The following is a 72,089-nucleotide window of genomic DNA, read 5'->3' on the forward strand; positions in this document are numbered from 1 at the left end:
TTTGTATATGAAAAAAAAATAAAGGAAAAAAGAGTTAGTTTATTTACTTTATTCCTGATCTTCCCTTGAATTACGTAATCGTCAGATTCATGCGGGCTGCGGCGTCATGATACATAGGCAATCTCTATCGGATGCGATCATAGCCCTAATTAATCTAAGTGAAAATTAACAAAAGAGAGGGGAAAAGGGGGGGGACAGTGTGTTAAAAATGAAAGAAAAAACTGTAATGACAACAACAGGAACAACCAGGAATGACAAAGCGAAAGAGAAAAGAGAGTGGAAATGAAAGAAATGAACTACAGAATGAAAAATAAGATAGTGAAAGTCGGGATGAAATACGCAGTCATTGCAAAAATATTTTAGAAACGTTTAACTGTTCAGGTACATTACATCCCCAAAGTGTGATTCCTTATTGGTTAAATATCTCAAAACGGATAAGGATGTTGTGTGTGCAATTCAGTAGGTCTTGCTCTGTTGGTTAGTTTTATCGGTAATCTGGTTTCTCATCCCTATTTTACAAGATCCAAAGGAAAGATCCCAATGGCTTCAGAAAGCAATCTCCGCATCATTAACACTGAGGATAGCCCTGAGCTTGCTATTTCACAACCTGAGTTGGCAACTGCCAAAGAAAACAAGATGTTGCGTCTCCGCATGTTGGAAATGTGGGACGCTTGGTCCAACGGTAGGGAACCGCTAAGCGCAATTTCTGGGTTCCCAGAGATGGTCCCAAGGACAGTTGGAACCACCGACATCCCTATGACAAATCCATTTGTCCCATTTGGGTACCCATCTATATCATACAACTTCACCGGTATGCCTTCTGTGGTCCGCCCCCAGGCATCATTCTCCGGAGCACTGTCAACGTTGTTCTTCGCACCACCAGTCTTTACCATGGCATAGCCAACCGTGCCCAGGCCATGCTTTGAACCTTCAACATTCACCTTCCAAGGCCCGCAATTTCAGCCAAAACTGACTAATATTACTCCGCACTTATACGCTTTACAACCACAATATGAGTCCCCGATTAACAAGAAAAAGCGGTTAGGAATCCCGAGCAGGAAGAAATGGCTCGGAAGTTGAGAAGCTTGGAACAAAGCTTGAAAAACATGCAAGGCCTGAGTGGCCAAAAAGGTATTTCTTATTCAGACCTGTGCATGTTCCCAAATGTTCATCTACCTGTCGGCTTCAAAATGCCAAAGTTCGAGAAGTATGATGGGAACGGAGATCCACTAAGATGGGATGGTGGGAAAGAAGAGTTGTTGATGGCCTACTTCGGAGAAAGCGTGACAGGAATCGCCTCAGAATGGTATATGGATCAGGAAATCTCCCACTGGCACATATGGGATGATTTAGCTAGGGATTTCGTCAGACAGTTCCAGTACAACATCGACATCGCTCCAGACAGAAACTCCCTCTCTAATTTGAAGAAGAAAATTACGGAAAGTTTTCGCGAGTATGCTATCAAATGGCGCGAGCAGGCCGCCAGAGTGAAACCACCCATGGACGAAGCAGAAATAGTTACAATCTTCTTGCAAGCCCAAGAAGTTGATTACTTCGAGAATATAATATCCGCTATGAGCAAACCATTTGTTGAGGCCATCAAAATCGGGGAGATGATAGAGAACGGTCTGAAAACTGGCCGGATATTGAGTCAAGCCACCTTGAAAGCTACCTCTCAAGCCATCCAGAATGGTTCAGGGGGTTTGGCTAATCGCAAAAAGAGAGAGGAGGGAGCCATGATGGCTTCGGGTTCAAGAGGGCCTCGCCGATCATTTGCCCACTCTTATATGCTATCAAGAACCCCACAACATTACTACACGCATCACGATGTAGCTTATGATGTGGCACCGCCTCACAATGTGGTGATGAATGCCCAACCTTACAAATGACCACAACAGCACTAAAACCAAGCTCGAGCTCCACCTCCCAGACATAACCATCCATACCAAGCTCCATATAATCCTCGTCCACCACAAACCACACACCAATATAATCCACGCCCTCGTGATCCTCCCAAGAGAAACAATTTCACCCCTATTAGCGAATCTTACTCCAGTCTGCTTCAAAAGCTAATCCAATTGGGTCTATTGCAACTTGTACCTCCCAATCGGCAAAATACTGAGTCACCATCATATAGGACCGGTACCGGATGTGCTTACCATTCAGGAGTAGAAGGCCATGATACAAAAGACTATTGGACCCTTAAAAGGGCAGTTGAAAGCTTGATATAAGAAAAAAGAATTGTGCTAAAGGATGGAGAGATCCCAAATGTGACTAACAATCCATTAACGACTCACAATAATGGGCCAGTCATTGGTGTGATTTGTGAGAACAAAGAATTTGATCTGGCACCGAAGGCCATTGCAGCCATTGCCGAGACAGAATAAAAGCCAAAAAACGATCACCAAATCTGAAAGTTTTCGGTCAGACGGGAGTCTCGGTTGACGGTCTTGCTATCCTTTCTGCGTTCGGATTATTTCAGGGTGTGATCCGGATGTTTAACTTTGTTGTCTTACTTTCCGATTGTAAACCCTTTATCTTTAAAATTAAAAAAAATAAATCAAATGAAATTAATATTTCATTGTCCAGGAATGTCTCTTTTCTTAATCTTGTCATTTTTTTTATTCTCTTTTCAATTCTGTTAAATACAGATTTTAATGACATGACATGCTTGCGGACTTCAGGCCCAGATTCTAAAACGCTGTCAGTCTTTGAAATAATGAATCAAAAATCAGAATGCAGTGAAGATAAGTTTAAGGAAATAAAACAAAGAACCGGAATAGCTAAAGGAAAATTGGCTCTAGATTGGAAAGGTCCATATATTGTAACGAGAGTACTACCAAAAGAGAGCATTGTACATGGGAAATATCGAAAAAAATGTCCTGAAACAACTGTCAACGCAGTTGTAGTAAAAAAGGTACTATGTTTGATCCTCTATATAACCTTAATGTTCTCCCGTTTGGATGAAGAAGGCTTTCATTCTCGCTACCCAAACATTATCAAACCTTTGCAAATCCTTTGAGTCGGTTACTCTTCTTTGATTACCCTCTTTGGAACCTGAAAGTGTTATTGAAAAAGAAAAGAAAATGAAATTAAAAAAAAACAGAAAAAAAAAGAATCAGAAACAAAGTTTATCGAACTACGTTCGACTTGATTCTGAAAGGATACGTAGGAAACCTCTCTCTGGGGTTCAGTCATACAAAAATAAAAATCCACATTCCCCCAAAAGTTGAAACTGGGGTAGGTGTTACAATGGTTCGGCGATGGTTTCGCCTGAGAGGTTCCAAAGTTGTAATTCAATCCAAATACTTTTTACCCAAAATTCTTTTCAAGTTTCTCCGATCAATCAATGAGAATGTTCAAGAATTTGAGGATGCAGTCACTTGGATCTGATGCCACCAAAATAAGAGAGTCTTATTGGTAAAAACCCTTACCGGCACTATAGGGCGATGACGAGCAGAGAAAATGAAAATGAGAGTCTTGTTAGTAAAAACCCGCAAAGGTCACTATAAGGCGATGGTGAGAAGAGAAATGAGAGAGGTCAGCTGGTGAAAACCCATAAAGGGCACTACTGATCGAAAATAGGATCTTCACAGCCATTGGTATTGACAGTCCCGGGCAAGGTATCTCAGTTTTGAGGCAAAAGTTGTGATGAATTTCTAAGAGTCGGACGATTTACACATATCAGGCATCCAGTCCAAAAGGCATGTCATGTTCATTGAAGTCCGCATGTACTCTAGATAAGTCCTTTCCTTCCCCCGAAAGGGATACCTTTTGTATAAATTCATTATCCATTCCATTGTTTGCTTTTCTTTGAATCCCGTTCGGTCTAACTCTGTTCCAAAACTAACACAAAGAAGGGATGGCAAGACTGATTTACAGGGCACCCAGCCTCGGCAGGGGCATCAAATCAACCCCGACTGGCCATGGTGGCTGATGCTTTAAAATCAATCAAAAACTCTCGAAATGAGGAAATTAAATTGAAAGTGCCTACAAGGGTAAAATGAAGTTGAAAAAGTTAAATCCCAAGTGTCTAACCATCTTGGCAAAGTTTGAAAATCCAAAGGTTTTCCAATTCTCTAAAGTTAAAATTAGAAGAAAGAAGTCAAATGCCCACAAAGGAAAAATAAAGTTGAAAAAGGTTAATCCCCACGCGACCAACCGTCATGGTAAATTTTGGAAAAACCAAAGGTTCTCCGGGTCCAGAAGTGCAATCAGTATTCAGGAGACAACCAGTTGCAGTTGAAATTATCATCAAAGAAGCCGGGTCGAGATCCTTAGTTGAGGTACGTCAATCCTTAATTGAGGCACCATTTAGACAATCAGGATACACCATTCCCAAAGAATCATGTTTTTCCAGGGTACACTAATTCCGACCTTTTATTGCTTTCAATAATGAAGTAGTTAGAGTTTTGCTACAAATAACTAACGAAATTTTCCTAGTATAAACTGGAGCAGAAAAATTTCGTTCATTTGTTTGTTTTGATGTCTGAGAAGGTTTTACCTCGAGTCATAAGGTTCAAGACTACCAAAAGAAGAAGTCTCAATCCAGAATAAAAGAAAAAAAAAAGAAAAAAAAGAAAAGAAAAAAGAAGTGAGTTCAAAATGCAAAGCAGATGAAAAGGTGTGGACTGCTCAAGACATGACTGAAGTCACGAGCATTACATTTCCCATTTTGATCAAAAGAAGCTTTAGAAGAATGAACTAACACATGCAGCTAGCAAGCATCAAGGCTCAGATCATATTCTGCGTGAAAAAATAGTCAAGACTCAAGATCAAGTTTCGGAAGACTTATAGATAGGAATCTTGTAACTCATAGCTGATAGGCTTGTTTAGTTTCATTTGATTTTAAATGAATTTTGATGTAATAACAGGACTACAGACTGGAGTCTCGACAGAACCTCATTCGACTCTCCAACTTAGCATTCCATCATTTTCCTTGAACTATACGCGACCTCATTCCCTTATAATCCGGGATATGTAGGCTTTCCAAAATCAGGACTCGGTTGCACTATTTTCTCTTATCTCTTCCCTTTTTGAATAATGGTATGGCCAAAAATTAGTCATATCGCTCATTTTTTCTTTGCCTGAAAACCCTTCATGTTTCCAAGCAAAGAGAGACATGCTGTGAGCACCTAATTTTTGACCTTGCTTGAATTTTTTATCACTTTTTAGTATGTAAATATATTTGAAGTTTAAACTAAATATTTTAGATCTTATTTCACCTTTTATAGTTACTACTTAAGAAAATTATATCACATATTTTACCACCAACATAATTATTCCCTCACAACTCTCACTCCCACTCTTCCTTTTTAATAACTCACACACCACTCTTTCTCTTTAACAACTCACTCTCCCACTTTTCCTCTCTTATTTCTTATTATTTAAACACACTCAAGGGGCAGTCCTTTCTGGGTCCAGACACATACGAAAAAGGGGGCATTGTATTCCTTTTTTTCTTCCTAATCATACACTCATCTTCCTTACCTCATCTCTTCCAATAACCCACAAAAAAATAACCAGCTCTTTACCACCATATTTTTTGTCGAACTAGCTCCAAACTTACTCCCAAACTTAGCTGAAAATTTCAGCTAAAAAAGTGCTGAAAAACAGGCCCTTTTCCAACAAAAATCAGCTGTAAAATAGCCAACAAATAGTGCTAAAACAGCACCGAAATAATCCGAAAATAGCAGGTCAAACCGCTGCCGGTTCTGCTGAGAAGCCGTCTAAAACAGTGGCGATTTCTTGGGGTTCAAAGTTTTCCCTCAACGTCGAGGTTCTGTTTGGGTGCTCCGTTCATGTCTTAGATGTCGCTTCCCGTCAGTCTAGGCGTTGAAATTGGATTTCGAGTTCCAAAGTTTGTTTTTTGTCCCTTTTCTCAAACTGCAAAGAAATCAAATAGAGGTCCAATATCTTATCTTCAATCTCTGTTATTGATCTATCTGTGCGTCGATTTTTGCTTGAAGATTACCTGCTATATGTTTCGCTTAAATCAAGTATTGATTAGATGAAGATCTATTCATTTATGGTTTCACCCTTTTGAGATAGAAATCTGATATTTCAAACTTTTAATTTCGATAGTGACATAATCATTTGTTGTTTAATAAAATTTGAAGAAAAGAAAAAGTAGGTCTATAGGCATAACTTATATTATATTTTATAAGAATGTTTATTTAATGGTTTAAACTCAACTATTGACTTGCATATTTATTCTTAGTTTTTTGTTATTGTATGTTTAGTTTGCTGCATTTGATTTCAAGAGTTGTTTAAATAATTTAGTGCATTTGTTAGTGGGCTCATGAAGTTCTAATTACTATTTTACGGATGGTATTTGGGTTTAGATATAATTTAAGTCCATTTTCTTAATTAATGAAGAATGTTCCGTAAAAAATTAATTCCAAAGTAGTTAAATCTCATACTCTTCCACAATAAATTCTATATACGTGGCTTTACAATAATCTCAAAGTTCAGGAAGAGTAATGAACACCGTTAGAGTGTTTTAGGCGCGCTTTTAATTAGTTTATCGCGATTATGTATACATTCGCGTGGCATAATTGTGATTTTCAAAATTAAAATCGAAGTATGTGTTCCCGCAACTTTGGCCAAACACAATCTTAATATAATAAAATGCTATCAATTGTGTATACGTACGCGTGACATGATTTTGGCACAATAAACAAAATGGATTCACACACTTGATTTATTTCAAAGATAATTTCATACTTTAATAATTAAATGGGGATAGATAAAATATGGAAACCAATATATCACAGTTTATTCAAAATTAATTCAAGCCAAGTTGTAGTCAATAAAGCAACCGTGCTAGAACTATGGGACTCGGGGAATGCCTTATACTTTCTCTCCGGTCAACAGAATTTCTTATCCGGACTTTGTTTTTACAGACCAATAATAAAAGAGTTAAACCTTCATTTGACTAGGGATTCAAATAAAAGGTGACTTGGAACACCAAAAATCATAGAACATATCTTTCGAGGGATAAAAGGGGGTATGACAGATACCGATTATGTACATCTACCCAAGTAACGACAGGGTATTCTATTAGATTCTACTTTAGTTGGTGGGAAGCCACCGAGCTACGAATATTGAGTCCTTTAGTGAAAGCTTGAACAACCCAATCATCAACGACTGGCAGCAGATCCATTCATTCCATTTGAAAACGGGACACGAATTCTCTGAGCATCTCGTTATCCTTCTGTTTAACTTTGAAAAGGTCTGATTTTCTGGTTTTGACCTTGATGGCACCAACATGTGCTTTTTCGAAGGAATCTGCAAGCATAGCAAATGAATCAATAGAATTAGGAGGTAAGTTGTGATACCATGTCATAGCTCCCTTTGACAGGGTCTCCCTGAATTTTTTTAGCAGAACATATTCGATCTCGGCGTCTTCCAAGTTGTTCCCTTTGATGGCACACGTGTAAGAAGTTACATGCTCGTTTGGATCGGTCGTTCCGTAATACTTAGGTATTTCGGGCATACTAAATTTTTTGGGGATTGGCTTTGGAGCCGTGCTCAGAGCAAAAGGTTCTTGCACAAACTTCCTGGAATCCAGTCCTTTCAATATCGGAGATGCTCTTAGGATTTGATATACCCTCGAATTGTAGGTTTCCACCTTTTTGTTGTTTGCCTCGATTTTCTTTTCCCCTGATTATATACGCTTTGTCATCTCCTCGAGCATCTTTATAATCTCGGGGTTAGTACCCGATTCTTGTTCATTTGACTTTACTATGACCGGTTCATTTGTGCGGGTGACTTCACGAGGCGGATCGGGTTCAACCCTGCTTGGAGTCTGGCTATGGCTCTGCAACTAGGCTATTTCCACCTGTTGAGCTTGTAGCATTTCGAAGATCATCCGTAGGCTGATCATGTTTTCTTCATTATTTTGTGTGTTTCAAGCCGCCGATCGGCCCCTACCACAAATGCTATTTTCGGGGTCGGTAGGCAAGTTGGCGTCGATCACCACATGTGAATTAACATCAATCGGATCTGCGATTGAAATTCCTACAGGACCAGCGGGTGGCCCTACGTTACCGGGCGCTATGTCGTTATTCTCACCCTAATGACCGGACTCGTTGTCGATATGCAAGGGTGCTAACTGAGAGTTCGACATTTTTAGCCTGAAATCAAAAGTATTTCAAAGAGCAAGTGTAAAGTAGTGTGTGTTATGAAGATTTGTATCAAATAATCACTATTATCCTTAGCCCCACGGTGTGCGTCAAACTGTTTACCCTCAAAATCGGATAACAATTGAATTTGTTAGTGGTTATAAGGACATGTGGATTAACTTGATACAAAGCGATAAATTATATTGTAATTGAAATAAATAACGATAGATTAACCGTAAATCTCGTGAGTTAGATGATTTCGGCTTAGGAAAGCACGACACCCTTGAATTGAATGCACTTTATTTGACACCAAAATATCAAAGAGTAAGAACTTAAAGAATATATTGCTTATTAGTATATGTTAACATACCGTTAATGAATTGCCAAGTCCCCTTTATATATTAGGGGAGATCTACCTTTTAAGGTATTTTTGTATTGTTCTATAAAAGGCAAAAGTCCTTGATTTGTTAACCGTTAGTTCTCTTTTTGAGTTAGTTCCGTGATTTCTATCATAATGAATGGTTAATGGAGAGAATTACGGACCCCTGTCGGATGAGTTGACAAAACTTTCCCCGAGACCGTTGGAAACATGAACGGTTACGCCTTCGGTAAACTCGACGACAAACCTGATAGTTTCGATGGCTAACTTTGACAATACTTTGGGTTCGATCATAATCACTATGTGTCGATCTTGGCCGATGGTGTTAGACGTCAGGTCGATCTTCGAGCTCGACTTCACCCGGTCACAGATATTTCGACCCTGGCCTAATCAAGGAGTTCGAAAGCTCGATCGAATATCGAGCTCGATTTTAACCGTATACATATCCTATGTCATTTAACTTGGATTTTCTGACCAAAATGCTTCGATTCTAAGGACCCGTTTGGCCATAGATTTTGCCAAAATAAATTTGGGTTTTATTTGGCAAACACATATTTGGCCATAGATTTTGCGTACATTTTGGCAAAATTCAAAATCCCAAATCCCAAAACCAACTCAATAACTGGTTTTGGGTCAAAATATCACTATTATATTTTTTAAAAATTATCCCAAACTTTTGTATTTTATAAAATAGCCCACCATTTATTATTTTGTAACAATGTTACTTCGTCTTCTCGGTCACCTGATAGTGTATCATGTAGTTCATTATAAAAATGATAATTCTGTATCAAATTTATTTATGTTGAGAACTATGATTTGCGATAGTATAATGAATGTTATTGATAATAGTATTATTGGGTATTTGTGATAGTTTTTAGAACTTGTGGGTATAAGTCATGTTTTACGTTTTTCCAAAATAAATTTGAGAAATATGTTTTGAAAACTGATATCCAAACATATTTTCATCTTCAAACCAAATTTCACCCAAACCAGATTTTTCAGAACAAATTTGGAAATCTATGCCCAAATACTAACAAACTTTCAAGCATAAATGTCGCTTTACCTCAAGCTTAAATCAGATAAACAAAGGGAGAAAAAAGAAAAGAAAAAATCACTTATGGCCCATCCAACTATCCAAGCGTGCAGCTGATTAATCTATTTTAAGTTTTTTTGTACATTATTATTAACATTATCTTAAGTTTATTTAGTATGAATCCCATATTAGTTGCACCAAAACAGCACGCCCCACAAAACAAAAAGATCTATTTACCAAAAATAAGCTTAAAATCAGGGGTTTGCTTTCTTGCTGTTGTCGCCATGCCATTAGCATATAACTTATTGCTATTAGCATCAGAACCAGACATTACACTTGGTATTTTTTCCAATGAGTTGTCCAAAACGCCTAAAAAGAATAGAAGTCTGAATGTTATCGATAGGGAGTTAACATTAATAATAAGAATCGAAAATGACAAAAAGTATTAAATTCCCTATAATTAATTTTTATTTTGTCTATGCTTATAATAACTGCTCACTCCGTTTATTTTTAATTATTTACTTTTGTCTTTGCACTTCATTTAAGAAAAAATAAATAAAGTATGTATTTTGTAATTTTATCCATAATAATGATAACATTTTCAAAAGTCTTGAAAATAATTTAAAAAATGAGTAGTTAATGATAAGAGTAAAACATGAAAAGAAATACTGTCTTTCTCTTGATTTAATATAATGGACAAGAAAAAAAAATATATATATTTTATTATAATAGACAAGTGAAAATAAATTGAGGGAGTAATTATTAGTTATTCTGTATAACATTAGTATTTGTTTTTGAGGCTTGCAAAAACAATGAATAGAATCTTGTATTTTGAAGCATCCTTTCAAATATAAGAAGTCATTGAGCATTATGCGCAACTTAAAAGTTAGCATTCTCATTATGACTATATAACTCTTTTTCCCATAGTATTTATCAAACACAAAATTCCTTCTATTTACGACTTTAAGGAAATAAATCATTTGGAATTCCCTATAAAATAAGGTTTCATTTGTTTGCACTTAATGGAGGTATGAATCTTAATTATTCAGATCTCAGACGTTAAGTGCATTTATTTTTAAAGTCTGAATCTTAATTATTCAGATCTTAACCATTAAGTATGTTTATTTTTTTTACTTCACAACCACTTAATGGGTCTGAATAGGTTTGTATGATTAAGATCTATAACAGAGACTTAATTTCATTGAGATGCTATCATCCATATTCTTTATTAACTGTCGCACCGCCTACCATCATGCCGCTACCACCACCACCACACCACTATCATCATCATTACATAGCCGTCACCATTATCGACTATCACCACCCACCATCTCCACCACTGCCGCCATCATTATTCTCAACCACAATCAACACTCATTCACCTCAACTACCACAACTAACTACCCCATCAACATCAACAACCAGAGCCGGCACTACCCATCATTATAACCTACCACCACCCATCCACCACCCGCCATTATTAACTATCACCACCCACCACCACCATCCCCAATCATAATCGCCACCATTACCAATCACCATTAGCTACTACCTTGAACCACCACCATCAACCAAAACTACCTCCAACCACCGCCTCTAGTCGACATTCACCCGTTAGCCATCACCACCAACAACTATCATATTTTAAAAAACTATATATAAATTATATACATTCATATGTTAAAAATCAAACAGTTTTAATCATTTAGAATTCATATCTTAATACACATCTTGATATTCAGTTGCCTATTCAGATTCAGATGTCTTAATCTTAATTTACATCTTAATATTCAGATATGTATTCAGATTCACACGTCTTAATCTTAAATAAAACAAATGAGGCCTAAGTATAGAACAGTTAAGCGTGAAATCGACAAAAGAAAAAAAAAACAGTTATCATCTGGATTATTGATCTTCAAATATATTAGGGCTTCATTCTAATCCTGTTTTTTAATAGAGCACATGAAATGTTGGGAGGCATGCTTGAATCTTTTTATAATATCTTCCCTACAAACAAAACAAAAGTACAGTACATTTCTAACGAGAGTAAGTAGATAAGAGAGGAACTAATAATCCACAACGAAAAATAATATGCACGCGTCTTTGTTTAAGCATCAAAAGGTCAATGAGTAATATACCAATATATATAGTACATGGTTTCCTTAATCTTGTGCTAAAAATGTTCTAAGCACCTACCATTAATTTAATATCATCCATAGATTGCACGCGATTATTATAAGTAAAATCTACCTAAACTTGAATTTGGATTACAATTTTGAAATTAATTCTCCAATGGAAAAATGAAATAAATAAGTCACCTATTGTTATTGTTTTTGCTAGCAATCATCCAGTAGTTACACTCACGTACGGCTTATGAGTAAAACTAAGAGAAAAATATAATTTTCACCATGCTTGTATGGTCCCTATTGGCCAAGCTAGCCTTTTCATTATACTTTGCATTTTGAATCATATTCCAATTATTCAAACTAAAAAGTCAACGATAAACCTCGATCAAAATCTTCTGCTCGTATGAAATCGTATTAATATAAAGAAATATCCATATAATAAAAGACAGGCTCTCTAAAATATTGACGGTGGTTGTCACTTTAACTGACAACCCATATGACTTGATTAGTTATTTTATTTTATTTAATTAACTGTCATATTTCCAAGACTGTTTCGACAGGTCCTCTGATAACGTTTCTCTTAATTTTTATTATTCTTTTATTAGCTTTTCCTTTTTATTTTTGTCTTTTCGAGCTAGCGGAAGACAAAAACAACATAAGTTGGTTTAGTCGTGTTAAGACTTAGGAGGCCATTCTTTCGTGAGTGTTCGCAGAGCATGTTGAGTGCGTCATCCTAGAAATAATATTATTGCTTTAATTCAATTTTCGGTTCACTTATTTAGTTATTTGCTGTAAAAACAAAATGATATCTAATTCTACTTATATAAAGAGTATATAAGCGACGAATATAAATAAGCCGAGAAACAAATATAATGTGAATTTGAGTTGATAGTCACAACTAATTGCAAAAGCATATGTAAAGAGAGTTGAAAGAAGAAATATAATTACTTTAAATTGTACTATTTAGAAATTATATAAATATCTATGTTGTATATTGTCTCTTAGTATATCTTTTCTATAGGAATTTCCTTTTTTTTTCTTTTAAAGAAACATAATTTTCCACAGTGTACATTTTCATAATGTACCTACTCTTACATATAACATGCTTCAAATCATCCCACAAAATTATTCAACAAAAACCTACCTCATTACCACATAATTTCTGCCCCAATTGTCCAATAAGGACCTACCGTGCCACAACAAGCTTAAAATTAACAAAGATTTTTGTGGTCCTATAGAATTAATAAATAAGAGCACAAAACATCATAGGAGGTGATTGTCTGACTTGTATTGAATGAAAATAATTGAAACATCCCAGTTATAGATATATAAAAATAAAAGATTTTCCAACACGGAGAAGATCAATCAATCTTACCAAAATTGTCAAAAATATGGAAAGGGGGTGACACACACATATATTTTTATTTTCAGGTTTTGTTTGTGGTGTCTTAAAATAGGCTGAATTGTCGGCATGGAATTTCAAACGTTTGTGGGGGGAAAATGAGGTTTGCTAGGAAGAAATTGAACATTTGGCCCCTTGAATCAGTGGCCATGTCCACTATTTTGGTGTTTGTTTTTGGACAGCAGCAATTAATTTTCCGGCTATGGTTGCTGCCGAAAGGGTTTTGTCTTACTTTTTGAGTATGAACATGATTGTTACCTTTCAACCATATTTATTACACATAGATCTCCTACCCTTTCGTGTTTTAGTCCATTTTTTGTTTTTTCTATTTGCAATTATACATAGACTTTCTTTTTCAGCATTTTCTGTGATAATGTTTTGATGAGTATATATATATATATATATATATATATATTCTTTCTATAGCGTATTTCATCCTTCCTAAATGTAAATGCATCCACTGTAATGAAATAAAATGATAAATACATATCATATATTATATTGGAAGATTTAATTTTAAAACTTTGAACTATTATAAAACAGAAAATAACACAAAACTTAATATAGATAATATTTAAGGAAAGATTACAAATTATATATACAGAAAACTAAGGTATTAAGCATTTGAAATGAAAAATTAAATTGATGTCAATTTTAAGTAAGTTCGTAAGTAGTTGAGAAAATGACTTTTTAGATCTTATACGTAAAATACAGATTTCTTACGTGTAAAAATAAATCTTTTAAATATAAAAAAATAAATAGTGTCATAAAACTAAAAAAAAAAAGTTTATAAAGATCAACATGACTATAAGCAGTTTAAGGTAGTGAATAGCCACTAAAATTTTACGGCAATTTGTCTTTATATGGATCAATTCTATAGCAAAAAAGGAAGAAAAGGGGAAATCTAAAGTTGCTTCACATTTTACGTAATCCTATAGACTATGTTAATCGAAGGAACACAGCTAGTTACATTTTTCAATAACATCTAGCCTTCTCAAGTAGAAAATCTAAGAAAGAGCCTAACTACAATCTATTCAAATTATAAACTACTTACTATATTTGTTTTAATATATCATATCTAATGCTAACATATCTTAAAGGAATCTAATTACCTACTATCATTTCCACGAATGGTACAATAGTTTCACCAGTATATATGCTACACATAAAATACTTTATAGAGCTATCTAAAATATTCTTAAACAGCTGCATCCTGATGTGCAAAAAAAGAAGTCTTTAGACAACTTGCTAATCTTCTGTTAGATTTTGTTAATTTCTTTTTTCCTTCTAATGTATATTTTACGATTGAAAACCCAAAGAAGAAGAAAAGAGGGGCTTTCTAGCACCTTAAATATAACGGAAATTATTCTTCATACAACTGAACTGATCAAACTAATTAAACATTTGATTACTATCATGCATGTGTGTCACGATATCCTTTAATTTACTTAACATCATATTTTTTATTTCTAAGTTAGATAGAATAAAGAGCATTATTGAGTAGTTAAATAGCCCCTCCTTGTTCGTTAATTAATGAATCTTAGCGTCGTCAGAAGATGTAATCTGAGATGATTTTGTTCATTGATTCCTTGACGAAATCCACAACCTGTAATTGGATTTATAATAATCCGTATTATTCTATGAGAATGAAATGTTGTATTATAATTTTTACGATTTCGTATTAGCTAAGGAACAACATGCAGGCCATGCCTCCACTTAAGTAATACAGCAAGAGTTAAATACAACTTTATAATAATTGGGTTAATCCTACAGCTTTTTAAACAGTAATTAATTAAGAAATTGAGATCATGGGATTAGCAAATCTCTTAGTTTAAAGCAAGTAGTAATGCTAAGAAGAAAATCTAATGAGGAGAATTATTAATTCATTAAGCTTTTGTAATGCTAATTTGTATGTAGCTAAAAGTAATTTGTGTATGGCCAACTTAAAGGGCGGACGCCTTAGGAGTAGTAAGATTTTGAGTAATATCAATCTATTAATATGTTTTACTCCATTTTATTTCGTATCTTTGTTTTAGAAATTCATACCTAATTACAATCTATTGTCCGTGCTTATTATAAGGAGGTCACAAATACGAATCATAGTATAGACAACTTCAAGGCAAAAATTTGTTATTTACTAGCCACTTCTAGTTTATTCAGACGATCGAAAATTTCATTAGCGTTATTTCTCTACTATTATTTTGTTATATCAGTTCTTTAAATTGTTGCAAGATTTGAGAAGTTAGAATTTTAAAACCTTTTCTTTTAAAAAAACATGATATTTTTGAAATTTCCAACAAAATGCGCAGGACAAATAAAATAACCGATATGTCAATTTTCACGCATTCCGAATATGCCACCAATAATGGAACTGTCAATTACCAAGGAATCCAACCCCCCACCCCCCACCCCATACATACACACAAAAACACACACAAGAAAAATAAAGATATTGGCGTGTAGAGACTAGAGCGATGACCTTAATTTATTTACTCAATAATATGCTAGAGAATAGTACTACATATTAAAATTTACTACAATAATTAATTTATTAGATTGCCTCATCATAAGGAATCTCCGTCTTAGATTTAGATGATAATGCTATTATTTCAATGAAATAATATATATCTAATGCCATGGCTTGTTCCTTTCTTGACGAAATCTACAACTTTTAATTAATGTGAGTAGTATATATATAATAACAGTTCCACAAATTCCATGACAGTAAGTTGTTTTACAACATTTTAAAACATGCCATTTGCTATAGAGAATTAATAAGCCAGCCATATACTTGATTTGCAGAACAAGATTTTTTTTCTTTTATTTTTCTTTTGGGGGCAATTGTCCCATTTCCTCCCCTCTATTCTCTCTCACAACTCCAAGGCTACAACTGGGAAAAGGGGATTTTTATCTAGCTATACTATATTAGAAACTTATTTACCTATGTTCTCTATATTTTGTAGTTTTTAATAAGTATCTAGGTTTTTCTTACAAGTTATGTAGATTGCTCTCACCCCATCATTTAAGGGATTCAAATCCTTTCCTTTTCTTCCCCTCTCCTCTTCTCTCTCCTTTTTTTACATCAAAATCCCTTAATCTACGCCCAGAATCTCCATCTTCTCTCTTCTCACCATTGCCGATAACGTTATATTATTAAAAAATTATCAATTGCATCTTCTTTTGTTGGGAGATTAGACAACACTGAACATGAAGAAATATTCATGAATTGTATGATAACTGTATCACAATTGTATCTAACTTGTATATGGTATATTAATACCCAAAATAATATCTGATATAATAAATATATAATTATCACATATTTGTGATACAAACTATGAAATTCTTCACGAACTCACAATTGCTCGTAACAATATACAATGAATATACAATTATCATACATTTGTAATACAAGTCCTTCAACAATTATGATGCATATACAATTGTAATACAATCGTGATACATCTCTGAAAAATTATGATACAATTATGGTCTTCATCTTCTTCAAGTTTCAATCACAACTCTACATTAAAAATATAATATAATCGTATTATAATTGTATTAGTATTATATCAAGTATTGTTTTGGGTATTGATGTATCATATACAAGTCACATACAATAAATATTTTAGAAAGAAAGAAAAATAGATTTAAAATTTACCCACAACTTGATTCTAGAGCAATATTCCGTATTTTGTCTGCATTGTATCAATAAGAAAGAGAGATTTTGGGTGATTAGTAAGAAATAGAAAAATTAGGTTTGAAAAGCTTTGGAAAAGGAAAAGAATCGACAATTTTTTGGGGATAAGTATAAAACAATTAAGAGAGATTTTGAGTGATTATTAAGAGAGAGAGAGAAAATATTTTTGAAATCCTTTGGAAAAAGAACAGAATATTAAATGTAGGTGTTATTGGAACATAATATAACCGATAGGCTAAATTTAAGGGATCTTGAATTTTCTCCTTTTTTATGATTTTATATATAACTTGTAAATATAGATATATAAGGTAATTAATAAGGAACATAAATAAAGGTGGTAAATATGTTTCTATTATAGTATAGCTATGTAAAAGGACCATTTATGGCAGCCCAACTTGCGGCCGCTGGCATTTCGATTTGACTTTGGGCTTTTAAATTAGGATATAAAAGAGAAAGGGAAAAGTACAAAAATAGACAATTTAAACACAAACTTACCAACCTCTAGCCCAAAATTAGACACTTACCAAAAGTAGCCGAAAATTAGAGATACACGCAAGGAAGGATTCTTCCATCCGAGAAATAACGCTAAAGATCTTCCTTCATTCCCTATTTTTCAAGCGTATCAATTTCACAGAGACCTACATTATGTAAATCACGACATTCTCCCCCAAAAAATTCTCAAAAGGAGCTCCAAATTTTACTCAAAAATCGATCAATTTCACTGTAGAAGCAACAATTTCCTTTCGCGATTTCTCTATAGATACATCTTTGATGAAGGAACTACGAACTACAATCAAAATCAATCAAGGAATTAGTGAGTTTTGACCTAATTTCAGCTAGTTCAATGGCAAATTTATCAATTTTTATTCAGTATGGTGGCCGATGGAATGTTGACAACAGTTTTGTAGATTACAATGCCGATGTTGTAATAGTTACTCCAAATATAAGTTTTGAAGATTTTGTAGACGTGATTTCGAAACAACTTATGATAGATACTTCATTGAATGTTATTGAAATCAAATATTCTGTCCAAACCGGTTCTCCACCAATAGTGATACACAATAATATTGGTGTATGTGTATATCTTGTGCTGAAAAAAGCTCGGAATTTACAATGTATTCTCTTTGTATAACATCGAGTGAAAAGGATATAGATATGATCTGCTACAATTCAACTTCTGTTATGATTTCCTCAGAGTGTGCACAAATCTCAGTTACACATGAGAGATACAATGGCGATACAATTAATATGATTGAGTTTGGGGATGGAGAAGACTGGCAGGATACAGAATCTGATGAAAATACAATAATAACTGACCCTTAACACATAGATGTATAAGAAGATCAAATTTATAAAGACAATGCTACGATAGTCAAAGTCATGAAACACTTGGCAGTAAAGGAAATATTCCAGTTTAAGATGCATAGATCAAGGAAAATCATGTATCAAAATATTTACTGTATAATTATGTATCTCAATGTATATCGTAGTTGATGTTAGAAACATAATTATGCAGAAAATAAGTTGATGCTTGTAAGTCTGTGGTTATACACTTTTATGTTGTGGTTGTCACCGTGTAGTACTAGTATTGTATAGTAATTGTATTTTTTCATCTAATATTGTTGATGGCAGTGTGTATCACTATATATCATTGTATTTCATGTCGCTCTGTTTATTGATGGAAAAGTTTATATCCTTGTCTTAAGTTCTGCCTAGTATGCATCAACAACAACTGTGATTGGTGTTTTAAGTCTTCGAGCCTGAAAAAAACAAAACTTTTCAATGTCATAAATTTCAGCAAACTGCACTCATTCCCGCTGAAACACAGATCTTATGCACAACGTCAAACTACTGCAAAACTCATCGGCAGTCTTCTGATAGATAAGTATAAAGACCCCAAAATAATATACACTATTAATGACATAATTAGAGACATGAACAAGCAGTATGGTCTTCAAATGACATATATGAAATCATAGAGATCGAAGGAATATGCAGTTCAACTATTGAGAGGGAACCTGAGCGAATCATATGAAAAGATGCCAAGCTACTTTCATATGCTGGTTCTTACAAATCCTATGCCGGTGGTAAGTTTGAAAAAATAGAGGAAGACCTATTCATGTATGCTTTCGTTGCACTTATTCCATCTATAAAAGGATGACAATATTGCAAATCGGTTGTTGTTGTAGATGGAACCTTTCTTAAATCGATATACAGAATAACATTATTGATAGCATCCACACAAAATCCAGCAGGTAAAAATAAGAATAATATGCCATAGTAGATTCAGAGAATAATGCTTCATGAGAGTGATTTTTTGCGAGGTTCAAGGATACATTTGGGGAAAGGGAGGGAATATGCATTGTCTCGGACATACATGAAGGCATTGAAAATGCGGCAACATTATATCCACAAGTACCTCACTGTGTCTGCATATGGAATCTATGGAATAATGTAAAAAGAAAATTACAAGACGAACCATTTGCAGGTCAAAGACATATTCTTTGCTATGGCCAAAGCATACATAGTTGAGAAGTTTGATTACCACATGGTAGAGGTAGAGAGAATTGATAAGAGGGTCAAAGATTACTTAATCAACATTGGGTATGAAAGATGGTCCACAACACATTCCACTGTTAACAGAACATTGACAATGACTTCAAACATTACGGAGTCAATCAATGCAGCGCTCAAGGCTGCTAGGGAACTCCCAGTACTGCCTTTGTTGTAGTACATAAGGCAATTGATCGAACGATGGAACGTTACAAACTAAAAAAATGCAATAGAGTCATTTACTGATCTTGGAAAAAAATATGATACAATGCCGATGGACAATCTCGAATTGTCACATCGGATGAAGGTATGACTAGAATCTGTATATACTTTTGCATATAATATGCAGTCATGTCGAATTCATGGATCTGTTATATCTTGAACCCTTTTATGTGATTCTGTCAAACTAGTGTCCACTTGCACGGCACAAGGAGACCAAGTTGATTAAGGCTAACATTTTCTAATATTCATTGTTTGCACAAAAGCAATATTATATTATTCAAGTAATTGAGGGTCTTATCTCTGTTACCCGAGGCTTCAGGTTTTCTATTTCTTTTCATAGCTGGTTGGTTTACCTCTATTCTCTTTTTCTTCTGGAGCATGCAAGAAATTAGTCATTATGTAAGCAAATTGTTCAAATTTTAGGCGACTACCAGTATGTATATAAGGCTTTCAATTTAATGAAACATGTCTACCCCATTGCTGAAATATTTGTTGGTTTGACATGATATTAAGCTATTTTGAATCTTGTAGGATCTCCAGTATATGTGTTTTGAGGATATCTGTTTTGTCACCACTAATGATAGTTGATAAATTTTGTAGGTGACCCCTTCAACGAGTTACTTATATTTAGTACTTGACAAGGGTATGCAGAGAATGGTGTTCCTAAAAGATCGAACTTGCAGCTGTAGAAGGTTTTAGTTGGATAAGCTGCCATGTGCACGTGCTTGGGCAGTATTAAAATACAAATACATTGATCACATTGAGTATTTCTCGGTGTACTACACCAGGAAGTACCTCTTGAAGACCTATGAAATTCCAATTTATCCGGTTCCTAATGAAAGCACATGGAAAATTCATGCAGAAGTTCTAGATGAAAAAATCTTGCCACCAGACATGACTAAATCAATAGGAAGTCCAAGGAAGGGGAGGTGCAAGCCAATATCTGAAAGGGAACGAAAAAGGTCGATTTCATGTGGACAGTGTGGAGAACAAGGTCACAACAAGAAAATTTGTAGAAATAATCCAAAGAGAGGATGAAATATGTCACACTTAGAATTACTTGTTATTTTACTTTACTGAGTATCATAGAGATTTAGAAGAATCCAATATATCAAGAATTGTATCAATGCAGAATGTCATTTGAATTTTAGATATAAATAAATATTTGATCTATCATTTAAAATAATTTTGCAAGTGTATTTTTTAAATTATACATCTGTTTGATTAAAAAAGAAGTTGTATCAACTATGTATCATATTTGTATCTCTTGTGTACCACCTATGTATCTCTGTGTATCGGTAAATTATACATTTGTTTGATTAAAAAAGAAGTTGTATCAGCTATGTATCATATTTGTATTATCTATGTATCTCTTGTGTATCATATATGTATCTTTGTGTATCGGCTCTTACTCATGTCTGTATTTGTATAATAACAAAGCTAACTAATGGAAAATACTTGTAGCAGCTAGAAAACTATGCAAATAGTTTTAGAAATTTGCAAATAAGAGTGTGGCTTCATAAATACATATTTCGAAACCAAACAAAATGCAGAACTCATTGTGAATAAATTAACTATGCAGCAATCCCAAACGACCGTATCATCTATGTATCATGTGTGTATCATATATGTATCACATATGTATCATATGTGTATCATGCGTGTATCTGGAAGAGACAGTGTATCACAAACTACTGTATATTTTTCATATCTTGAATTCACAACACAAAATCAAGGGAGAAAATACCAAAATAAACTAAACTGCAACACTCCAATATTGCACTAAAACTCATTAAACCTTTATAACAGAGCAGACATCTCATTTGCCGTACAAATCTTAAAAGTATTCATAAAATTCAAACACAAACAAATCTCATCTGTTTTACAACAATGACAATATAACAGAATACAATACAAAACGAAATTATTGAGTTCATCCTACAACAATGACAAGTTAACTACTTCTTCCGCTTCCGCGACTTATTCTGTCGACCAATAATCTCATCATCACTTTGCGCATTCAGTTTCATCTTCTTTCTAGCATAATCCCATAAGAGAGCACCAAATCTACGTCGGTATGCATAAGCAATGAATTTTTTAGGAGGCGTCTTGCCCTCAATGAAATACTCGGCAAATTATGCCGCAAATACATCGCAATCACTACAAAAATCAAAATAACAACAATTATCAAACTGCAGAATTTAAAAACAGAACAGATTGTGTTTAAATAAATTCATAAGCTTCGACTTGTTGAGGCAGTCCTTCAACCAGTTTTACATCAAAAGGGGTAATCAAATCCTTTGATTTGTAGACACCAGTGCGCTAATTGATATCTTTTTTATTTAAATAGAATTGCGCGTGCATGAAATAATGAGAAAGCAACACATAATACTTGCACATTGTGTTATGAACTTTGGTTTGATGAGCAGCTCCACTGCGCATAGAGTCATACACATAAATGCACCTATCCTTGAAGGACATCACAACCATTATCCAATGCCATTGTTCCGTAATATTAATTGGCATTAAGACGTGCTCGACAATGTGCCATGGAATATTGGCATCCAAGACATACCCCTGAATATATTCTGTAATGACATGTTTCGGATTGCACACTTCACTATCTCCATATGTATCAATAATGCCACAACTCATTAATTTTCTCGTTGAAGTATCAATCTGTGGTGGTGAATGTTACAGGTAGGCCTTTATCATACTTTCCACTCTTCCTCAAATAATAGAACAAAATATCAATGTGATGAAACAAAACATAACAAATAATTAATCACTGGAGGCTCGTAAGCTTTAAGCAGCTACATCTTTTCAAACCAAATGCACAGAAAACAAAGAAAAATGAATGCTCACTACTTCTTTTGTGCAAGGAAAGATATAAATTAATAATCTGTTCTAACTTAAGAGGCCTGATCACGTGTACACTGGCTAAAATTTAAAAAAACTGTAAAAGTAACTTCTTATATATCGAGTCATCCAAAGGCTGACCATTATTGTAACACCCCGAAAATTTTTGAAGTACTTAAGTGTAAAGCGCGGTAAAATATGCAAAGAAAATAATGTTTCATGGTGCAGGACTAGGCTTACGTGTTTGAGGATTGTAGAAATTATTTGCGGCAAGCTTGCGAGTCTTGGCTCTAACTTTTTGGGTTGAACAATGCACTGGAAAGTAAAAGAAAATTTTTGGCAGAAATGTGCATTTCTGCGGTCCATTATGCGACCGCAGAATCACTCTGCGGACCGCATAATGGCCGCAGAGTGAGGCAGTTAATTGGGTCAGTTGGAATTAATTATGCGGTCGACTATGCGACCGCATAAATGTTATGCGGTGCATTATGCGACCGCATAAATGTTATGCGGTGCATTATGCGATCACATAAATGTTATGCGGGCCGCATACACAGACAACTTTTTTGATCATTTTATCAGCAATTATGCGACCGATATACGGTCCGCATATCCATTATGCGGTCGCATATGCGACTGCAGAACTGTTTCGGAGCTCCATTTTTGGGTTTTTAAAACCCGATCCTATTTCATTAAATACACTCTTTGGGCCATTTTTGAGACATAATCTGATATTTTAGACTGAAAGAGAGTGCCCTAGAGTGAGAAGGTATTCTTCAATAATTTTTCTTCAATTCTTGCTCAAGTTTTGGAAGATTAAGAAGGGAAACTCACTAGGTCTTCATCCTAGAGGTAAGATTCTACACCCTAAACCCTAATTTCGAAATCATCTAAAAATGGGTAATTAGCAAGATAATATTTGGGCATGAGAGTTATTTATTTTACATGCATGTGATATCAAAGGGTGTAGGAAGATTGTTGAGCTAAAAATGGTAAAGACTGGGTTGTGAGATGATGGAATCTTTCATAAAAAAGACATTGAAATCTTATGCACACCTAGTGTTTGATAAAATGCTCACGCGAGCTAGAACCATGTTCATCTTCCAAATTTTGATTCAATTTGTTATATTTCTACAATAGATTGAAGCTGCTAAGAATTCCGAAATATTTTAGAGTTAAGGAAGCTCAAGTGAGGTATGTTGGCTAAACTCTTCTCTTGGAATTGAATCCCACGATATTCATGTTAATTATGTAAGTCTTGAGTGATTCATTATGAGACTGGCCATTCCGAGTAAGATTGGATTGAAAGATATATATATATATATATATATATATTCAACAAGCATCCTAAATGTTTTATTTATGTTATGTTACCAATTGAGAATGTGTTAAAAATACGGGTTGTGCATTAATAATGTTTCGACTTTAAGTCAAGTTCAAATGAAGGCTATTATGCCAAATTTTGTGAAATATCTCTATGTGCCTTAGACTCTAAAATTGCTCACATGTGTATTACACACCTTGATTTGAATTGTATGTGTTGTTGATGATGATAATGATATTTGAAATTGATAAGGTGAGCATGAAATACTGAATATGGCCAACGTGCCAAGAATGATCTTATAATAACGGCCATTAGTGCCAATGAAATGAAAAGGTGTGAAAGCAATACGAAATGCGATGACTGATATAAAAAGGTTGATGTCTCAAATAAGACAGCCTAGCCGATCGGGCCGTGATCGGACACCATGCCGCACACATGGTGGTGATTGTGCTGGAAATTGTAATTAAAATTGTGATTGTGGCCGATGTCCCTAATGGATAACCTAGCCGACCGGGTCGTGATCGGACTCCGTGTTAAAGAAGGTGGTATTGATATTGAGAGAAATTGTAGTTGATGTCTCTAATGAGATGGCTTAGCCGATCGGGTCGTGATCGTACTCCGTACTAAGAGTACGTTGGTACTGGTTTTGTGAATAATGGTATTGTGGACAATGGTATATCGATACTAAAAATCTCCCAATGTGAGATATGAAAATTAATTTGAACACTGTATTGATCCTAAATTGAGGTTTGATGTTAATTAAGGCTTTCATTGATATTATGATAATCTTGTTTGTATTATTTGTCATTCTATTGAGAGGCTGTTTAGTTATACATACTAGTGCTATTCGACGGTACTAACGTCCCTTTTGCCTTGGGCGCTGCATCTTTAAATAGATGCAGGTGGTTCCACAGTAAGAGATATTGATCAGTGATAGCAGTACACCTTCTTCCCAGCTGACTTGGTGAGCCCCACTTCATTTCGGGGTCATATATCTTTCGTACTTTGTGTATACGGTTTGAGGTATACCCGGGGCCTTGTTGCCGGCATTATCATTGTACTCTTCTTTATCTATAGATGCTCCGTAGACATAGTGTGGGTTGTGTATTGGTGCTGGGGAAAGACAAACTATGTTATGTTGTAGTTGTATTACTTGTCCATTTGAGACTTTAAAAATGATGAAACTATTGAAAATGAATTGGTATTGTAGACATGAACACATTTTCGTCTAATTAATGAAAATATGTATATCTCCATTCGTGAATGAGTTTGGGTAGAATGAAAACTAACAGGCTTGCTCGGTTGGGTTCACTCGGTTGAGCGCCGAACGTGCTCCTCGATTTTGGGGCATGACAAAATTGATATCAGAGCCTAAGGTTTTAAAGTGTCCTAGGATGTCTCGGAGCCGTGTCTAGTAGAGTCCTTATTATCGGTGTGTTGTCGACCACATCTATAATTAGGATGCTACATGGGCATTTAGGAATAATACCCTTCTTTCATGTCCTTGATTGTGCGATAAAGCTAGTTGTAAGATTGTTCCTTCTTTAACTCCTGAGTTGCTCTAATTTTCAGTACATGGCACCTAAGAAGAAGGCAAGAACTGGCCAAAGAGCCAATGTCACTCCAGGAGTGACAGTTGATCCTATAATTGATGATGTGGGTGAGCACCCGAGGAGTGAGAATATTCCTCCAGCTACTACACTTCCTGACTCTACTATAACTGATCAGATTGTACCTGTCCCTATACCTACTGAGGGTACAACGGTCCCTCCAACTGATATACCAGTTCCACCTCCAGTTCCAGCTTCCGATTCTGGTGTTTCTGATATTGATCTTAGGGGAGCCATATAGATGTTGGCTCAAATAGTGGCTTCCCAAACCCAGAGGTCAAATGTTGCACCCACTTCTTCCAGTCAGCCAGGGGATTCTACTGGTTCCAGGGTGAACAAGTTTCTCCAGTTGGATCCTCCAGTGTTTACGGGTACTAACTTAGAGAAAGATCCCCAGGATTTCATTGATGAGATGCACAAGACTCTCCGAGTCATGCATGCTACTGAGACAGAGGCAGTGGAATTGGCCTCCTACCGCCTGAAAGAGGTGGCATATTCTTGGTTTGAACTATGGGAGGAGTCCCGTGGAGAAGGAAGCTCTCCGGCAAGGTGGGGTGAATTTGCCGATGCCTTCATTGATCATTTCTTGCCTGCCGAGACTAAGACAGCCCGTGCTGCTGAGTTTGAGAACTTGAGGCAAGGTAGTCTGAGTGCGTGGGATTACCATATGAGATTCGCGTACCTGTCTAAATATGTCATTTACATGTTGCCCACTATGGAGGCTAGAGTTTGCCGATTTGTACAGAGCCTTAGTCCCTTGGTAATTAATGAGGCTGCTACAACTGCCTTGAATTCTGATATGAACTATGGAAAGATGGTGGCATTCGCTTAAGCCATAGAGACCCATAAATTAAGGAACAGAATGGAGCGAGAGGGTAATAAGGCCCAATCTACGGGCAACTTTGGTGGTTCTTCAAGTGGTGGCAAGTCATCATTCAGAGGAGGGTCGTTAGGGCCATCACAGTCCTTTGCTCAGTATTCGGCTAGTGCACCGCTATCAGGGCCTAGTCAGCCGTAGCAGTGGAGTCGTTTCAAGCCCAGTCAGGGCAATAGGGGATCCAATCAGCAGGGTCATCATGTTGGTAGATTCCAGCAGCAGAGGAAGCCCCCATGCCCTAGGTGTGGAAAGATGCACCTAGGAATATGCTACATGGACTTACCCATATGCTACGGATGCGGATTAAGGGGTCACATTCAAAGGGATTGTCGTTCGTCCCGCCAGGGTACGGGCAAGGGCATGGCACAACCAGCCAATTCTGTAGCTACTACATCCACAACACCTCCTCCAGCTCGAGGCACTCCAACACCCGCAGGGCATGGTGCAGCTAGGGGTGGAGCACAAAGTTTGGGAGGATCTGGTCGTTTCTATGCTATGAGGGGTCGCCAGAATTCAGAGGCTTCTCTAGATGTTGTCACAGGTATATTAACCGTCCAATATCATGATGTATATGCTTTTATTGATCCCGGTTCCACTTTGTCATATGTCACACCTTATATTGCTATGGAATTTGGGATAGAACCAGAACAGCTTTATGAGTCGTTCTCTGTATCTACTCCGGTTGGTGAGTTTATTTTGGCCGCGCGGGTTTATAGGGATTGTGTTGTCATGTTGAGTGGTCGGGGCACCGTGGCCGATCTTATTGAATTGAGAATGGTCGATTTTTATGTGATAATGGGGATGGATTGGCTTTATTCATGTTTTGGCAAGTTTGATTGCCAAACCAGAACTGTTAGGTTCGAATTTCCAAATGAGCTAGTTATTGAGTGGAAAGGCGATGATGTAGTGCCGAAGGGTAGGTTTATTTCTTACCTAAAGGCCACAAAAATGATCAACAAGGGATGTATTTACCATTTGGTCCAGGTTACGGACACCGATGCTGAGGCACCTACACTTGAGTCTGTGCCTGTTGTGAATGAATTTTAGGGAGTTTTTCCGGATGAACTCCCTAGGATCCCACCAGATAGGGAGATTGATTTTGGGATTGATGTGATACCAGACACACATCCTATATCTATTCCACCCTACAGAATGGCACCGGCAGAATTGAAGGAGCTAAAGGAACAATTAAGAGATTTGTTAGAAAAAGGGTTTCATCCCGCCAAGTTTGTCGCCTTGGGACGCACCGGTCCTTTTTGTAAGAAAGAAAGATGGGTCACTGAGAATGTGTATTGACTATCGGCAGCTTAATGAGGTAACAATAAAAAATAAGTACCCACTGCCAAGGATAGATGACTTGTTTGACTAATTGCAAGGTGCTAGGTACTTCTCCAAAATTGATTTACGATCCGGATATCACCAATTGAAGATCAGGGAGCGGGATATTCCGAAAACAACTTTTAGGACTCGATATGGGCATTTTGAATTTCTGGTGATGTCTTTTGGGCTAACAAATGCCCCAGCAGCCTTCATGGATCTTATGAATCGAGTTTTTAAGCCATTCCTTATCTCCTTTGTGATAGTGTTTATTAACGATATTCTCGTATATTCACAAAGTCGAGAAGACCATGCCGATTATCTCAGGGTAGTTCTGCAAACCCTGCATCAGCACAAATTATATGCAAAGTTTTCAAAATGTGAATTTTGGCTCGAGTCGGTCATATTTTTGGGACATGTTTTCTCTAATGAAGGAATTGAGGTTGATCCTCAAAAAATTGCAGCTGTGAAGAATTGGTCGAGGCCTATAACTCCAACAGAGATTCGCTGTTTCTTAGGCTTAACTGGGTATTACAGAAAGTTTGTGGAGGGGTTTTCTACTTTTTCCTCTCCATTGACTAAATTGACGCATAAGGCAATTAAGTTCCAATGGTCAGATGTTTGTGAAAAGAGTTTCCAAGAATTGAAAGCAAGATTGACTACAGCATCGGTGTTGACTTTACCAGAGGGTATAAATGGATTTGTGGTATATTGTGATGCTTCAAGAATCGGGCTTGGGTGTGTATTAATGCAACATGGAAAGGTGATAGCTTATGCTTCTAGGCAACTAAAGGATCATGAAAAGAACTATCCAACACATGATTTAGAACTTGCGGCGGTGGTATTTGCATTGAAAATTTGGCGTCATTATTTATATGGGGTCCATGTGGATATATTCACGTACCATAAGAGCCTTCAATATATTTTCAAATAGAAGGAATTGAATCTGAGGCAGAGAAGATGGCTTGAATTACTCAAGGATTATGACATTGATATTTTATACCATCCAAGGAAGGCTAATGTTGTGGCGGATGCTCTCAGCCGAAAATCTATGTGTAGCTTAGCACACTTGGAGGCATATCAAAGTCCATTGGCTAAAGAAGTTCACCGATTGGCTAGTTTGGGAGTTCGTCTTACGGACTATAGTGAAGGAGGGGTAATTGTGCAAAATAGGGCTGAATCATCGCTTGTTGTGGAAGTCAAAGAGAAGCAATACAACGATCCATTGTTGGTGCAGTTGAAAGAGAGGATTCATAAACATAAGACCATGGCCTTTTCTCTTGGCATGGATGATGGTACACTAAGGTACCAAGGGCGACTGTGTGTTCCAAATGTGGATGGTCTCCGGGAAAGAATTATGACTGAAGCTCACACTTCTAGGTATTCTGTGCACCCAGGTTCTACGAAAATGTATCATGATCTTAAAGAAGTCTATTGGTGGAATGATATGAAGAGTAATGTGGCAGATTTTGTGGCAAGGTGTCCAAATTGTCAGCAAGTGAAGGCCGAACACCAAAGGCCCAGTGGGTTGGCACAGAACATAGAAATTTCAATGTGAAAGTGGGAAATGATTAATATGGACTTTGTGGTAGGATTACCGCGCACTCCGCACAAGTTTGACTCAATTTTGGGTGATTGTGGATCGACTCATGAAATCAGCACACTTTTTGCCGATTAAGTCTACCGACACAGCGGAGCAGTATGCTCAGTTGTATATCAAAGAAATAGTCAGGTTGCATGGCACCCCAGTTTCCATCATTTCTAATCGGGGAGCACGATTCACTGCTAATTTTTGGAAGAAATTTCAGCAAGGTTTGGGTATTCAAGTGAATCTTAATACAACCTTTCACCCGCAGACTGACGGCAGGCAGAGCAGACTATTCAGACGCTTGAGGATATGTTGCGTGCTTGTGTTCTAGACTTCAAAGGTAGCTGGGATGATCATTTACCACTCATAGAATTTGCATATAACAATAGCTATCATGCTAGCATTCAAATGGCACCGTTTGAGGTTTTATATGGTAGGAGATGCAGATCTCCCATTGGGTGGTTCGAAATTGGGAAAGCAGATTTGATAGGGCCAGACCTTGTGCATCAGGCTATGAAAAAAGTTAAAGTCATTAAGGAGTGGTTGAAAACTGCTCAGAGTCATCAAAAATCCTATTCGGATATTCGTCGTAGGGATTTGGAGTGTAAAGAAGATGATTGGGTGTTCTTGAAAATTTCCCCCATGAAGGGGATAATGCGGTTTGGTAAGAAAGGGAAATTGAGTCTGAGGTATGTCGGATCGTACAAAGTCATTCAGAGGATCGGTGAGGTAGCGTACAAGCTTGAGCTACCACCTGAGATGCCATTAGTACACCCGGTGTTTCATGTGTCTATGTTGAAGAAAGTAGTTGGAGATCCGACACTCATTGTTCCGGTCGAAACTATTGAGGTAAATGAAAGATTGACTTACGAAGAGATTCTGATTTCTATTATTGATCGGCAAGTCCGAAAATTGAGAAATAAAAAAATTGCCTTAGTGAAAGTGTTGTGGTGAAACCAACAGGTTGAAGAGGCTACTTGGGAGGCCGAGAAAGAAATGAAGAAAAAGTATCCTTATTTGTTTGAATGACAATGTATTTATAAAGTTGTGATCTATGAAAAATTCTAAGAGTTGCTTTCTATAAATTATGTATGATTTGTACATTTGATGTTAAGGGGGTTCCGTGCTGGTAATATAATTGCTTGTGAGGTCACAGTTGGTATTGTTTTGTATTATGTTACGTCGTTGACATACGTATATATTGTTAGGATGTGTTTCTGGGGCTCTCTAACAGGTGGATAGGCCTAGTTACAAGGAAAAATCTGGCGAAATATTTGGAAATCTTGGGAGTTAGTCAAATTTGGGGCTGCTCGAATATGGTATGAAACAAACTGAGTTGCATAAGATGCTAATGATGGATTTTTACCCTCATTCGAGGACGAATAATCCTAAGCGGGGGAGAATGCAAAGAAAATAATGTTTCATGGTGCCAGACTAGGCTTACATGTTTGAGGAAAAATCGCCGCGGCTCGGACTTTTTGGGTTGAACAATGCACCGGAGAGTAAAAGAAAGTTTTTGGCAGAAATGTGCATTTTTGCGATCCATTATGCGACCGCAGAATCACTCTGTGGACCGCATAATGGCCGCAGAGTGAGGCAGTTAATTGGGTCAGTTGAAAGCAATTATGCGGTCGACTATGCGACCACATAAATGTTATGCGGTGCATTATGCGATCGCATAACAGTTATGCGGACCGCATACACAGACAACTTTTTTGATCATTTTATCAGCAATTATGCGACCGATATGCGGTCCGCATATCCATTATGCGGTCGCATATGCGACTGCAGAACTGTTCCGGAGCTCCATTTTTGGGTTTTTAAAACCCGACCCTATTTCGTTAAATACACTCTTTGGGCCATTTTTGAGACATAATCTGATATTTTAGAGAGAGAGAGAGAGTGCCCTAGAGTGAGAATGTGTTCTTCAATAATTTTTCTTCAATTTTTGCTCAAGTTTTGGAAGATTAAGAAGGGAAGCTCACTAGGTCTTCATTCTAGAGGTAAGATTCTACACCCTTAATCCTAATTTCGAAATCATCTAAAAATGGGTAATTAGCAAGATAATTTTTGGGCATGAGAGTTGATTATTTTACATGCATGTGATATCAAAGGGTGTAGGAAGATTGTTGAGCTAAAAATGGTAAAGATTGGGTTGTGAGATGATGGAATCCTTCATAAAAAGGATATTGAAACCTTATGCACACCTAGTGTTTGATAAAATGCTCAAGTGAGCTAGAACCATGTTCATCTTCCAAATTTTGATTCAATTTGTTATATTTCTACAATAGATTGAAGTTGCTAAGAATTCCGGAATGTTTTAGAATTAAGAAAGCTCAAGTGAGGTATGTTGGCTAAACTCTTCTCTTAGAATTGAATCCCACGATATTCATGTTATCCTAAATGCTTTATTCATGTTATCCTAAATGCTTTATTCATGTTATGTTACCAATTGAGGATGTGTTAAAAATACGGGTTGTGCATTAATAATATTTCGACTTTAAGTCAAGTTCAAATGAAGGTTATTATGCCAAATTTTGTGAAATATCTCTATGTGCCTTAGACTCTAAAATTGCTCACATGTGTATTATACACCTTGATTTGAATTGTATGTGTTGTTGATGATGATAATGATATTTGAAATTGATAAGGTGAGCATGAAATACTGAATATAGTCAACGTGCCAAGAATGATCTTATAATAATGGCCATTAGTGCCAATGAAATGAAAAGGTGTGAAAGTAATACGAAATGCGATGACTGATATAAAAAGGTTGATGTCTCAAATAAGACAGCCTAGCCGATCGTGTCGTGATCGGACATCATGCCGCACACATGGTGGTGATTGTGCTGGAAATTGTAATTGAAATTGTGATTGTGGCCGATGTCCCTAATGGATAACCTAGCCGATCGGGTCGTGATCGGACTCCGTGTTAAAGACGATGGTATTGATATTGAGAGAAATTGTGGTTGATGTCTCTAATGAGATGGCCTAGCCGATCGGGTCGTGATTGGACTCCGTGCTAAGAGTACGGTGGTACTGGTTTTGTGAATAATGGTATTGTGAACAATGGTATATCGATACTAAAAATCTCCCAATGTGAGATATGGAAATTAATTTGAATATTGTCTTGATCCTAAATTGAGGTTTGATGTTAATTAAGGCTTTCATTGATATTTATGATAATCTTGTTTGTATTATTTGTCATTCTATTGAGAGGCTGTTTAGTTATACATACTAGTGCTATTCGACGGTACTAACATCCCTTTTGTCGGGGGCGCTGCATCTTTAAATGGATGCAGGTGGTTCCACAACAGGAGATATTGATCAGTGATAGCAGTACACCTTCTTCCTAGCTGACTTGGTGAGCCCCACTTCATTTCGGGGTCATGTATCTTTTGTACTTTGTGTATACGGTTTGAGGTATAGCCGGAGCCTTGTTGCCGGCATTATCATTGTACTCTTCTTTATCTATAGAGGCTCCGTAGACATAGTATGGGTTGTATATTGGTGCTGAAGAAAGACAAATTATGTTATGTTGTGGTTGTATTACTTGTCCATTTGAGAATTTAAAAATGATGAAACTATTGGAAATGAATTGGTATTGTAGACATGAACACATTTTCGTCTAATTAATGAAAATATGTATATCTCCATTCGTGAATGAGTTTGGGTAGAATAAAATCTAACAGGCTTGCTCGGTCGGGTTCACTCAGTTGAGCGCCGGTTGCGCTCCTCAGTTTTGGGGCGTGACAATTATATGCCAAAGTGTAAAACCATTTTTTGTCTTCAACATGATATACACCAAGATCATAAGCAGGATTGAGTTCACTAACATGGTTAGGGTAAATTTCATTCCCGATAATAGATATACACAAAAGAGATATAATGATTTGATATAAAATAATGCTACAAATAACAATATATTAAAATATAAAACTGAACAAAACTCAGAAGTTGGAAACATACTTCTTTCTGGACTTCCCTTCTTTGATCCACGCATGAAATACATTTAACAAAGAGCTGTTAACGCCAATTTCGATTTTGCTTTGAAAAGGATGCTTAACAACATAAATTTGCTTTTTTTCTTTCGCTGCAACAACACCAATATTGGATCCTGAATCTAATATAGTAATAAACAGAGACTGCATGGCCTTTGCAGGACATCTCTTTCTTTTTTTCATTTGCGGCGAAACTTCAGGAAGTAATTCAGGCTGGTACAGAATAATCTGAGATACTGGAACCTCTTTCTCAAGTTGTTCCTTCATCTCCCCTGCCGCCTCATCAACACTTGAAGTCAGACAAACAACGACAGTCTAAGATTCGGGAACCTTTTCTTTCTCAGATTCTGCCTCCATCTCCCCTGTCGCCTCATCTGCAGTCTCACCAATAGCGCTAGCATGCACTACATATGGTGTGAAAGTTACTTTAGCAACGAACATGTTAACTTTCACACCAGAAAGTTCTTCCATGATATTGACACCTAACTGATCTGTTGCATCGAGCATAGTGTTGTTACGATGATGCGCATTGGTATCTCCTTGAGAATGTGGAACATCTTTGCCTTCACTTCCACCGACCTATTTTTTATAAAAAAGAATCGAATTATCAAAAAACAACAAAGAAAAGAAAAAGGAAAAGTGCAGAATGCACAACTAAACACACCTTACAACCATCCATGTCAACATCTTCATTGCCACCAAACTCCATATTGCTCACAAAATCATTATTGTCTTGACGACTGCTGGTGTCTTTCTCTGGATGTGCACCATATTTGTCTTCGCTTGCACCAAACTATTTTTTTAAAAAAAAGGATACAGTAAGTTAACTAAAATAATAAAAGGAAATGTACAATGGAAAAGAAACACATACCTTGGAATTTATCAACTCAAAGACTTCCTTGAATTTATCAGAAACGTATTCCATGAAGGACTTTAACATCAACTTTCAACTTCTGCAACTCATGGTCATAATCAACAGGTTGGACACCCAATGCTTTTTTGGTGAGACATGCTCCTTAATCTGTTTCGGGGGTGGCGTGACAAAATCATCGCTATCATCAATATGAAGTTTTCCCATGTTACGTGATATCAAATATTTCTGATACTCGTCGTTAACTTCAACAGGCAAAGTAAATCTCCTTAGCTCTTCAGTTGTAGGAGAACTATTTTTAAACTACAAATGTAACAAAAAGTGTTTCAGTCCTAGATGTATCAAAGATGTATAAAAACTGTATATTTGATGTATCACAATAAATTGCAGTGTATCATATATGTATAACCCATCAATACATAAAAGTTGGTACCTGATTCCCTGTGCTGTTGAAAAAACCAGTAGAGAGGTCCTCGCGCGTTGGCGTGTGTCATTTCCCAATTCAATATACATGGTGTATGATCTCCAACGCGAACAACAAACTTTTTATCAACTACAATGCAACATTCATAGAACAACACCTGTAGTGCAAGAGAAAATTCACCAATCCTATAAAATTCAAACTTTCCCCTCAACCTGTCCCTCACCGACTTCATTAAAGCTCGAAACGCAATCTTACCCGAGGGAAAGGACACATACTCACCACTCTCGACAAGATGGAAATCACGTTTACTTATAAATGTCTTCTAAGCCTGAGTGGACATTAGAAATGTATTTATGAAATAAATAATTACAATCTTAACTGCGTCTTCATCAAACTGCCATTTCTTCTTCTCAAAATAATTAATAAGCGACTTTTTTGACACCGCTTCAAAACCAGAAAAATAGTAGTATCCACCAACCTATTGGGTCCACTAAAGTTACCCTCAACATGTTCATTTCCACAACAGTTTAAACCACTTACAACACCAAATTCCTGAAGACCCAAACGTAAAACACATTCGTCATTCAATTTTACATAAAATTGATCACATTTATCTTGAACCAACTCCCGAAACATTAAAGAACGAATTAGTTGTGCCTCGATTGCAACTCGAGGTAAATCAAGGAAATAGCCAAAATAACTTTCACTAAACATCCGAAGCTGGACATCACTCAACTTTGACTGTAAAACTGATAAAATATCCACATTAGTGTATGATGTCCAATGAGTAACAGGAAAAGGCTCACCAATTGGAATATAAAGCTTCCAAGGCTACAAATAAATAACACGAATTAAAAACCAGAATACACGAATAAATAACACGAATTAAAACAAACAAATACAAACTAAATCCAATTTTAAAAGAAGATTCAACAATAGAAAAAAATATAACTGAAATTGTATGTACCTTACAAATTTTGTCAGGAATTTTAACTTTTTCTGCCTTCTGAACCTTACTTTTTTCTGGTTTGACACCCAAATTCACTTCGTCCTCCACGACATATTTTCTCTTACCTTCAACATCATCCACTCTAACCCTTTTGCTATTTTTTTCTCAAATTGTCCAATAACATCATTTCGAGATTCTATCACTTTAACACCGCCGTAACGATTTTGTCTTCCCATATTTCGTTCATCAATCAATTTCTCAACTAAAACCGGGGTTGAATGAGAAGATAAACTCATCGACCTAGTTTCTCTTCTCATGTTGCTCGATTTCTCAATTAAAACCGACTTTGAATAATGTGATGAACTCATCGAATGAGTTGTCTTGTCATATTGCTATGTTTCATAATTGAAACTAGGTTCAATGAGAATTTTTTTTTTAAAAATTATACGAACAAACGGTTACAAATTTTTGTGAAGAAATTGATACAAAACTCAACCAAAACTAACAAAATTATCTATAACAGATACCTACGATGAACTCTAACTAAACAATTCAGTCGCAAAAGCCTAAAAAAAGCAACATCGCTTCTCCAAAAACACATGCAATCCGAAAAAATATACAAAAAGATTTTCTACTCCGAATTACCTGGAATCAGACGAAAATAACCGCAAATGTATCTTGTTTTGTCGTCAATTTCAGCAATTTTGGTTCAATTTAGCAAAAATCGCATATATGTATATATATAGAGAGTGAAAACTTAGAGAAGAGAACGGTGTCTGTATTACAAAAATAACGGATACAAAAAAACTGACATTAATTGAAACTATTTGGGTCCAAAATGATATTTGGACCTTTTTTAGTAGATATTTTGTTTTGAGATATTTTTGGTTGGGAAAGTTTATAGAGTGATAATTTGGGTAATTTCCCCAAAGAGAAAATGAGAAATTTCTCATTTGGGGTTTTAAATAAGAAGAGTTTCACGGGCTAGTCCAAGTTCTACTGTTTGCTGAGTTACCATCTAATCATTTATGGGCCAAACTGTCCAGTAAATAGCTCGACCCAGAAATTTCGGGTGAAATTAAAAAATAGTCAGATTTACAAGTGATAATTGAAAAATAACTACAGTTTCGAAAGTAATCGAAATTTCGTCACTTTTCATGTAAAGATAAATCTGAACGAAAACACTGTTCAAAATCCAAAGAATATTCCAGCACAATATACTGGAGTTAGAATTTTTTACATGCGAACTTCTAGCATAATATACTGGAGTTCCAGCATAATATACTGGAGTTACAACATAATATGTTGGAAGTTTATACACAGGTGCTCCAATCTCCAATATATTATTCTGAAACTTTCCGTGTTGCAGCAAAATAGTAGCTAGTTTTAATGACTTTGCAAACGCTAGCTATTTTTTAATTACCAGTCCGAAAACTCGCTAGCCCATGCTATTTTAATAGTAATCTCACCTTTAAAGCCACAATCGCTGCCAGAATTTTGAAACACTCAATAAATTTTAACGCACGTTGCTAGAGCTTTAAAGCATATTACTAGAATTTTGAAGCAAATTTTGAAGTTTGAAGCACGCTGCTAGAATTTTAAAGCATATTACCAGAATTTTAAAGCATATTGCCAGAATTTTAAAAACTTTTTTTCCAGCTTTTCTGGTAGCATACTTTAAAATTCTGCTAACAAACTTTAAAATTCTGTTTACAAAAACTTTTCTTAACAAAATATAAACTGTTGTTTTAAAAAAAATGTATCTGGCATAATTCCGTCATGTATATGATTGAGAAAAGACTTTTTTCATTCAAAGCGTCAAACGTTCCCTCCAAATGTGTGGTGTGAATTAACTCTAAAACTTCACATGTGCCACTTTATCAACCACATATATTTTTAATTTTTTGCACTCATAAGAAGCAAAATTAATTTAGCATTGTTACCTTGTTCTCACTCAATTGTGGGAAGATGGACTCTTGTTATTTCGCTGTGACAAAGCCATCATCTTCTTCGTCTTCAGCTATTCTGAATTTTCAGGTATAATCTTTTCAACATGCCCCTTTATTTGTGTCCTTTTTCTGTGTAATGGGAATCTTTAGTGTGTAGACGGAGGCAAAACAAAATTATTTTCCTTTTTATTTTGAATTGAAGCTCATAAATTTTTTGATGCAGTTGATTGAAATTTGATTCTTTCTGGATGGTGATACAGTGATACTTGTGTGCAAGAGTTTGTCTTAGCTGGTATTAATGCTTAGGGACATATTTGATGAATTCTGTTAATTATCTGTACGCTTGTATATCAGCATATATAATTTTTTGAGTTGTAGGTTGCTCGATTTTAATAACTTTTATGTGGCTTAGAGTGATTGATGATCCAGAAATCAATCTTTATAACTAATTCTGTTAAGAAGCTAATGTTAAACCCCATAATGTAGTGGTCTTAGTCTACATGAAACAGATGTATAATTGGGGTTTTATAGGGCAGAAAGTATTAGAGGTGAATGAAAACTAAGATTTTGTCTGAGGGGTTTTCGCTGGTGTGCTGTGTTTTTCTTTGACTTCAATTTGACATCGAGAATGCCAGGTACTTGATTTGTTACATGAATTTATTAACTCGTCAGTAGTTTCTACCATGAGAAAGAGACTCTATTAGAGGACTTTGTCTATCAAATTCTTATGCAGACACCATGAAGCTTTGTGAGTTATCTCCGGTTTTGTGATGCATTTGATGAAATCATAGTTCCACAATGTAGAGTATAATATGGATTCATTTAACCGTTAGGCAAAGGTTTAGGCGTGCAATTTATTTGAAATGCTAATTGGACTTCAGATTCATTTGTCAACTGCTTGCATTGCTTCATTCTCCATTTTGTGTTTCCTTTCTCCATTTTGGCAGTTCCTAAATGTTAACATTTCTACTTTTGTATGTGGTAATGAATTGCAGGGTGTTTCATCTGTTGGTGTAAGATCGTCCCAGAAATCCTTACGTGCTGCCCCTTCTCAACTTTGTTGGCCATTATCTAGACCTAACAAGAAATATCAAAATTTTGTTTATAGGCGGACCTCGCAGAATCTTAGTTTCAAGACATTTAAGGGACCCATCTTGGCAGAAGCTGGAAAACAAGGTTGGGATCTTGGCAGATTCATAGAGACATTGTATTTTTTTAATGGCCCTCCTTCCCCTGCAAAGTTCTTTGAATCTCTGATTGAGAAGCTAACTGGTCCATCACCTAGTACACCAGTCAACTCAATGGATTCTTCCGGAATTACGCTGGTAACTGGAGCCACAGGTGGTGTCGGGAGAAGAGTGGTCGACGTGTTACGCAACAAAAGATTGCCTGTCCGAATACTCGTATGTTTCTTCCAATTTTTTCTACCTTTATATTTCCTTTATATGATTTGATTTAACTCTCTTTCTTTTGCTTACTAAATAGAAAAACATGTTCACTCTCTATTTGAACTGACACTCTTCTTCTTGACATTCTTAAATACTTGTAGGTCAGAAATGAAGAGAAGGCAAGAAGAATGCTTGGTGCAGATGTTGACCTGGTGAGTATTCTTTTCAGCTTATTCTCACTTTCTCTACTCTGATATCAAGCATCGTTTTAGTTATGCCCATTATGGCTTGAGAGTAAGAAATTGATTCTTCTTCTCTGATTTACAAATAATGAATAGATTAGAGAAGAATGGAAAAGACAAATGTTACAAATACTAAGGTGGTTATTTTCGTTTGCTCTTGCTATGAGGATCTCTTATCTAATTCCATTAGTTGATCTTTTGAGAAACTTACTGATGAATAATGATAACTGATTGATAATATTTCTTAACATCAAAGGCCCTGAATTGCCTCTTTTCAAATTGATTAGCCACTAGAGTTAGGAAACTTGCTGGGATAGGTTAACTAAGGAATCCAACTGGAAAAATAATTCCACACAGATAATGGCCACTCATGTAGTTATTCTATCACAATGGATAAAGGTTCAGCTGTATGATAGGCAAATAATGGAAGATTATATTCATACTGCCTAATGATTGAAACCTCATCTAACTACAAACGAATGGATATAACTCTGGCAGCGCGTTGAGTAGAAAGTTATAAGTTTCAACTGTTTTTTCTGATGAAAGAGTCTCTTGTAATCAATAGCTCAAGAGTTGTTTGTGAATATTATCTTATACTAAAGAGTATACAAGTATACTTGCTGAGTGCATTCCTGGATATTTTCATTGGAAATGGAGAAAGAATGATATTTTGTCTCAATTGCAACTGATGGTTAATAAAGAAAAGCAAAGAGAACATTTTACCGCTCCTGATAGATATGCTTCTGCTAGAATGAGAGTTGCTAACTAGTGTTCATATTGTTGTACTCTTCATTCCCCTGTCAACATTGCACTCTCTAATAAACATAAAGCTCTATGTCAGCTGGGATATCTTGTTACCTTTTAGAATTGACCTTTCCTGTATTATCTCTTCGAAAATGCAACTGCGCCTTCCAAAATGAGTATTCATTATCCTTGTCATTCACTACCTTTCTGTTGTTTTTTCATTAATATTACTTCAACATGAAAAGCCATATCTGGACGAACACACAGTTTTTAATTGCAGTACACCCACATATTCAACAAAGTGAAATTGTGCATTTCTTTACTGAATTTTAGGTTGTTGGAGATGTTACCAAATCAAGCACTCTGCTTCCTGAGTACTTCAAAGGAGTAACGAGCGTAATTAATGCTGTTTCTGTAATTGTTGGCCCAAAGGAAGGGGATACCCCTGACAGGGCAAAATACAGTCAGGTAAATAAGCTGTAACTTTTGACAAACCCCTTAGTGTATTTCTTTGTTTTTGTATTCAAACGAATTTACATCACTCTGTGGCTAGACTGTAAATTCTACTCTTGGTTCTTCTTTACCCAATACTACAATCACTTCTTTTTCTTTTTTTGTCATGGTATGTGTTCATTGGTTTCATAACTTTTAATATTGCTTCTTGCTTATGCTGTACTCTTGACGCGATTTGCAGGGAATCAAGTTCTTTGAACCCGAGGTGGCCAACTGATTGCCTATCCTTGGAGTCATATTGTACTGTTACCATTCAAATTTTATAAGCTAACTTGGGTGTTGGGGCACCAGTTCACTAAGCATCCTTGTTTACTTGGCAGAACAGATTAAGGGTGACTCACCCGAAATGGTGGAGTACATTGGAATGAAGAATTTAATAAATGTCGTCAAAGAAAATGTTGGCCTTTGCACAGGAAAACTAGTATTTGGATATGAAGGTATGATGTTGCAGACTGAAGAATCCATTGTTGAAATGTTATCACTGGCTCTAAAAATCAAATGTCAACATAAGAACAAATTGCAAAAATCAACAGAATGAAAGTTTTTCGATTTTCTTATTATACCATCATGGAGTGAAACAGCTGAGGTCTCTTTACAGGAAAGATTTATATTCCCTTATCCGTGTATTCAAGAGTATCTTGGAGGCAGATACTTGAGCTGGAAAAATTATACTTGAAAATTATTTACATTAAATTTCATAAGTAATAACATCTGCATTTTGGGAAGCTCTAGTATCAGTTCATACGATCTTCTTGCTCTTTTTTCTTTTTGTGAGGGTGGTCAGCGTGGGGTGGGGTTGGGTGTTTTTTTTTTTTTGGGGGGGGGGGGGTGATTGGAGGGATTATATAGCTCTTATGTGATTGATCAGTGTCAAAGTTTGCATTGGTATGGAATAAACTCCCAGCATAGTTGCTCTTCCTTTCTCGTCTTTGAGCTGCTTTATTTTCACAGTTTACCCCATTATAATGTTGTTTAGTTTCACCCAATAGATTGACTTTGTTCAGTAATTCCATGCAGGTAATTCATTTAAAGAACTTCCTTGGGGTGCTTTGGATGATGTTGTGATGGGTGGAGTGAGTCAAAGTACATTCCAGATAGATCTAACTGGTGGGGAAAATGGTGGACCAACAGGGCTCTTCAAAGGTTATCTTTCCTGATAGATAAAATATTCTGGGTGATATTTTGTTAGATTTCTCTGGGGTCATGGTGATCTCTAATTATTAAATTATCAATTTGACTTGTTTTCTGTTTGTTCAGGAGTTGTTACCACTGCTAACAATGGAGGTTTTGCCAGTATCAGGACAAAGGTAAATATATTTTTCGTTACCCTAATTTTCTGCTTTGTTTTTCTCGCTTTCTACTTCATGTTTGGTTTTGAAGCTTTTGACGATTGAATCATGTTATTTGACATGCCTGAGGCTTAACTTTTCACTTATCAGTTGGATGGATTTTTTATTGTTAACCCCAGAACATTATTGTCCGTCTTTTTGTTTTTAATTCCTCTTTGAGTCTTGCAATCTTACTGGATTCAAGCTCATAAGCAATTACCTAAAGTAACCTGAAAAATTAAAGATTCTAAGATCCTTTGCAATACCTTGTAGTCTTTAATATCTTTTTTTTCCTGTCGCTTTCCTGGTATTTCAGCAATTTGAAGAATAATATTTCAGCTATCATATTCAGCGCAGAGCATAATAATGCTTTTCATGAATATACTCAAAAGTTGAATCACTTTTTCTCTTATGCCAAGATTGATACTTCCTCTTATAATTACATTGTTGTCTGGCTTGTTTGGGTGATATTTGCATTCATCCCTTCTGTTAACTTGTATGGTTGAAACCTTGAACATTGACAATTTCTGGCAAAAAGCAATAGAATAGCTTCTAACTTCCTGAAGGCCTTGTGGGTAACATAATTTGTGAATTACAGTAGGATGAAGAGGCAATGTTAGCAGAGCTAAAACAGTCAACTGAAGCACTAATTATCCTTTATGTAAAGTTTTCACTGTTGAACTAGTGACTGTGACCCCAATATTCTAGGCAGATTTAAAATTTTTGATACATGCCATGTATCCTACAGCTTCAGAAAATTTTAGCAGTTCCCTTGAGTTGATGGCGCTAGACGTGTTAGAAATGTACGATAGTCAATAGCATTATGAAAGGACCTTATAAGGGTTTTAGTCACATGGACATTGAGATTTGAGCTATACCCTCCAGCTTTAACTTCTTGTTTCTACTTCTATTTTATCTGTTTCTTATGAAGCTCACCCTAGCAATGTTCCAGTAGCCTTATGTCAACAGCCCAAAGAGTGCTTTCTTGTGGATTGTATTGTTCCTGACTAACTGGACGTGTTTTTCCTTTCAATGATTTCTGATTTTAACTTTGAGACAACAGTCCTGTTATATTTCAAGGTTAAATTCATTAATGAAGCTCGTATGTGGAGACTTACGCTTTATTTGATTACCTAAAGGAAAGGGGAAGGGTGATGTAGAGATGTTATGACTTACCTCCTTGGATGGAGTACCTATCAACGATTTTTGGTTTTCAGTGTAGGGGAAATGATATATGATCGCTCCAAACTATCCATAATAGCAAGGCTAGAAATATCCAACATGGAGGGGTACCCCCCCCCCCCCCCAAATCATTTACTTCTTTATCAAACATGGAAGATGGTTATACCTTCCTTACATCTTTCCCGTTGACGCCCCAATTATGCATAGTGTTATCCACGAACAAGCTGAATCTTACTTCCTATAAAGTGACTTAACCAGTAAGAGTTTTCGACTTTTTGTTATGCGTTTATGGCTGGTAATTTAACACCAAACTGCAGTTGCATTTGAGATGTAATTTTCATGAGTGAAGCTCGAATAGCAAGCTTAACCTAGAGCTAACTGAACCTTTTGCCTAGATCACAATAATCAGGGAGAGATAGTTACTTTCTGATCAGGGTTTTGACTCACTTTCTGTGTGTGCAGAACTTTTTTGAACCTGAAAATCTTTCTGCTTATGATGGTTTAGAGTTGCGTCTTAAAGGTGATGGCCGTCGTTATAAGCTTATTGTTCGCATTAGCCGTGATTGGGATGCTGTGGGTTATACATTGAGCTTTGACACCGTTGAGGGTTGGCAATCGGTTAGTTATTGTGAATTTCAGCAATTAGTCGACTTTCCGAATGTGAATTTTATCATAAGTGCATCATTTCCAGGTCCGTTTGCCTTTTTCTTCTTTGAGGCCTATATTCCGAGCGCGAACTGTACTAGATGCACCGCCTTTTGACCCCAGTCAAATCATGTCATTACAGGTATGTTATATCAGCAACTTACCTTTTTTCATCTTTGCGCACTCTATTCCAGCTTTCTGCATTTTCATTTTTCATGTTCAAAAATTGCAGCTTATGTTCAGCAAATTCGAATCTGATGGTAAACTGAATCCAACTTTCAAGGAAGGTCCTTTTGAACTTCCTGTATCATGCATTCGGGCTTATCTTAAAGATACCATAACTCCCAGGTTGGTATCTAGATTCCACTTTTATATAGTTAGTTTAAACTTGCAGAAGTGGAGTTCTCTTCCTTGATTTTTTGGCTTTTATTTAAACTTGAAGCAGTGCATTATTCTTCCTTGATTTTTCAGTTTTGTACTAACTCTATTGTTCTGCAGGTTTATACATGTGAGTTCTGCTGGTGTAACTAGACCGGAAAGACCAGGAATTGATTTAAGCAAACAGCCTCCAGCTGTGCGATTGAACAAGGAATTGGGCTTCATCCTGACATTCAAGTTAAAGGTTTGTATCTCAAGTATTCCTACTTCTTTTACAACGAGCATAAATGCGTTGATAATTCTGCTGCTGCCTAATGGTTAGGTTACTGATCCACCCAAAAATAAAAATGCTTAATGGTCAGAATAAATGTGATATATTCCCAAATTCTGAGCCTGCACTTGTGCGTAGTAAAATGGGAATATGATCTTTTAGATAAAATGAATTTTTTATTTAAGAATATTAAATGGTGGTTGAGATGGATGATATTCCCGATCCAGTGTCTAGGACTCAATAAGAGAGATTTTGTCACCGATTGAACACAGATGGTTAGCTTGCATCATTTCCCAGTTAACCAAAGTTGTATTTACAGCTGCTGGTATTGTCAAGTGCTACCCCTGTTGGAAGTTGTCCTAAGAATTTTAACCATATACAAAGAAGTTAATAGTGGTAATTAAGTAGGAGATAGGAGCTTCTCCTTGGTATGCATTTCTACCTATACATCTACCCTGCCCATTTTATAACAGCAATTCCATCTTGTTTTACAATGAGCATTCTGTCTAAGAGGGTGTTCAAACTTTAAACAACTCAATAAATTTTTTGTTGATAAATGGTGTACGCAATATTTAGCTAAACAATAAAAAAACTTTTAATAGAACTAGAATTTTAGAAATCAAAATTAAAATAACAAAAAGACAACATTAGAAATTTTACTAATAAAAGTAGCATAAAACCAAAGGAAAGAGAGAGTCGAGAGGACTTGTAGGGAGCTTTTGTTGAAGAAATTTTTGTAGAGCTTGATTTTTACCTTATAAAATTTATTTAAGAAATAACTTTTAGGTAAAAGATTACTTCTAACATTAGTTGTTTATTTCTACACAAATTTTAAGTTATAAGAGTTATTTTATTAGGAAATTTTTTAGATTGAAATGAATCAAATAGACCACTTGGTGGTATCCGTTTAGTTTTTGCAAATAAAATGGGCATAACTTTGAACCCCTGAACAACACGTTATTTTGAGCACCCTAAACTGCTGAACTGCTTCACCCAACTGTGTTAAAGGTGTTCAAAGTATAATATATAACCATATAAAGTAATATTTAACTTATATACGCAGTATAATGTTTTGGCGAAGGGTGTGCGCTTGACCACCCTTGGCATAGGGTGGCTGCGCCACTGGTCTTAAGCGTTCTGCTATTTGTGATCCTATTCTCACACAGATAAAGGTTCTTGCCAGGGGGAAGATGAGATTCGAGAATCTGGCATACCATATACAATAATCAGGCCTTGTGCCTTAACTGAGGAGCCTGCAGGAGCTGATCTCATTTTTGATCAAGGAGACAATATCACGGTATTTGCTCAGAAATTAAAGTTGTTTTCTGATTTATAGCCTTGTGGAGCCAGTGTAATTCTTTTTATGTTTTCCACAAAGTCCAGTTGAAGATCAATTTGTATAATGTTGGTGAGCAGTGGTGGAGTTTCCCTATTCATAAGATGTTTAATTGAATCATCTTCACTGAAAACTCACTGCTTACTTTGGCAATTATATTTTTAAAAGTAAGAAAATATTGGTATATATACATGTTATTGAATCCCTTGACCCATGGAATGTGTCTTGAGCAAGTCTTGTGTTCAGACCCCATTAGTACCTCTTTTGCTGCTTTTTCCAGAGCCCCCTTAGTGTAGTTTCTGGATCCGCCCCTGTTGGTAAGCTCTCTAATTTCTGATGAGAACATTTATATCTGATATATACAGGGGAAGATATCCCGTGAAGAAGTTGCTCGGATATGTGTGGCAGCACTGAAAAGCCCCTATGCATGTGACAAGACATTTGAGGTGGTGCTTGTCCTTTCAACACGACATATAATTGCTTATTCCTTATGTTTTGCTTATCATATGCAGAGTTGTACTTGCCTAACAAGAAACATAGTTTATAGCTGGCTTCTCTTGATCGCCAGTACATTTAAATCACATTTATGGCATCTTATACTTGTCTTTCCTCCAATGTCTAATCATTGGCTAGGTGGAAAAGGTACTCCATATTTAAAATCCATCTTTAAGGTATCTTTGTCTGGATGGCCATCATTTTAAGCAGAATTTTAGGATATTCAGGCAAATTCATGTATCTAAATTCATATGGACCGGTGGGCAGATTTTTTTTTTATGGGTCTGGAAGCAGTGATAAATAGCAGCAATGTGCAGAAGTGTGTACATTTCATGTATACTATGTAACTCCAATTAAATTTAGAGAAAAAGAACTTCTATAAGAATAGTAGATTCTCGCAAGTACTTCATTCTATCTTCTTCCTTTGTTAGTCTCGGCACTGTCGCGACAAAACTTATACTCTAACTGCAGCTTCAATTTATACATGCACACTTAAATATCTTCTGTGAAAGTTAAACTTGAAAATACAGTTTCCTGCAATGGGTTTGAAATCCTTAGAATTGTTTTAGGCTTCCCGAACAACTGTTTAGTGATCTATATTAATTGAGAATTCCTGGATCTGATCTATCTATTTTCCAGTTTGCTCATGGGGGAAAAGAAGGAAAAGTGACTAACAGAAATGAATTGTCTTTTATCTGTTCTGAGTTACTAACATCTCGCTTGCTTCCTCTGGTAGGTTAAAAGTGTCATTCCATTTAGTGAGCCGTTCACGGTGGATCCAGAGAACCCTCCTCCAGAGAAAGATTACAATGAATACTTCAAGACTTTGAAAGATGGCATCACTGGGAAAGAAAGCCTAGAGAAAACTCCGATCCCTGTATAAGAACCAAGGGTGGTATGTTCATTTTCTTCTACTGCTCCAACATATATTGAATGGGGAAGCATATGAGAATTCTTGCTAGTTCATAAGTTGCAACAGTATTATGTAGAGCAAGATTTTGGAAGTTCTTTTAGTTTTCTCTTAGTAGATGTAAGTAAATACCCTTTTTCCTATTAATAGAACAAGATTTTGCTTTGGGATTCAAGAACTGAACCGAGAGAACCAAGATTAAGGTATGTTGCATCATCCCCAAAGGCAGAAAGGAGGTGTATTTGTACATATTCTTCACTGGCATAAGTTCAGTCCCATGTGGAAATAAATAATTGAAAGTCTTGCATGGGAACGCCATGAATATGAATATATTGGCATATGATTATCCCTTGAATTATTATTTACTGTTTGTGAAGTGCTGATACAATAAGCTGTATTTAAGAGCATGCACTATCCGTTTTTAATCTACGATGTTACGCTGGGAACTATTTTCACCTAATGTTGCAGCTTTAATATTACCCTTTTTCTGGGAGGGTCTGTCTAATGCACTGTTTGCTGCATGAACAGTGAGCATTGTGAGAGACCAGTGGATAACTTGGGCTAAAATTGGCCCATAATCCAAATCTGGTGCAACTGTTGCCAGAGGCGGCGTTAAAAAAAAGCAGCAGAATATGGGGATGAAATAATTAGGCCTTGATAGTGTAGTCATTGTCCTTAAGTAATTTAAGCCTCCCAATTTCGTTGCTGTAGGGATTATGGCAAAATTCCTCCAGGATTCTACAAAGCCTCTGAAATTCGAATACCAACAATTAACTCGAATTTTCACTCGAACAAACTTTGTGAATTGTAGATAGTAGAAAAAGAACAAGATGGAAAACTGTTGCTTTTCTGATGATTTTCATTTTGGAGAGGAATGAGGTATTTTTTAAACCCTTTTAGGTGTCTGTTAGGATTAACAAACTCAACCTTTGCCAATAGGAACCTTTTAAAAACCAATAGTTACCTTTTAATAATTTAAAACGTTTTTATCAAATAACAAAATTAATAAGTGACTAAAAAATATTAAATTTCGGACTATTTATTGGCCAAAGGACCAAGTGCCCAATCTTGACTATTAATAATATAGTCAAATTCTAGTTTCCGTCCAAAACACCTTCAAAATAAACTCAAACCATATAAGACAAAAAAATGCTTTTAAATAGTTCTTCCTTTCTTTCTTTTTCCATTGAGGGACAAAACAACCTCTTCTCAAATACTCCCTATAGCCATATAAATTTTATTAAAATTAAATACATAAAATAATTTGGATTATATTTTATAGTTCAAGATATATTGGTCCAAATAGATATTATTGGCTAATATAATTGGATTAATTATATAAATCCAATATATATGGATGAAATAAATAAGTCTTAATCCATTGGGCTAAAGTGATGGGCCCACTTCATTAGGCCCAAGATGTCATCTTCAAAGAGGCCCAGTTTGGTGCCACACGTGAAATGACGTGGCACGCCAATTCAAACGAAAGAGCCAATAGGATCATGCCACGTGTCAAAATGACAAGGCATGTTAAGTCACATTAAAAGGCCAATGAAACAGCGCCACGTGTGCAAGTGACATGTTCTGGCCAATCAAATGCGACCATGTCACACTCTAATTTGATTGGTCGGAAAGAGTTTGTTCTTATCACAACTACTCCCTTCCACAACTATAAATAAGGGTCTTCATAACCCAGAAAAGACACCAGAAGTTATAACAAGAAGCAAGAAAGAGCCCGTGAATCAAACGCTGCAAATTCCTCCATAAGTTTCAAGCTTCAAGCAATCAAGTTCAAATTTAACAAAATCAAGTTCAAGCTCAAAAACGAAGAACAAATTAAGTTCAAGCTCAAGAACGAAGAATAAATCAAGATTCAAGGAGTACGAGTTCAAATCAAAGTTCGTGCTAGTTGAATTCAAGATCATCGTTCGTGACAACAAATATAGGTTCAAATCAAGCTCAAAGGCCCTTGAATTTATTTACTATTGGAAAAGTAGAATCAGAGGATTCATAGAGATTGTACACTCAAATATTTGAAATAAAATACTACGATTGTTGCGATATTTTCGGTCTTGATTTTATTTTCTCGACGCAATTTATTGTCTACAAATTCTGGCACGCCCGGTGGGACAATCTCTACCTCTCATCTCAACTTTTCAATCACCAAAGTTTAAGAACATTGAAATGGCTTCAAAGAAAATCAACTCCGGTTCAACTTCCACCAAGGCTGCTAATTTCAGGTTCTATGCTGATGTGGAAAGCATCCTCGATGTTACCTTTGGAAGCTTTGGACCAGTTACGAGGAGCAAAGCAAGCTCGTTAGGACAACACGCACCCCAAGTGCCGTCCGCATCAACTCCTGTTTTCGGATCTTCTTCCTCAAAAGGAGCAAGATTCACAAACGCACCCGAAGGAGGAAGCGATGTTGCTAAAAAGATCAAGAAAACTCTTGCTCTGCTTGACCTCTCCGAATCCAAGCACTCTGCTGTGAAGGAAGATGATGATGCTTCAAGTGATGGATCCTCCCCACTTACACCACATAGCGTGAGTCAATCAAGGATCAATCTGTGTGAAAATCCATGCTACTCTCCATCGTCCACGACAATCATGCAAGCCATGGTGACAAACACTTCATCTGTGGAGGAGCAGTTGGCAAACTTGACGGATGCAATCGCTGGCTTGACCAAGTACATGCAAAATCAAGATGCTAGAATCGACAAGCTAACAGATAGGGTGGGAATCTTGATGGAAGAATAATCCACCCATGCACCTGGCAAACTCCCAAAAGTTCAAGAGATTGATCCTCCCCCACGACAAGTTGCATCCACTAAGGAAATTCCAGCCTCTTCGGAAGGGATGATTCCAATCAATCAACTAAAAGAGTTCATTGAAGGGACTATAAAAAACAAATATGAAGTCGCTTCCAGGTCCTCCTTTACCTACGCAAAGCCGTACACTTCAAGGATCGATATGTTGAAGATGCCTGCTGGATATCAACCTCCAAAATTTCAACAGTTTGATGGCAAAAGGCAATCTAAAGCAACATGTGGCTCACTTCGTTGAGACATGCAACAATGCTGGGACTTATGGAGATTACCTCGTCAAGCAGTTTGTCCGCTCATTAAAAAGAAATGCTTTTGATTGGTACACGGACCTCGAGGTTGGATCTGTTGATAGTTGATATCAACTAGAGCAAGAATTCCTCAATCGCTTTTATAGCATGAGACGTACTGTGAGTATGATAGAACTTACAAATACTCGTCAACGAAAGGGTGAACCAGTTATCGACTTTATCAATCGTTGGAGGAATGCAAGCCTCAACTGCAAAGACAGGCTTAGTGAAGCTTCGGGCATAGAGATGTGCATCCAAGGCATGCATTGGGGATTGCGCTACATCTTGCAAGGTATCAAGCCTAGCACATTTGAAGAACTTGCAACTCGTGCCCATGACATGGAATTGAGCATGGCCTCTGCTGAAAATGAAAGGCTGCCCATCTATGAACCTCGCAAGGGGAACGACAAGCAAGAAGTGAGGAAGTGGGGCAAGTTCGTACCCAAGCCTGAAAGCAAAGAAGCTATGAATGTCAACACATCACTTGTAAAGTTCACGACGAAGGTGAGCAAGAAGCAGAGTATGAAATCCACTTCTTTTCAAGATAAGCCAAGTGAAAAGTTGACTCTAAAAGAAATGCAAGAGAAAGAGTACCCATTTCTGGATTCTGATGTGCTAGCTATTTTTGAAGAACTCCTCGAGTTAAATGTCATTGAGCTTCCGGAGATGAATCGACCAAATGAAGCCGGGAAAACAAATGACCCAAATTACTGCAAATACCATCGACTTGTAAGCCACCCTCTGGAGAAGTGCTTTGTCTTCAAGGACAAAGTTATGGACTTGGCTCGCGAAAAGACAATCGTGCTTGAAGATGAGAAAGTAAGCTCAAACCAAGTCTCTATCACCTTTGGCTTATTCAGTCCGGATGAATTATGTGGTTTTAAAGAAAGTAAAGATGAAGAATTACTCGAGAACGACAAAGCTGAAGTCAATCAACCTGATGATGATAAAGGTTGGACGTTGGTGACTCGTCGTAGGCACCACAGAAGGAGCCCACGAAAAGAATCAGTAGAACAACCAATAAGGAAAATGATGGTAAAAAGACCAAGGAGATGGAATCCAGTTAAGCACTTAAAGAAAGCAAAAGTGGAGGTGTACCACTTTCAAAAGCCACGAAATCCAGTGACCTTGGAGGAGTTTTTACCAAGTTGGTTTCGCATAAAGATTTCCCATGGGGGTATCGATGCCTCTTGTTGCTATGCTGACGAAGGGAAAGAAAAGAGTGATGACCTACCGTTGGCAACATCTTCGGAAAAGCTCATCGAGTCCACTCCTCAAGAAGTTAATGCTTGTGAATAAAAAGTCACGTTCACAAATGACGATCTTCTGCTAGGTGATACTCTTCATAACTGCCCATTGTACCTGGTTGACTATATGCGTGATGAAAGGGTAAATCGAATTTTGGTTGATGGAGGATCCTCAGTGAACATTTTGCCAATTCGCACTGTGAAAGAACTTGGTATTCCCATGAATGAACTCTCAGAAAGTCGTGTGATGATCCAAGGATTCAACCAAGGGGGGCGAAAAGCCATAGGCGCGATCAGGTTGTAAATCATCATTGAAGATATGCAATCAAGTGCATGGCTGCATGTGATCGATTTAAAGACTTCATACAACGTCTTGCTTGGAATGCCTTGGATACATGAGAATAAAGTGGTTCCATCTACCTACCATCAATGTTTGAAATACTACGAAGGTGAAGTCGAGAAGAAGATAATTGCTGATGACGAGCCATTCACCGAGGCTGAGTCACACTTCGCCGATGCAAAGTTCTACTTGAAGAACCGCATTGTGAATGAGCTAAAAGTTGATGATGTCATGAATGTCAAGGATGATGAGTCCACGGCTAAGAGAGCTGAGGTGGTTGCTGACAAAACCAAATATGTTGCTGAGAAGGTACACCCCAACCCAAATAAGTCTCATAAAGGGAACATTGTGTCTTACGACAAGAAAGTAACTCCTCCGCTCCAATATGTCCCTAAAAAGAAGAAAAATGAAGGTGAATCATCTAATCTCCAAACTAACATGCTAAATGGGTTAACTCTTCTGGTGAAATGAATTGAGGCAGTAAAGTCATCCTCAATGCCGCTTGCAAGGTTTGTGGCCCAAAATCGTTTGCAGAATGTGGCACTCCCTACAAAGCGAACATATGAAGGTTTTGATCCTAATGCTTACAGGCTATTTGCAAAAGCTGGATACAATCCTAATTAGCCGTCAAAGTTAGGGAAGCTACCATCATAAGCTGTGACGAGACAACCACATGAAGGTTTGGGATACAAGCAACTGTTACCAGTGCGCATCTCCATAAGAAGGGCGAGCATCAATTATATCACTGTAGAAGATGAATCTGCCGCTTCTAACAAGCCTTCTGTCTTTGATCGACTTGGAAAATCAACTGTGAGGACTTCTGTGTTTGAGAGATTGGGTCCATTAAAGAAGGGGAACAAGTTCCAGAGAAATTTTCAAAGCATAAGAACATCCGCTTCGCCCAAAATCCAGAAGATCTCTAAGGATTTCCAAAGTTTGGTTCCTTCTAGAATGAGGCGACAAACAAAACTTGTGGTACTGAAGGTAAAGCCATATACTGTCGTCTACACTAAGGAACGTGACGAAGATGAAGAAAGTATGGGTTCTTCATATCATGTTACTGTACAAGGCGAGAATGGTGTTCCATCTTCAATGGAGGATAATGCAGAGTTAGAGGATGTTTCACCATGTTATCATATATCCTTCAACGATGGGGACCCTCAAGAAGATGAAGATGCAAAAGATGCTCCGTCGGAACTTGAATAAGGGGTGAAGGCAACAATTGATGCCTTAAAAGAAGTTAACCTTGGCACTGATGAAGAACCAAGATCCACCTACCTAAGTACTTTACTAGAAGTTGATGAAGAAAGTACTTATATTGAGTTACTCAAGGAGTTTAGGGATATCTTTGCTTGGAGTTACAAAAAAATGCCTTGTTTGGACCCTAAAGTAGCAGTCCATCACCTTGCAGTCAAGAATGACGCTCGTCCTGTTAAGCAAGCTCAAAGGAGCTTTAGGCCGGACTTGGTTCCCCTGATCGAAATCAAAGTTAACAAACTCATTGAAGCTGGATTTATTCGGGAAGTTAAATACCCAACATGAGTTTCAAGTATTGTCCTCCCTGTAAGGAAGAAGAATGGCTAGATTCGAGTATGCGTTGACTTCGGGGATCTCAACAATGTGTGTCCCAAAGATGAATTATCGCTCCGTATTCCAGAGCTGATGATCGATGTTACTACTGGTTACGAGGCAATGTCTTTCATGGACGGTTCGTCGGGCTATAACCAAATTCGCATGGCACCAAAAGATGAAGAGCTTACTGTATTCCGCACCCCCAAGGGTATTTATTGCTACAAGGTAATGCCTTTTGGCTTGAAGAATGCCGGTGCTACTTACCAAAGGGCTATGCAGAATATTTTTGACGATCTTCTCCACAAGAATGTCGAATGCTATATTGATGACTTGGTGATAAAATCAAGAGAGAAGGGCAACCACTTGAAAGACTTGAGAATGGTGTTTGAGTTGCTCCGGAGGTACCAACTTAGGATGAATGCATTGAAATGTACCTTTAGAGTTACTTCTGGAAAGTTCCTTGGTTTCATTGTCCGACATAGAGGGATCGAAATTGATCAAGCCAAAGTGGATGCCATTTTGAAAATGCCTGAGCCTCGGGATATTCACGAATTGAAAAGTCTGCAAGGAAAGTTAGCGTACCTTAGGAGATTCATCTCAAACCTAGCTGGGAGGTGCCGACCATTCGGTCGCCTTATGAAGAAAGGTGTCCCTTTCAAATGGGACCAAACGTGTAGCAATGCCTTTGAGAGTATTAAATCCTACTTAATGAAGCCTCCAGTTTTGGCAGCCCCTACACTTGGAAAGCCGCTGATACTATACATTTCATCACAAGAAAGGTCTCTTGGAGCATTGTTGGCCCAAGAAAATAGTGAAGGGAAAGAAAACTCCCTTTACTACTTGAACAGGATGATGGCACCAAATGAGCTAAATTATTCGCCAATTGAAAAGTTATGTTTGGCGCTAGTCTTTGCAATCCAAAAGTTGAAGCACTACTTTCAAGATCATGTCATTCGTTTGGTTTCTAGAGCAAATCCCATCAAGTTCGTGATGTCAAAACCTGTCCTTAGTGATCGACTAGCGAGATGGTATCTCCAATTTCAACAATTCGAGATTTTGTACATCCCTCAAAAAGCTGTAAAAGGACAAGCATTGGCAGACTTCTTGGCAGATCACCCTATACCTGATGATTGGGAGCTAACTGATGAACTGCCTGATGAGGACGCAATGGTCATTAAAGTTCAACCTCCATGGAAGATGTACTTTGATGGTTCTGCACATCGCGAAGGAACTGGTGCTGGTGTAGTATTTGTCACTTCTCAAGGTGAAGTTCTGCCATACTCTTTTACGTTGACGTAACTCTGCTATAACAACCTTGCTGAGTATCAAGCACTAATACTTGGGCTTAAAATGGCTGTCAAAATAAAGCGGTTGCAATTGCAAGTCTTTAGTGACTCTCAGTTGGTGATCAACCAGTTTTAGGTAGTTACGAGGTTAAGAAACCTGAACTACACCCATATCATGATTATGCTAAAAAATTAATGGGATGGGTCGGTGACGTGACTATTCAATATGTGCCAAGGAAAGAAAACAAGAAGGCTGATGCTTTAGCTGCCCTAGATTCATCGTTAACCCTACCTGATCAAGCGCAAGTTACTGTGTGCCAAAAATGGGTAGTACCGCTGCCAAATGAGGTTGAAGGTGAAGGAAATGAACTTAAGCATCTTGTCACTGTTTCTGAAGCTGAGAAAGAAGAATGGAGACAACCCATTATCAACTACTTAATCTATGAGATACTTCCAGAAAATCTGAGGAGAAGGACTGAAATCCGTCGTCGTGCACCTCGCTTCCTTTACTACAAAGATACTCTATACAGAAGGTCATTCGAGGGAGTACTCTTGCGATGCTTAGGGGAAGAAGAAGCACTCCAAGCTTTACAAGAGGTACATTCTGAGGTATGTGGGTCACATCAGTCTGGACCAAAGCTCCACTTCCATATAAAAAAGATGGGGTATTATTGGCCAACGATGGTAACAGATTGCTTGGACTACGCTCGAAGATGCAAGGCTTGTCAATTCCATGCAAATTTTATTCATCAACCTCCTGAAGTGTTGCACTCGACTGTGGCATCCTGGCCGTTTGACGCTTGGGGATTGGATGTTGTTGGACCACTACCAAAGTCCTCTGGTGGGCACCTATACATCTTGGCTGCAACTGACTACTTCTCAAAATGGGCTGAAATTTTTGTTCTTAAAGAGGTAAAGAAGGAAAATATTGCAAGTTTCATCCGAGTAAACATAATTTATCGCTTTGGCATTCCTCGTTACATAATAACGGATAATGGAAAGCCATTCGATAATAGGTTGATGAACAAGATTTGTGATCTCTTTGGCTTCAAGCAACGTAACTCTTCGATGTACAATGCTGCCGCCAATGGTCTAGCTGAGGCATTCAATAAAACTCTATGCAACTTGTTAAAGAAAGTCGTCTCCAAATTCAAACGAGATTGGAATGACCGTATGGAAGAAGCTCTATGGGCATATAGGACGACTCACCACACGCCAACACAAGCGACTCCTTATTCGCTCGTTTATGGAGTCAAAGCTGTCTTGCCACTCGAGCGTCAAATACTTTCATTACGACTGGCTATTCAAGAAGGGATCATTGATGAAGAAAATGCTATACTTCGATTAGTAGAGTTGGAGGCTCTTGATGAGAAAAGGTTGGAAGCTCAACAGAGTCTTGAATGTTATCAAGCTCGATTGTCTCGCGCCTTCAATAAAAGAGTTCGCCCCAGATCCTTTCAAGTAGGAGATCAAGTTCTTGCCATAAGAACGCCCATTATTACTTCCCATAAACCTGTAGGGAAGTTCACTTCAAAATGGGATGGGCCATATGTCGTGCAAGAAGCTTATTCAAGTGGGGCTTACAAGCTAGTTGATGCAGATGACATGAGAATCGGCCTTATCAATGGCAAGTTTTTGAAGAAGTATTATCCTTGAAGTTGCAACGCTCCTTGACGCATGAGCCTAAACTGCATGTTCCTACACTCCTGGCCCGCATGAGTCTAAACTGTGTATGGCCCCCCGCATGAGTCTAAACTGTGTATGGCCCACCACTAAAAAAAAAGAGTCTGCTAGGTTGAAAACCTCGAAAGAGGCGACCTAGGCAAAAGTTAGGACATAAAAACAAAAAGAGAAAAAAAGGGTCATCAAAGTCCAGATCAAGAATATTAGAATGGGCACAAAGGTCTAAATGGATGAAATGGCCTTCGGTAGTCGAGCCACATCGAGAGTAATCTCTCTGATAGTCGGGCCACATTGAGAGTAATCTCTCTGATAGTCGGGTCATTTTGAGAGTAATCTCTCCGATAGTCGAGCCATATTGAGAGTAATCTTTCCGATAGTCGAGTCACATTGAGAGTAATCTCTCCGATAGTCAAGCCATATTGAAAGTAATCTCTCCCATATTTGGGCGGGGATGAGTACCATCCCCTCACATCCTATTATTGTCTTCTTCATGTATGAATCATCTCATTAAACAAGAACATATCCTTCTCGTTTGACCTACTAAAAAAGAAAAAAAAGAAAAAAGAAAAGAACAAGCAAAGAAAACGCAGAAGAAAAGAAGTAAAAAATTTACCTTCTCGTTACTGCTTTTCTGAGCAGCTTGCAGGAACCAAAGATTAATGCTCAAACTATATGAGAGAATAAGGGGTTTATATAGATTCAGTGGTACGGCTATTTGAAGATGAATGGCGATGTGGGACTAGTAAGAGTTTGATAGAATCCAACAAGAATTTGACATTCTAATTCAACTAGGAGGACAAGCTATGGCGGCTGGAAAATATGTTTCCAACTTGGACTCTGTGTCATTGTCTCCTAAAAAAAAAAAACTTGACTTGTAAATGCATCGTGCAATTCAGGTGATCAAAGAAAGCTAATTCAAGTAGATCTTAGTGGGCTCACGTGAATTTTCATGGAGATTCTCAAATGTTTATATTTTCCATTCTTATCAATTTGAACGTTTTTATGTGAAGATCAATTAGATATTTCAATGAAAAGTGTAAAGCAAAATGAAGACATTTATTACATGAATACTTCAAGCCTAGTCTTCAAAAATTGAAAAACCTTGACAAGTCTTGAAGTAAGGGGTATTTGTAGGCATATAAATTTTATTAAAATTAAATTCGTAAAATAATTTGGATTATATTTTATAGTTCAAGATATATTGGTTCAAATAGATATTATTGGTTAATATAATTAGATTAATTATATAAATTCAATATATATGGATTAAATAAATAAGTCTTAATTCATTGGGCTAAAGTGATGAGCCCACTTCATTAGGCCTAAGATGTCATCTTCAAAGAGGCCCAGTTTGGTGCCACACGTGAAATGACGTGGCACGCCAATTCAAACGGAAGATCCAATAGGATCATGCCACGTGTCAAAATGACAAGGCATGCTAAGTCACATTAAAAGACCAATGAAACAGCGCCACGTGTACAAGTGACATGTTCTGGCCAATCAAATGCGGCCATGTCACACTCCAATTTAATTGGTTGGAAAGAGTTTGTTCTTATCACAACTCCTCCCTTCCACAACTATAAATAGGGGTCTTCATAACCCAGAAAAGGCACCAGAAATTATAACAAGAAGCAAGAAAGAGCCCGTGGATCAAACGCTGCAAATTTCTCCATAAGTTTCAAGCTTCAAGCAATTAAGTTCAAGTTCAACAAAATCAAGTTCAAGCTCAAGAACGAAGAACAAATTAAGTTCAAGCTCAAGAACGAAGAACAAATCAAGATTCAAGGAGTACGAGTTCAAATCAAAGTTCGTGCTAGTTGAATTCAAGATCATCGTTCGTGACAACAAATATAGGTTCAAGATCAAGGTCAAAGACCCTTGAATTTATTTACTATTGGAAAAGTAAAATCAGAGGATTCATAGAGATTGTACACTCAAATATTTGAAATAAAATACTACGATTGTTGCGATATTTTCGATCTTGATTTTATTTTTTCGATGCAATTTATTGTCTACACTCCCATCAAACACTAACTAATCTAACAGACGGATCTAAGATTTAGTTTGTAGGTTTAAAATGCGCGTGACCGATATCCGTCTAGCACACTGCTATGTCTCATTTAAGATGACATCATTAGAGAAAAAATAGAATAATAAATCTTATATGATGTGTAAGAAAAAAGTAACCAAAGATATAGTTGAGTGTACTATAATGTTGAAGTTCTGTGTTCTCCGGAGGAATTTAACCCTATGGGACAAAACTTAATATACTGAAGAGTAATTGTCACATTAATAACGCATCATAACATGAATGTGGAAAGCCTTTGTTTTTTATTTGCATGTAGACCTCTCTCTTGTTGGCCATGATCAGAGGCAGAGCCAGTTATTAAGGTTTATGAGGTTGAGATTCTAATTTTTACTGAGTTCTAAATTAATAATTTGTACATAATCAATAAATTTTTAAGACAAATACATAATTCAAACCAAAGTTACAGGGTTCGGCCGAATCCGCTCCTATCATTCTAGTTCAGCCCCTGGCCATGATATTAAGATATTGAAATGCAAATGTGGCTTATAGAAAAGAATTTTAAAAGTAGGAAAACAATTGTGTGCGAAAACAATATAATTTAACCAAAATATGTTAATATCTGAAAACAACCCAAAATGATTTTTATATCTAATACAAATATTCTTCAATTAATTTTTCCAAAAAATTAATTTCCATATGAATTAAAAAGAACAGATCCAAACATTAGAAATAAAAGAGTTGTTAGCCGTGATGCCCGATGAGCCCTCCCTAGAACTGCAGAACAGAGCTAACAGAACCAAAAAAAAAAATGAATCAATTAAAAATCAACATGCATGCTAGGAAAAAAAACATGTGACAAGCAAGTGTGAGTATTAACGCATGGAGTTAACATTTAACTTAACGGAGATTATGTGAGCTCATTTTTAATAAATTTAAAGAATAAATCTACTCGAAAAAAATATATGGATAATTATTTTAAAATACCCCTAGACATTAAGATTGTCATTTTATTGTCATTTTCTCCATCTAGTCACCTAGTACAAATTTACTCCTCATTCAACAACGGCAAACAAGAGAAATTACACCATAAAAGAATGTGATGCAGCGGATAGCTGCTCCTCCCTTAACCAGAGGTCTCGAGTTCGAGCCTTGGGTATGAAAAAATCCTTGGCAGAGAGCGCTTCCCCCCGAATGGGACCCTAGCCGGCGTGAATCCGGATATAGCCGGACTCCAATACGGGTACCGAACAACGGGTGGAAAACCAAAAAAATAATAAGAGAAATTAGTAGGAGAAGTAATTTATTTCATTTTATTTTTTGGCTTTCCATTTGGGATTGTTGTTGTCACGACCCAAACCGATGGGCCGTGACGGGCACCCGGTGCCTTACCTAATCGAGAACCAACGTAACGTATATTTCTTGTCATACCATCATGGGTAAATGGGCCAGAAGTGACGTCATGAGATAACCAGAATAAAACATAAGGGAATACTAGACATAGGACGACCCAACATGGAATACAAACTTATACATGTGACATACAGGCCTATAAGGCCGACATGATCATTTGTATACTCAAAACATATGCCAATAAGGCCATACAAGTATCAATATACATGATATCTGTCTACAAGCCTCTAAAAGTACATAAATATCATAAAGGTCGGGACAACGCCCGCCATACCAATCAACACATGTCCAAATCATACTGACCAAATAGGCAACTTCGGAGCAAGTGGAGTGCACAAACACCTTCCGCTGAGCTGATAGCCTACTAGGAGAACTCTCAACCTGTCTATCGGGACCTGCGGGCATGAAACGCAGCGTCCCCAGGCAAAAGGGACGTTAGTACAAATAAGTACCGAGTATGTAAGGCATGAAAGTAGTATATAAAAGATATGAAAAAAACATGGAGTAAAGAACTCAACCTGTAATTTTAAATAGCTATGTGAATCATAAAAAATTTATAATGTCATGCATGTGCGTATAAATGTCATACAATGCATAGGTATATGCATACATAACATCATCAAGCCTCTGAGGGCATCCCATTATATCATCTCATCTACTGTGGGCGAAATCATCAATGTATACCAGCTGATCAGGTGGAGGTGCGTATATAACACCATAACCTTTCCTCATACCCCATATACATATAATATACGCGTATATAACGCCATATGGTCATGGGTCAATGTACATGTATAAATGAATACAATGCATAAGGAAATAAGTCAATAAGATCTCTCGGAATGTCATAAGACCCATGAACAGACGATATGATAGTAGGACATATGGGAAAACAAGAACATAGGCAACCTTAGTACTTCTAGGAATAGAATCATTTGTGAAAGTTGCGTACTTGCTCGTTTCGTTGCATCATATGGATCATGCCAAAAGAAAATAAGGGATAGCCTTAACATACCTTAACTCCATTAAGTCCTTAATTCCTTCAAAGTAATTCTTCAAACAACTCAACTCAATCTACCATTGCATAAGGAGATTCAAAATCAGTGTTGAGTAAAGGCTAAGTCCGCAACTTAAACTAATAGCTTGTTTACGTAAATTTGGGTAGCATATTCCCTGTAACAAGAGCCTCCTCCAATACCATATACCAACAACAATGACCAGAGCAATACATAATTATCAATAACAAGACACCATATAACAACAAGTCACAACTACTTCACGACGAACGATAAGCTCCAATTGGAATCTGTATACCCCATATCACCCCTTATAAACTTCTTACTTTAATTTAATAGTATTATTAACATGATAATGAAGTTATTCATCAATTATTCCAGCCTTATACCATATATTTATAACAAAGAAAATAATTCACAACTCCAATTATCCTCAATTAGCAACTTTATTCACTAGTTCATGTCTAGTCCATCCATTTAACTTAATCAATATCAAGATAAACTTAAGCACATACAACAACACAATATACATACCTCCTACAGTAGCTTCAAGTTGAAATCCAAGTTACATTTAGCTTATAACATCCCTCAATGTCAATACAATACCATAGAAGTGACTTAAGCTAATCTTCACTTGCAATCTCAAGTTTTATATGTTTCTTTCATCAATTCACTTGATCAACATATATACATAAATAACAACAGAAATAATATCATAATAAAGTTATTTTCACCATTTTTCAGCCATAACAACATATATATATAGCCTTAAAACTACCCAACAAAAGATAACAACATCTCTTCCCCTTTCAAGTGTTATCTTGTAATCTTTTTCCAAATAACTTAAGCAATACATAGATAAGATTAATTTCTAGAAATAGGGTGTTATAAATACCTTAAATAATCTGAAAAATCTCTAACCAAAGCTTCCCTTAGCTTACAAGCACCCTTAATCACATCACAATACCATAGAGACTCTCTTCTTCACTTAAGCTAACTTTGATGTTTGATTATGGTGTATTTTTTTGAAATTTGTTTGGAGTCTTTGGGAAACTGTTTGGGAGAGTTTGGAGAGTGTGAGGCTAGAAGGAGGATGAAAAATGAGCAAAGCTCATCCCAAAAACGAGATAAGAATAAGTGAAGGTCGAGCCCTGACCAAGTGGGTCCCATAGGGGCTTCCTACGCAATCTCGCGAAAACGTAAATATTTCTTTACAACGATGTCGTATTGATGAACGATTTACAGCATTAGAAACTAGATACATGGGGCTTTAATTCAATATAAATATCTCCCTGTAACTCTCAATATATTTAGAGAAAACTGCCTCGCAACCTGGCCTATAAACCTGCTAGTTTCTCCGAAGTGCAGCGACGTAACTTAGTGACCCTACTTTAAAAATCCATATTTCTCTATTCCGATATCGTATGAATGAATGGTTTAGACCGTTGGAAACTAGGTTCAAATACCTTCATTTTGGTATGATATATGTCCCAAAATGACATCATAAATCTTACGAATTTAATTTCTCAAAATGGTTCATTACAAGACAAATCTTAGCTCGATTTTTTCGCAACTTAAATCCGATTTTTTCCAAACTTTATATTTTATATCAAACATCATATATAGTCATATAATGACTTTAAACTCATTTAAATCATGATTAATAAGTATCTTAATCATCTTAACTTACTTAAGATTTCGGTAAACCTTTCTTATCCTTGTAGAAAGATTTTGTGCTTTTTGAGCTTGCATTAGATTGACTTACGACGTACTTTCACGTACAAAAATATGGGGTGTAACAGTTGTCTTGACTCTAAACCATGGCTTCATCTTTGAAAGAGTCTTAATATTGATGCTTTGCAATTTGCATGTTCACTATAAATTATTCTTCCTCCGAATAGGGCCCTACCCGACGCGAATCCGGATATAGTCGGGCTCCAATATGGGTACCGCACCGAGTGGGAAACCAAAAAAACAACAAGAGAAATTAGTAGCAGAAGTAATTCATTTCATTTTATTTTTTGGCTTTCCATTTGGGATTATTGTCTTGACTCTAAACCATGGCTTCATCTTTGAAAGAGTCTGAATATCGATGCTTTGCAATTTACATGTTTACTACAAATTGTTTATTAAACTTGCCAAGGTCAATATACGTAAGGGTAGATGTTTCACTTGGTATAAGGAAAATCATTTTTACGATATGTGCTGCTTTTTCGGATCCTAAGAAAGATTGAGAGAAATACTGGACAATATTTGTTGATCAGAGAAAGGATAAACAATTAATTCATTGATATTCATTTTTATAACAAGGAACCTGTAAGGGCGCTCACTGAAATTAGTGCCCAAAAGCCAAATATTAATAAAAGGCATTAACCTTTTTTGTGATATATATATATATATAAAAGCAAAAATTAGTGTTAGATGTTTTTTTCGTGCTAGTTGTTTATACTGTAGTTTTCTTACAAGTCATAAGTCTTGTAATATTATATAGTAATATTATTATTTATATTGGTAAGGGTTAATTTAAGTTAGCAAGACGTTATCCATGCTTTTGTAATACATTACCTTAGATCTTGTTGTAAAATAATTTATTTACTAATATGAAGATTTGAGTAGTTTAATTCAAAGTTCTAAAATATTTTTTTGTTAAAAAGTAGGTAGTCATTCTTCATTTTTTCTTTAATAGATTTTGTATTTTTTTTTTTACATACTTCAATATTGTCTTACTGAAAATAAAATATGAAATCTACTACGTATTAAAAAGTTTTGGACCTCAAAATTTTTGAACCAGCCAACTGTTTGACCAGAAAGTGTAAATCATCGGTTAAACTAATTAAGTTTATGGGATGAAGGATTAAACCTAGTTAACAATAATATCCCTGGATTTTATAACTAGTTAACACCCACAATGCAGGATAATGTTGGCGAGGGATTAAATGCAATATGCATTTAATATTTCAAGAGGAGCAATGACGGAAGAATATCAAGCAATAAACAACAATAAATGGCATTAACGTAAATAAAGGGAATGATTCACCCAATATTAAATGAGGTGGATGATTCCTCTTTCTGACAGTAATGAGTGACATACAAATCTTAGAATATCAGAACTATTCTCTGATCTGATGAAAAATATGGAATAATGGATGGTAGAATCTTATTAGAAAGGTAGTGTTTGTATCTTTTCTGGAGAGAGTCTTCTTCTCAAAAAGTGCTCTTATCAAAAAATATTACCTGCCCTTTTTCCCTTATCTCTCTTTCTATTTATATGGGACATATCCCCAGTCAACCCTAAAAATACCAGTACATAGAATATTCAATGAAATATTCCCTTAAATATCCTATTACAAAAATTAGACGTTAGTATCGTCTTTGCTACTAGTCGACCTCGGCCGCATTACTTTCCATAATACCATTCCGTGCTAAATTCCATTAGGGAAGATTTTGACCCATACGGTTAGTCCCTCCATTTATTGATGTCGACCATGGGTGACCTCGATGAGCGGACTCTATTAGTTATGGTTGAGAAGTTTAGATGAGCAAGTTGAGTAGTAGCGTTTCAGACGGGGTGAAAACGTGGCCTTCTGTGAGCGGCAACCCAGGGTCACGTCATTTTAGAATGATGTCATGTCATCATACATCATTATTATGCATTTTTTTGATACCTTGCATCGTTTTCCGTGCCTCTGCCGCTTCGACTCCTGAGCTGGGTAACGATGGTTTGCTTTCTCGATATTAATGCCTGAACTCTTATAAATAGAGATTCAAAATCCTTTGCCTTACTCTTTGCAATCTAAATATTTGGACCTTCATACCTTCTTCTTCCTTCCTCCTTCAGAATCCTTTCTCTTTTGATCTTACTTCTATATTCTTGCTTTCATTGATTCTGGTGGCTCCTGCTATTCTTAACTCTTCTGTGTTTGTACCTCTTTTATTCGTAAACAAAGATGGTTAACGTGTTTTCCAGTTCTGGGAGGGGGGTCTGGGGGGTACCTGACCCTGTTCCTTTGGCAGTGCGCATGCCTCCTTATGACGATGGGGTTGCCATTGTTGCGGAGGATGAAAGCTTTCCTATGGTGGAGGAAATAATTTCCCGTAACGAGAAAGCTAGATCTGAATTTTCAAAACCGCTCGAGGACGACCCTGAGGCCACGGAATCGGTGATGGAGCGGTTTTCCTTGCTAATTTCAGGGTGAAGTTCAAAATTCCGGCCCATGTCGATCTGGTTCCGGCTGGTCGTGACGTGGTGAAGATTCATCACCCGGATACTGTGCGATCTATGCGTATCCGTTCTATGTGGGCTACTCATTTCCTCTTCTTCCATTGGCGGAGGAATTCTGCCACTACTACGGTGTCTGGCCGGCCCAATTTTCACCTTACATCTACAAACTCATCCGCATGTTAACAGAGTACACAGAATTGGCAGACGCGGGATCTCTCTTCGCCACCTGATGCACATCTTCGCTCCCAGTTTCTATGGCGGGACAATGTTGTATCTTCGTCACCGAGGAAGTAAGAGCTTGGTAGTGAAAATGGAAGATAAAGCAAATCTTCGATTATGGCTCAGCTACTTCTACGTCAAGACTGAGGACGTGGTGACAAATGCGAATGGATTTCCTGAGGCATGGAATTATGCCCATAAGTATTTTTTTTTACTAAGCGCTTATTTTGCTCGTTTTGATTGTATCCTAACATTCTGCCTTTTCCTCGTTCAGCTGAGACTTCACCCCCTCCTTTGGTTGTGGATATTCATGATTGGGTTAGTCAAATCTTGCCTCATACAGTGAGGATTCATGAGTGGTCGGCCTTTATCAAGAAGTTCGGACCTAATCTTTCAGCGACTGGTGAGTCTACCCGTTTTGAATCTTCAATGTTGTAGCCTTCTGGTCGCTTGCTTCTTATTGTTTTGTGGGGATCAACCTCTTAATCCTCTTTTTCTTCTCTTTTGTTCTTAACCCGGGGATCCTCGAGGAGGTCGAAGGCCCCTACTCTTGCATTCCGCCAGATGAATACTACTACGGGGTCCGCCCCTGTTGTGACTTTGGCCAAGCTTGTCCGGCCATCTACTTCTATTCGGCCTTTGATTTTGGCTAGATTGGCTCGATCGTCGACGGCTTCAATACCAGAGAGTCCGACCTTTCCATTGCTTCATTTAATGGGCGATCATCCTTATGTAGGCCATATGTCTCCGTTCTTCGGCTTCGTTGAGCTCTTGCCTTCTGATTTCATCGTTCCTCGGCCCGCTCTCATTGGAATATCTCAAACTGGGCTCTCCGACTTCGACTGGTATTACTGCATTAGTCCCATAGACTAATGAGTAGGGCATCTCTCCTGTGCTCGTCTTCGGCGTTGTACGGTGAGCCCAAAGCACTTCTGGTAACAACTCCGGCCATAGTCCCTTGGCGTCTTCAAGCTTTTTCTTCATGATGTTTAGTATTGATTTATTGGAGGATTCCTCTTGCCCGTTGCCCGCGGGATGGTACGGTGTTGAGAGTATTCTTTTGATATGCCACTTCTCAAAAAATTCGGCGACCTTTTTTCCAGTAAAATAGGGTTCGTTGTCGCAACTGATCTCTTTGGGGAGGCTGAAGTGGCACACGATGTTTTTCTATATGAACGCGATCACTTACTGTTCCTGTATCTGGGCGAATGCTCCTGCTTCTACCCATTTAGAAAAGTAGTTAGTTAAAACCAAAAGAAATTGTACGTTACCTCGCCCCACAGGGAGGGGGCCGACGATGTCACTTGATGAACGGCCAAGGGAAAGTGACCGAGTGGAGGTGCTCTCCCACTTGATGGACCATTGGGGCGTATTTTTGGCATTGCTCGTATTTTTTCACGAAGTCTGCAGCCTCTTTTTTCATAGTGGGCCAGTAATAACCTTCCCGTATGAGACACCTGACCAGAGCTCTATTGCTGTTATGAGCTCCGTAGTGACCTTCGAGGACTTCTTCTAGGACGTGCCGCATTTGATTCGGGCCTAAGCATTTCGCCAAGGGGCTGCCATACGTCCTCTTGTATAGGTCGTTATGAATGATGTTGTACCCGGTTGCTTGCATCCGAAGCTTCTTGGCTTCTTTTTTATCATCTGGGAGTACGCCATCCTGCAAGTATGTAACAATACGATTGCGCTAGTCATAAGTTAGATTTATGGTCCTTACCTCGATTTGATCTATTGATGAGTGGGGGAGGGTGACCACGTTTCTTTCTCCAGTTATGCTTTTAGTGGCTGCTGCTAATTTAGCAAGGCCGTCTGCTTCGATGTTTTATGCTCAAGGAATCTGGTCGAGCTGGCATTCGTCGAACTCGGGTAGTAGTTTGCAGATCTCGGCTTGGTATTTTTGTAACCTTTGCTATTTGATCTGGAAAGTACTTGTGACTTGGTTGACGACGATTTGAGAGTCACAAAGTAGTATGACCCGTCTCGCCCCGTACTTGAGTGCTAGCCTTAATCCTGTAATCACGACCACATACTCAGCCTTGTTATTAGTCATGTCCGGGCACCTTATGGACTGGAAAATCATTTCGCCTGTTGGGACTTCGAGTACAAGTCCCAGTCCGGACCCTGAGGCATTAGAAGCACCGTCGGTGTACAAAATCCATACATCTTGTGTTTGTGGAGAAGCATGGGCGGCTTCTTTTTCGACTTCGGGCATTATTTTTACACTGAATTCGGCGACGAAGTCGGCAAGGACTTGTGATTTTATCGCCGTTAGCGGTTGATATGTGATATCATGCTCGCTTAATTCAATGGCCCATTTGGCTAACCTGCCCGATAGCTTGGGTTTATGCAAAATACTTCTCAAAGGGAAAGTTGTGACTACCGAGATGGGGTGGCACTAGAAGTAGGGTCTATGCTTTTGTGAAGCTACGACCAAGGCCAGAGCCAATTTTTCGAGGTGGGGGTGCCTCGTTTCAGCATCGATTAAGGTTTTGCTAATGTAATAGATGGGAGATTACGTATTTTTATCTTCTCAGACCAGGACCGCACTCACCGCCACTTCAGATACGGCGAGGTAGACGATGAGGCGTTCCCCAGGTTCTTCTTTGGAAAGCAGCGGCGGTGACGACGGGTAAGACTTTAACTCCTTCAGGGCTTGGGCGCACTCGGAGGTGCACTGGAGGCCGTTGTCCTTTTTAAGTACGCCGAAGAACTTGTGGCATCTGTCGGATGATCGCGAGATGAATCTCGACAGGGCGGCGATACGGCCAGTCAGCCTCTGAACCTATTTTTTGGTGGTTAAGTGTTCTGGTATTCCTTCTATGGCTTTGATTTGGTCGGTGTTGACCTCGATACCTCGTTGTGATACCAGGAAACCCAAGAATTTTCCTAAGGTCATGCCGAATGCACACTTTTCAGGATTTAGTTTCATTCCATACCGCCTGAGTATATCGAAGGCTTCTTTCAAGTGGTCGATGTGATCTTCTTTCCTTTTGGACTTGACCAATATATCGTCTATGTAGACTTCCATAGAGCCGAATTGATCTTTGGACATTTTGGTCACTAATCTTTGGTATGTCGCCCCCGCATTTTTTAGTCCGAAAGGTGTAACTCGGTAGTGGTATGTTCCTTGATGGGTGATGAAGGTAGTCTTCTCCTAGTCCTCCTCTTCCATGAGGATCTGATTATAGCCCGAGTAGGCGTCTAAGAAGCTTAGCAGTTCATGCCCGGCCATCGCGTCAATGAGCTGGTCGATATGAGGTAACGGGAATGAATCTTTGGGGCATGCTTTATTTAGATCTGTAAAGTCTATGCACATCCGCCACTTCCCTTCTTCTTTTTCACCATGACCACATTGGCGACCCATTAGGGGTATTTTGACTCCCTGATGGAGCCATTTTCCAGTAATTTTTCAAAGTCCTCGCGGACTGCATCATTTATTGCGGAATTGAACTTCCGCCTAACCTGCCTCATCGGTTGTGGAACGGGCCAATGTTCAAGTTGTGTGTGGCGATCTCTTTCGGGATACCTAACATATCTGCATGGGAAAAATCAAACAAGTCTACGTTGGCAGTTAAGAATTGACGAAATTTACCTGGTTCTTGGAGATTGCAACCGATGTAGGCCTTCTTGATGTGGTTGTTATCATCAAGTTGAATGGGGTCGAGGTCTTCTATGGTTGATCCCGCGGCCTCTACTGTTTCGGGATCTCTGATGACGTCCTCTTTTTCGTCATAGCTCGACCTTGACCCTGTTAATTGCTATGCCTCTTTTGCTTTGCCCTTCATTTGTTGGGTGGTCGTACAATCCAGGGCGATGCGGTAGCATTCTCTAGATGTGCATTGTTCTCCTCGTATGCTGAATGTTCCCTATGAGGTTGGAAATTTGATAACTTGGTACAAGATGGAGGGAATGATCCTCATGGAGTGTATCTAGGGTCGGCCTATTATGGCGTTGTACGATGTATCTTGGTCCATTATGTGGAATGTGGTTTCCAGAGTGACGCCGCCGTCCAGGATGGGGAGTGTGATTTCTCCAGACGTTCGTTCAACTGCATTGTTAAAACCTGTTAGCGTGATGCAACAGTTTCATCTGTGCAAGTACTCGAGGATGGATAATGCACGCGCCGCTCCCATCGTCCACCATAATGCGTCTTACATCTGTATCTAATATTCGTAAAGTGATAACAAGGGTATCATAATAAGGGAAAACCAAACAGTGGGTATCTGACTTACCGAAGATGATTCTTTCTTCGAGTTCGTAATACCGTTCATGAGTGATCGACCTTTTGAGCTTGTGGGTTGTGATAAACTTGACGTTGTTGATCTAAGCAACGTCGCCGCTCCCAATGATCATTTGAATGGTGTGAGTCAGTGAGGGTGGTTTCGGCGGTCCCTGGTACTGTTCACATCCTCGGGCAAAGTTGGTCCTCCCTCGGTCGCTCAGCTATTCTTTGAGGTGTCCTTGGTGAAGCATGTTTACGACCTCCTGCCTTAGAGCGATGTAATCCTCAGTTTTGTGACCTCTTTATTGGTGGAACTCGCAGAGGGCATTTGACTTTCTGGTGCTTGGGACTGACCTCATCCTTTGTTGCTATTTTACTTTTTGTTCGAGTTTCTCTAGTGCGTAGACGATTTCTGAAGGTGACACACAAAACTTATGAGCGGATAATAAAGGGGGCATACCTCTCTCATTCCGGTGAGTCCCTGTCCTTTGTCTAGATGGGCCCTCGTCGCGGCGGGAAGGGGCATGATGGCACTTATGATATATGGCTGATGCCTTTATCGATTGGGTCGTGGAGCTGCACAATCCCTTCTGGCATCATTTCTTCGATCCTTCCTGGATTCGGCCTGTACCGAGGTCAATCGATGAGTTGGCCTATTCAGGTCATCTTCGTCTGCATGGACCTTGCCAAAGTAGGCATTGTGTATTTCATCCCAAGTGGTTGGATGATATTTCATACGCCGACTTAATAATTTCCTGGTCGACCTTGAACCATTCCTGTTCAGCCCGTTCTGGAAAGCTGCTACAACCATTCCTTCCGATACATTTGGTAAGGTCATCCTCACCCGGTTGAATCTAGCGAAGAAGTCCCTCAGTCCTCTCCAGGTGATTGTTTGATGGCAAATATATCGTTCACTCTTGCCTCCGCCTTTTTGGCCCCAGCATGGGCCGTGATGAACTTGTCGGCCATTTCTTAGAATGTTTCGATGGAGCGCGCGGGCATTTGTGAATACCAAGTTAGTGCTCCTCCGGTGAGGGTCTCACCAAACTTCTTCAACAAGATGGAGGATACTTGTTCTTTGGCGAGAACATTGCCTTTTACAACAGTGACATAGTGAGTCACATGATTTTCGGGGTCGGTCGTACCATCATATATTTTCAGGTAAGGCGGCATCTTGAAGGTCTTGGGTATGGCATGCGGGGCGGCTTCATCACTGTAGGGTTGCTCCATGAACTGACCGGCGTCTAGTTTTGGCAAGAGTTTTGGGGTACCCGGTATTTTGTCGACTCTCTCTTGATGTTCCCTTATTTGGTCTCGAAGCATTTTGTTCTCATTTTCCATTTATTCCATCTTCCTCAGAATGGTTGTGAGGGTGTCGTCACCTGTATTATTAATATTGGGAGTGATACCTGTTACTGGAGGGAGAGGGCCGTGCTGCTCGGCTGTTATCGATGTAATACAAGTCCTTGCATTTTCTCGAGCTGCCTCCTGGGCAGGCTTGTCAAGGATGCTGGTTAGCGTGTTTGTTAGCCAAGCCTCAAGTAGTTTTTTCACTGGCAGTGACGTCTCTTCCGTCGTGGACATGGAAGCTCCCTTGCTGCGGGATGTTGTGATACTACCGTGAGGGAGGGGCGATCCACCTCTCCTGGGGGAGGCGTTAGGCGTTATGTCCTCACCTTCTGTTTTAGAAATCTCATTGATGGTGTTTAAGAGGTTGGTGATGAGATCGGCCACTGGCTTCATTCTCTCTTCTCTATTACATGCCATGTCAGATATGTGTGTACGAGGAAAAAGGAGTTTTGCTTTCTTTTTTGTAAACTGTGCTAGTTATAGATCTAGAAGAAACTAAAAATTTAACTAGGAAATCCCCACAGACGGCGCCAAATTGTTTGACCAGAAAGTATAAATCTTTGGTTAAACTAATTAAGTTTATGAGATGAAGGATTAAACCTAGTTAACAATAATATCCCTGAATTTTATAAATAGTTAACCCCCACAACACAGGATAATGTTGGTGAGGGATTAAATGCAGTGTGCATTTAATATTTCAAGAGGAGTAATAATGGAAGAATATCAAGCAATAAACAACAATAAATGACATTAACGTAACTAAAGGGAATGATTCACCCAATATTGAATGAGGTGGATGATTCCTCTTTCTGACAATGATGAGTGACAGACAAATCTTAAAATATCGGAACTATTCTCGGATTTAATGGAAAAGTATGGAATAATGGATGGTAGAATCTTATTACAAAAGTAATGTTTGTATCTTTTCTAGAGAGAGTCTTCTTCTCAAAAAGTACTCTTATCAGAAAATATTACTTGCCTTTTTTCCCTTATCTCTCTTTCTATTTATATGGGATATATTCCCAGTCAACCTTAAAAGTACCAGTACATAGAATATTCAATGGAATATTCTCTTAAATATCCTATTACAAAAACTACCCGTTAGTACCGTCCTTGCTACCAGTCGACCTCGGCCGCATCACTTTCCATAATACCATTCCGTGCTAAATCTCATTAGGGTAGATTTTGACCCATACACCAGCCACTGAACATCCCCTGGAATCCAGGTATGAGTTATATGCAAAAAGGGTAAAATGGGGAAGCTATTAGAGTCCTCTACATTAGGATTTATGTGAACTGAGGAATTGAACCAACCTATGTAACTCTGTCAAGCTTTTTTCAGCTTCAGGCAATTTATTTGCTCTGGAAAAAGGTAAGCAAGGGCATGCTATATCTGTTTTGAGTGAATCAGATTTGATAACATTTATGTTAAAGTTGGTTGAAATGATAATGCTGAGCTAATATGTGATGGGTTGGTTGAATGTGGTAACATGGAACTTGTTATGTACAATCTAGTCAGATTTACAAGGCTCATATAATTCCAGGTCACATGATTTTGTAAGTTCTTGAGAAATCAGGTGGATCTGTTAGATGCTTTACTGGAGAGTTGCTCTGTATTTGAAATCTGAATGCTACA

The 72,089-nt window shown here is 37.5% G+C and overlaps 3 protein-coding genes across 6 annotated transcripts; all 3 read left to right on the forward strand.

The window, feature by feature from the left end:
* The first annotated feature begins 1,064 nt into the window (after positions 1–1,064).
* On the forward strand, positions 1,065–1,889 carry LOC138904955 (uncharacterized). The gene has a single exon (XM_070193451.1). It carries the CDS (start codon positions 1,065–1,067, stop codon positions 1,887–1,889), a length of 825 nt encoding a protein of 274 aa, XP_070049552.1.
* Positions 1,890–26,571: 24,682 nt separating this feature from the next.
* LOC138904956 (uncharacterized mitochondrial protein AtMg00860-like) lies at positions 26,572–28,979 on the forward strand. Its single transcript, XM_070193452.1, has 3 exons — positions 26,572–26,752; positions 27,795–28,291; positions 28,926–28,979. Exons 1-3 carry the CDS (start codon positions 26,572–26,574, stop codon positions 28,977–28,979), a joined length of 732 nt encoding a protein of 243 aa, XP_070049553.1.
* An 8,263-nt stretch (positions 28,980–37,242) lies between these two features.
* On the forward strand, positions 37,243–47,097 carry LOC104121071 (protein HIGH CHLOROPHYLL FLUORESCENCE PHENOTYPE 173, chloroplastic). 4 transcript variants are annotated; one of them, XM_009632973.4, is made up of 16 exons: positions 37,243–37,398; positions 38,306–38,713; positions 38,860–38,910; positions 40,018–40,152; positions 40,379–40,402; positions 40,523–40,634; positions 41,215–41,340; positions 41,455–41,504; positions 43,170–43,325; positions 43,399–43,494; positions 43,585–43,700; positions 43,851–43,974; positions 45,185–45,298; positions 45,703–45,783; positions 46,569–46,727; positions 46,893–47,097. In XM_009632973.4, the coding sequence occupies exons 1-15, from the start codon at positions 37,330–37,332 to the stop codon at positions 46,713–46,715; spliced, it is 1,809 nt and encodes a 602-aa protein (XP_009631268.1). In that variant the 5' UTR covers positions 37,243–37,329; the 3' UTR covers positions 46,716–46,727; positions 46,893–47,097. The 4 variants fall into 4 exon arrangements, 3 of the variants coding, with proteins under 3 accessions (XP_009631268.1, XP_009631270.1, XP_009631263.1); XM_009632975.4 differs by having other exon boundaries at positions 38,306–38,486; positions 38,604–38,713; positions 46,569–47,097; XR_011413936.1 differs by having other exon boundaries at positions 45,174–45,298; positions 46,569–47,097.
* The last annotated feature ends 24,992 nt before the right edge of the window (positions 47,098–72,089 follow it).

This window comes from Nicotiana tomentosiformis, chromosome 2 (genome assembly GCF_000390325.3).
Source record: "Nicotiana tomentosiformis chromosome 2, ASM39032v3, whole genome shotgun sequence".
NCBI classification, from domain to species: domain Eukaryota; kingdom Viridiplantae; phylum Streptophyta; class Magnoliopsida; order Solanales; family Solanaceae; genus Nicotiana; species Nicotiana tomentosiformis.

Bases quoted from the DNA above. Each gene is read 5' to 3' on its own strand.
- LOC138904955 (XM_070193451.1), top strand. From the start codon at position 1,065: ATGGCTCGGAAGTTGAGAAGCTTGGAACAAAGCTTGAAAAACATGCAA.
- LOC138904956 (XM_070193452.1), top strand. From the start codon at position 26,572: ATGGCACAACCAGCCAATTCTGTAGCTACTACATCCACAACACCTCCT. The intron at 26,753-27,794 runs GTATATTAACCG...CCTTTGTGATAG, and splicing joins TTCTCTAGATGTTGTCACAG to TGTTTATTAACGATATTCTC. The intron at 28,292-28,925 runs GTGATAGCTTAT...CTGTGCACCCAG, and splicing joins TATTAATGCAACATGGAAAG to GTTCTACGAAAATGTATCAT.
- LOC104121071 (XM_009632968.4), top strand. From the start codon at position 37,330: ATGGACTCTTGTTATTTCGCTGTGACAAAGCCATCATCTTCTTCGTCT. The intron at 38,714-38,859 runs GTATGTTTCTTC...AAATACTTGTAG, and splicing joins GATTGCCTGTCCGAATACTC to GTCAGAAATGAAGAGAAGGC. The intron at 45,299-45,702 runs GTATTTGCTCAG...TGATATATACAG, and splicing joins ATCAAGGAGACAATATCACG to GGGAAGATATCCCGTGAAGA.